We start from the raw sequence: 72,089 nt of genomic DNA, 5'->3' as shown, positions 1-72,089 counted from the left end.
AGTCTTCACGATGCTGGTACGAACGTTTCGATCAGGCGATTAAGGGCATGGGTTTCGAAAGCTCGAAAGTTGACCCATGTTTGTACATATTGAATAAAAATTCGATTGATTTGAATGTGTATATAGTTTTATATGTTGATGATTTATTAATAGTAACTAAAAGTGTACAAACAATGCAACAACTTAAGAACTGTTTAATGAAACAGTTTCAGATGACCGATTTAAATGATATTAAATTGTTCCTTGGCATACGAATTGAAAGAACCAAAGATAAAATAACTTTGGACCAATCAACATATCTACAAAATGTTTTAAACAAATTTTCCATGAGTGATTGCAATCCCTCAAAATCACCTTTCCCAAATAAGTTAAACTATGACGCATTGAATAGTGATGTACAATACAATGCACCCAGTAGACAAGTCATAGGTTGCCTAATGTACGCAATGCTTTGTACGCGTCCTGATCTGTGCGCGGCGGTTAATATTCTAAGTAGATTTCAAAGTAAAGGCAATGAGGAGTTATGGAAATGTTTAAAGCATCTTTTAAGATATGTGAAAGGAACTTTAAACCTTAAATTGACTTATCATAAATGTGATTATAAACAGCTAATGACTGGTTATGCGGACTCTGATTGGGGAGGCGATGAAACTGATAGAAAAAGTACAACAGGATATTTATTTCAAATGTTCGATAATTGTACAATTTCGTGGTGCACACGTAAACAAAATACAGTAGCCGTTTCCTCAACAGAAGCCGAATATATGGGTCTATTTGAAGCTGTAAAAGAGGCTATATGGATAAAATCGTTACTTATTAGTGTACACATAAAAGTAACTAAGCCTATACTTATTTATGAAGACAACAATAGTTGCATTAGCATTGCTAATAATCCCACAAATCACAAAAAGTCAAAGCATATTGATATAAAATATCATTTTACCCGTGAACAAATAAACAACAATGTAATAATGCTAGAACATATTTCCACAGGAAACCAACTAGCAGATATATTCACGAAGGCGATTCCAATGACAAAGTTTCATGAACTAAGAGTAAAATTGAATTTAATTTGATTCTATTATAATTGCATAATATAAATGTAAAATGATTGTATAAACTAACAATGTAAAATGATTAAAATGCAATGTTAAGCTTGTATAACAATACTCTTAATTTTGATTAAAAATAGTTTGATTAGAGTGTATATTAAATGTATAAAATACTTGAATTTTTGAGGGGGACTGTTGGTATATTACAAAAATCCAAGTCTACCTTCCATTCATTCATTCATTGTATAAATGCATTCACTCACTCAATCTGTCATTCGTTCAATATGATTACTATTGCTTCACTTGAATACAGAACGTTGAACAGTCAACACGTATTTTTACTTTGCCGACCCTACCTATACCTATAGGGGCTTTAGCTATATCCAAATCTAGCAATGTGCCATTTTATTTACTTTTAGAATTTTGAATGCAAATTATTTACAATTCATATTGACACATGACATTAACTTGACTTTACATTCGATCAAAGAAGTATATTAGAGCCCGTACCATGAGTCACTGACAGTGTCAAAACTGACATATACGTAATCGAGAACGTAATTTACTTTCTATACATCTCGCTCGCGCTAATATGCGAGTACGAGCGAGATGCATAGAAAGTAAATTACGTTCTCAATGGCGTTTATGTCAGTGCCAAACTGATGGTAGCCGTACAGGAACATTCTATGCTCGGATCTACTTGCTAGGGTTGAAACATGCAGATTCTTGCACTAATTTTTAACAAACTGTATCACACAAACGGTTAGAAATATTAACATGATTAATCAGTAAAAAATAAGGTACGTAGCCAAAACAATTCCCCGTTTGCATAACGGTTCCTCAGTTTGTTCCACCCGATAAATTATTTTATACATGCATGTACTTACAATGTTTTAAAATCTTCTTTAAAGGAGTTGATGTCGATGGCTGTGAAAAAATGGGGCCAGATCGTCCTATATGTGCATAGCTTGTCAAATCGCGATTTAGCACGCTCCACGGAACCTTTGGTAGTTATTAAAAGTAACTCTAAATAGGCATCACCTGTAAAAAATAGTAAACCTAAGAATGGAGTATTTAAAACTCTTCGATACTGGTTTCAAATTTCGTAATTTTAGCGCCTAGTTCTACAAAAAAAATCATTTGCTGTACCTACCCATAATTCTTAGTAAATATCCCAACAAAATCGTACATAAAATCAACTTATTCTATTAAGTTCAGCTTACATAACGTCGGATAGTTCAAAAAAATCGGAATACCGGTTTTTTAAGGGGGCATTGGAACCATTGACGTCAGAAAACTAGTCTCTAGATTATGAATGTTTAAGCAGTTTTATTAAAATTTGTTACGAAATGTTTTCTATGCTAAGTAGACCAGGATCTCTAGAAGAGTGTCGTATGCATAATTGTTAGACCGCAGTTTGACTTCTGATCCTTGTAGCGGTGCTCCCAGGCTACAAGGAACTCGATGTTGCCGGGCTGAAAAGTGGTGCCGTTTCCACCACCAGCCCCTTGAATTTCCCCCTTACAATTCTCATCCATTCGCCCTCGAAAAAATTGAACTTTTTTCACAAATAGGACTATGTGGATCTAGATCTTAGCGTATTGGCACTACCTAATTAAGATTGGTATTAATTGATAGTACGTTTATTTACCTTTACAATGACATATTTAAAGTTTACACAAAATATTATCCTTTTGTGTGTAAGATATTTAAAAAAACATGAAAATAATTGCTTGAAGGGTGGCGCGTTATGCCCATTTCTAAAGGGTCTCTGTTATGGTAAAAATGGCCTGAAAATGGTCAGTATCATACTTATGCACTTAACAGATGTTAGGTAAAGTTGTATTTAATGCACGTTTCATAACTCAAGCCAGAAAATTATCATCAATAATAGAAACTACTGGAACTATACCAGTTAAAATGGTGCACTAGTACTAATAAGAGTTGGGTCGTGTAATTATGTTTATGGTATGTGAATTCAGTCGTTTTGGCATTTATCAGGTTATTCAGTGATCTAAATAAATTCAAAATAACATTTCAAAATGCTAAAAAAAGGTTCCTATGATGCACATTTCTTACGGGACTCTGTTTTACAAACATACATAACACCGGCCCTTCAAACTTGTATTTGCAACTTTTTTTTTAAGTCCAAAACTTAACTAAATAATATTTTATGCAAACACAAAATATGTAATTATAAAGGTAATTAAACGTACTTTCAATTGATATCAATCTTAATTAGGTAGTGAAAATACACTAAGAGCCTAGCCCCACCGAAGTTCTATTTGTGAAAACGGTGTAATTTTTTCGATAGCGAATGTATGAGAATTGTAACGGGGAAATTCAAAGGGCTGGTGGTGGAAACGGCACCACTTTTCAGCCCGGCAACATCGAGTTCCTTGTAGCCTGGGAGCACCTCTACAAGGATCAGAAGTCAAACTGCGGTCTAACAATTATGCATACGACACTCTTCTAGAGATCCTGGTCTAAAGTCAGCGTCACATGGCAATCAAATTGTCATTCGGATGACGTCTGCAGCAGCGTTCATGTTGTTATGTTGTTGCGGAGATGAAGCCAGCGGTGCAACTGTCAATCTTGAAAATATGAACCACGGATTAAAAGTTGTAATAGCGAGAGTACATAATGTGACATTTACATCAACGCAACGCAGTATTGTTACAACAGTAATGCTGCTGCAGTCGTTATCCGCATTTCACCTTTTATGTTGGCTGATTTGCTGACAATAAACTACCTTTCATTTCTCATGATCTGAAAGAACCCTCTATGATACTCGAATTTAAAATCCTCCTCCTCCTCCTCCTCTATGGTACGTTTCTGCACTATAGTTCGTTTTTTTTTAGCATTAGAAATAAGGTAAACAATCTTGATGTGTCTTTTAATTGAAAAACACATTTTAAAAATAAGTTACGGTAAATATGTAACAATTATAAATCTAATACGATCTTTTATAGTCTTCTGCTGTCATAAGTAATAGTTATTGATTTTTAAAAAGTGTTTTTTAATTAAAAGACATGTCAACATCGCTTACCTTCTTTCAAGTTCTTTCTAATGCAAAAAAAAACGAACTATAGAGCATTTTACGTTCCAAGTAGGATTTTTGTAAGATTTAAACGATAAGCAATTGAAACTTGGATTTAAATGGATTTGTTATACAATTTCCTGTCTGATATTTAACTCCCCATTCCGTAAATAACTATACTTTTGCATGTATTGTTAACTGAAAGTATCCTCAAGAAATACTAATAAAAATGTATACTTAGTTAGTCTTGTTTTTAAAAAACAAAAATGCGTTTTACTTTCCTCGTATTCGAAATGAAAAGTAGAGTGTTTAACTCGGGTGAAAGGCATCATTTCATCCCTTGGTTAACAACAATCTACTATTTAAGTATATACTTATTTACCATCAAGTAAAATAAGTGTTCCGTGAACAAATTATTGTACGGAACACTAAAAATTATTCTTCAAATTGACCTTGTCGCCATTTTACCACGAGACATTGGAACGTGTTGAAATTATCGTCGATCTAGCCGGTTATACTAATTCGTTTTCATTTCTCGATTTTATAATGTGAGGCCTTCTACCAATTTGAAGTTCGTAGGTTACCGGATCCAGTTGCGAATGTTTATGGGGTTTAACGAAAAGGTCGATATTTTAATAGTAGTTTATGTGACTGCTACATAATGAGAGGCATTAAAATACGAGTGTGGGTTTAAGAAACGAACCTTAGTGAGTCACACGAGTGTTTTAATGCCTAATTATGTAGAGTTACATACACTACTTTATCTAAACACATACTTAAAACTAATTAAAAGATAAACTGTACTTTAAATGGCGGTGAATGAAAACTTTTTTCACTCATGTCACGCATCCGTAGTTTATTTAATTCCTAGACAAACGAATGAAGTCCCTATTCTCATGTCACTCGAGATCAAATATCGTGCGGTTTATATTAACAAAACATACTAAATTGACGTTTCGAATCGATAACTATTTTAATATCTATGGAAACTAGAATAGAGACCCACTTGAGTTTTAACTGCTGTTCCAAATTTAAACTCATAACGTTACAAAAAATCTGTAATGTAATAACATTAAACTTAACCACAGATAGGAAAGTGCTCATAGTAAAATTGGTTGTAATAAAGCCGGTCATTTCCTACGGTTTCTGAACGCTAATGCGTGCTAGTGCTCTATAATTAGAGCACTAATGACACGTGTGTAGATAAAATTAATTAATGCTATTACATTGTAGTGTTGTTTGCATGTTACATACATAAGTAAAGAAAGTTTTCATACATGCTTAAAGTACCTAATTTATAACGAAAAAATTAATCAAGTGTCTAAACGGTTACGTTCATGAGATACTTTAGTTTAAAAAGTTCAATAAATTGATGGAAATTTGAACTAGTATCTTTCAGTACAAATACCATATAAAATTAGACTAGGTATATTAGTATACTTAGGCATAAAATATTAGTGATTTTTAAACTAAAAAAATATTTTTGTACAAACGCGGGAACCTCAAATAATGGTCCGACTAGAAAACATATGCATCGGGGCTCGTATACGTATTCGGTTACTTAATTTAAAATCAATCATTAACTTACTAAAATCTGTCTTATTGAAATGATCCTGCTTTTCCAGCCATTCTCTCAGCAACTCTATCGCTTCCTTAACTCTTCCAGGTTTCTCCAAATTGAAAAGTTTCCGTACTTCAAACAGTTGGTCGTGTCTAAATTTCAAGAAGCCCGTCTTCGGTAATTCTTCAATCACCGTCACACCCATGGTGGCAAATGAAGTCAATCCGCTTGCCTCCTATCGCTAAACTTACTAAAAGCAGACTGACAGCGCCTTATCAACGTTTGAAATATAAATTACAACGCGGTGGCTAGTAAAAGTATTCATCACATTTGCATATTAAACGTATACAAGGCTCCACGAAACTAGTGGAGCTATTGAATTTTGTTATTTCGATTATTATTATTATTATTTGTTAGCCTGTTGTGTCCCACTGCTGGGCAAAGGCCTCCCTCTCTTTCTTCCACGCGTCTCGTTCTAGGGCAATATTAGGCCAATCTTCCAATATTAGTATTTCAAATTAGTATTATTTTTTTATCGATTAAGGATAATGATTTTTATTTTTATTGTATTTAACAATAAAAATAAAAATCATTATCCTTAATCGATAAAAAAATAATACTAATTTACCTCAAAAAAGTCGAAACAAATGAGACCTCCAACTGTTGGAGAAATAGACGTGGAAGATCATTTAATTAAATTACCTGGTAAAAAGGTCTCATTTGTTTCGACTTTTTTGAGGTAAATTAGTATTATTTTTATGAATATTTAGAAATAGATTAATTTTAGATATATTTAGGATTCTTAGTTTTAATTTAGTTTTAGCATTTTATTTCATAAAATATCTTCTTCTAATATTATAATCGTGAAAGTAGCTCTGTCCGTTACCTGTATGGAGATAGTTTGAGGCCCGGGTAAGGACATAGCCCAGAAGAGGATATTTTTAAACGATCATCATCGTCATCATCATCATTTCACACAGACCAAGTAACATGAGGAATCTATTAGGCACATACGATTATTACTGGTTCCATAGAGTGGCAAGGGTAAGACATTTGCACCATTCCACTAACCCAGGGTTAACTGGTTAAAACTGGAGTTACCATGGTTACCAGAACATATTGACATTGGGTTAACGGTTTAACTGCTTATCCCTGGGTTAGTGGGATGCTGCAAGTAGGCCTAAGAGGAAATGCGACAACGTTATTTTTATTTGTACTGCTGCTAAAAAAGGCGGGATGATTAAGTACTAATAAATACCAAGTTTCCATTTTATTACAGAGCTACTTTTGTTATTTTTCTTCTTAGTCTTATATTATTGTCAGAATAGCCGTGGCCCGTGGCCATTTATTATTTTTTCTACTCCCGTACTTTTATTTGTCATTTAAAGGGTCGTGCACACACCTTTAAAACCCTACCTTATAGTTGTCAAGATAATTCTTTAGTCTATTCCCCAAAAAAGAATTTGTGCTTACACGCAGTATCTTTTTCGCATTTTTACGATACTTCGTGTAATGACCACTTAAAAAATATTGAATGAAATACAGTGTTGCCAACCTTATTTTAAATGTCATCTCTGACAAATAAGTGAACCATAGACATGTTTTTTGTTTTAATTTCATTCATTCATTCATTCTTTTCCTGCCCGTACCCTCCATTTTTGCTGCTTCTTGAATTAAAAATATTTGTTAAATTTACAATTTTATTTCATAGTAGGTAAGTGCTTGGTCCTAGAAAAAGTATTGTATGCAACGTTGTAGAACTGAGTCAAAAAATACTCGTGGCGTCTTTATTAACAAATTTCGGCTTCGCCTCAAATTGTTACTCACGCCAGTCGCCTTTTTTGACCTCTCTTAAATAACGGTTGCATAAAATACTATAGTCGTATGGCATGTTTTACAAAATAGGCAATTACAGAGTTGTAACTAAACAATCAAGTCAAAACAAACTTTATTACTAAAGCCATAAGATTGATATTACAGCGATAGCTTCTACTCGGTTAAGTTAAAGTGAAGTAGGTACCTACTTGAACAATACTTTGTATTTTGTAGGCGATCATAAACTCACACCTTTTGACTCATATACATAGTACATTGAGGTCGTAAGTATGGCCTTTTTTATTGTTTCCCGCCATCCTTCTCTATTTAATGCTTTTCGTACGTACAGATTTAACAATTTTAACATCATCTTCCTCGTGTTGTCCCGGCATTTTACCACGGCCCATGGGAGCCTCAGGTTCGCTAGGCAACTAATCCCAGGAATTGGCGTAGGCACTAGTTTTTACGAAAGCGACTGCCATCTGACCTTCCAACCCAGAGGGTAAACTAGGCCTTATTGGGATTAGTCCGGTGTCTTCACGATGTTTTCCTTCACCGAAAAGCGACTGGTAAACATCAAATGATATTTCGTACATAAGTTTCTAAAAACTCATTGGTACGAGCCGGGGTTCGAACCCGCGACCTCCGGATTGCAAGTCGCACGCTCTTACCGCTAGGCCACCAGCGCTTCTGTACGTACAGATTTAATATTAAATTAAATTACAGTAAATAACATGTTGCCTTGGGCTTTGTTCCACCGTCCGAAATAAGTAGGTACCTTTCAGTACGGCTACCATCAGTTTGTCACTGACATAAACGTCGTCGAGAACGTAATTTACTTTCTATACATCTCGCTCGTAATCGCATATTAGTGCAAACGAGATATATAGAAAGTAAATTACGTTCTCGATAGCGTAAATGTCAGTTTTGACACTGTCAGTGACTCGTACGGGCTCTGGAACACCATTTATCACCACACGTACGTGTACGGGAAAGATGTGGTTTTCTTATTATTTTACGGAGCCTTAAACGATGACATGACTCAGGGCCGAAAGCTGGTTTTTCAACTGTGGTATCATATAATTAACATTTTTAATGACTGACGCAAAATCGTCAATGCTAACGGCTGACGTATATATCATGTTTTTGCAAAGCCAAATTACAGACAAAATACAGGGTTTCAAAAAAGTTTTTACAAGCATAACCTACGTCATATGTTGTGTTTTTCCAATGTAATTATGTACGTTTATTTTTACAGTACCTAGGCTCAAAGCAAGGAGGGGCAGGACAATAATTATCTTTCAATAAATTATTTTTTAATGAGGTAAGTACTTCGTAATTTTTGCTATATAAAACAGTGGTTATATAAATGACGCCACAGATACTTTTTAGGGTTCCGTAGCCAAATGGCAAAAAACGGAACCCTTACAGATTCGTCATGTCTGTCTGTCTGTCTGTCGGTCTGTCCGTCTGTCCGTCTGTCCGTCTGTCCGTCTGTCCGTCCGTATGTCACAGCCACTTTTTTCCGAAACTATAAGAACTATACGGTTGAAACTAGGTAGGTAGATGTATTCTGTGAACCGCATTAAGATTTTCACGCAAAAATAGAAAAAGAAAAAATTTTTTTGGTGGTTCCTCATACTTAGAACTGAAACTCAAAAATTTTTTTTTCATGAAACCCATACGTGTGGGGTATTTATGGATAGGTCTTCAAAAATGATGTTGAGGTTTCTAATATCATTTTTTTCTAAACTGAATAGTTTGCGCGAGAGACACTTCCAAAGTGGTAAAATGTGTGTCCCCCCCCCCCCCTGTAACATCTAAAATAAGAGAATGATAAAACTAAAAAAAAATATATGATGTACATTTCCATGCAAACTTCCACCGAAAATTGGTTTGAACAAGATCTAGTAAGTAGTTTTTAGGGTTCCGTAGCCAAATGGCAAAAAACGGAACCCTTATAGATTCGTCATGTCTGTCTGTCTGTCTGTCCGTCTGTCCGTCTGTCCGTCTGTCTGTCCATCCGTATGTCACAGCCACTTTTCTCCGAAACTATAAGAACTATACTGTTGAAACTTGGTAAGTAGATGTATTCTGTGAACCGCATTAAGATTTTCACACAAAAATGGAAAAAAAAACAATAAATTTTTGGGGTTCCCCATACTTCGAACTGAAACTCAAAAAATTTATTTCATCAAACGTATACGTGTGGGGTATCTATGGATAGGTCTTCAAAAATGATATTGAGGTTTCTAATATCATTTTTTTCTAAACTGAGTAGTTTGCGCGAGAGACACTTCCAAAGTGGTAAAATGTGTGTCCCCCCCCTGTAACTTCTAAAATAAGAGAATGATATTAACTAAAAAAAATATATGATGTACATTACCATGTAAACTTCCACCGAAAATTGGTTTGAACGAGATCTAGTAAGTAGTTTTTTTTTATGCGTCATAAATCGCCTAAATACGGAACCCTTCATGGGCGAGTCCGACTCGCACTTGGCCGCTTTTTTAATCTATATATATAAATGTAAGTGTCCTGACTGACTGACTCAGTGACTGACTGATTCATCAACGCAGAGCCGAAACTACAAATGCTAGAAAGTTGAAATTTGCACACTAGGTTACATTTATAAAGTGTACAAGAGATAAGAAGCGATTTTGAAAAATTCAACCCCTAAGGGGGTTAAAAAGGGGATGAAAGGTTGTATGGGGCACAAGTTTTATTTTAAGCTAGGAATTTGAAACTTTGTAAAAAGGTATATTATTAAAAAACGAGAAAATTAATTTCAGCGTTTTTGAAAATTCATCCCCCAAGGTGGTGACAAAGGGGTTGAAATTTTGTATGGTGACCAAATATTTGTTTGAGTGTGGGACTTGAATCTTTGTATAAGGGCATATTATTAGAATACAAGAAAAGTAATTTCAGCGTTTTCAAAAATTCATCCCCTAAAAGGGATAAAAAGGGGTTGAAAGTTTGAATCCATTACAAATGCTTTGAAACTTCTTAGAAAGGTATAATAGCCGATTACAAAAAAAGTAATTGAGACGTTTTTGGAAATTCAACCCCTAAGGGGGTTCGAAAGGGGATGAAAGTTTGTCTTAGGGTTCAAATTTTATTTTAAGATAGGAACTTGAAACTTTGTAAAAAGGTATTATATTAAAATATAAAAAAAAAATTCAGCGTTTTTGAAAATTCATCCCCTAAGGTGGTGAAAAGGGGGTTGAAAGTTTGTATGGATATCAAACATTTTTTCGAGCGCGGGACTTGAATCTTTGTATTTGGAGATATTATTAGAAGACAGGAAAAGTAATTTCAGCGTTTTGTAAAACTCATCCCCTAACAGGGTTAAAAAGGGGTTGAAAGTTCGTATAGGGTTCAAATTTTATTTTAAGCTAGGAACTTGAAACTTTGCTAAAAGATATTAAATTAAAATACAAGAAAACTAATTTCAGTGTTTTTTGAAAATTCATCCCCTAAGGTGGTGAAAAAGGGGTTGAAAGTTTGTATGAATATCAAAAATTTTTTGAGCGCGGGACCTGTATCTTTATATTTGGGGATATTATTGAAGACAGGAAAAGTAATTTCAGCGTTTTGTAAAATTCATCCCCTAACAGGGTTAAAAAGGGGTTGAAAGTTTGTATGGGGTTCATATTTTATTTTAAGCTAGGAACTTGAAACTTCGTAAAAAGGTATTATTTTAAAACGAAAAAAAAAACTAATTTCACCGTTTTTGAAAATTCATATCTCAAGGTGGTGAAAAAGGGGTTGAAAGTTTGTATGGAGATCAAACATTTTTGTGAGTGCGGGGCTTGAATTTTTGTACAGAGGCATATAAATAGAATACAAGAAAAGTAATTACAGCGTTTTTAAAAATGCATCTCCTGAAATGGTTAAAAAGGGGTTGAAAGTTTGTATAGGGTTCAAATTGTATGTACTTAGTAGTGTTACTTGTAGTACCGTAGCTAGGAACTTCAAACTTCGTAAATTGGTAGTTCGGTAGTAGGTTTTATTAAATAGAGGACATGAAAATCTTCTAAGGGGGTTGAGAGGGATTATATCGAGAACAATTTTATTCAGTTAGGGGCTTGAAACTTCGTAGGTTGTGAAAGACAAGTCTCATGCGTTGTATAATATTAATAATTAACAAATGATTAACCGTCCTACTGCGATCTTTTGTTGCATAATGTTCTAAGCTAATGTAGAATATATAACCACCAATATATAAATCCACGCGTACGAAGTCGCGGGCAACAGCTAGTACGTCATAAATCCCCTAAATACGGAACCCTTCATGGGCGAGTCCGACTCGCACTTGGTCGCTTTTATCTCCTTGTGTTTCTATTTGTTGTATCTCTTGACTGTAGAGTGTTCCCGGAACTGATTTTCTATAGCCTCCTAAGGCCCAGCCATACAAACGACACATTCAAAATTTGCCACTGAAATTTGAACCTAAACTGTAGGAAATAGAGTTGATTTTGCGTTGTTTGAAAATTTAACGAAACAAAGCAAAAGCGAATCTGTTCCAATTGAACATGGTTTAAATTACATCGAACCGAATAGGTACCATAGGTAGGACCTTGGGCCTTAGAAGGATAGAAAGCCAATCCCGGAACGGGAATTCCTGGGACTTGCTATAAATCAGTCTCGGGTGCTTTATATTCAAGTATGGAATCATGTTCGACTGGTAGGTATAGCGCGCCTTTGGAGCTGGTTAGGCGCTCCTACCCAGAGATGACAACAATAAATATTCCATTTACGGGCTACCGTACGACAAATACAAGCAAATATGTTTCAGTAAGTAGCTTCTGTAATGTTAATAGCTCACACTTCACCCACGACCACGATTTCATCCACAATGACATATTTCATAAGTCATCACAGTAACGTCCCCTCTCTTTAACCTCTCAGTACTTTCATATTAAATCCCACAACAGAAGCCTTCTTGAGCTCGGTTCTTGAGCTTACTGTGGGACTTAGTCAATCTGTGTAAGAAAGAATATCCTATGATATTTACCTATCACCATTCAAAGCACTTCCTCAAGAAAATACGAGATTAAAAATCACTGACAATCCAACCTCTAGACTGAGCTTAGGCCAATTCTTTCATGAAACCGATGCTGCCAAAAATAAGGGGGTGCGGGGGGACGAGGTGAGCGAATCCCGTGCCGTTATTGGTCCGTTCAAAGACACGGACCAATCACGCCACGGGATTGACTCGAAGATGGAGTAACGCTACGGTAAGTATGTGTGGCAGAGGGGGTAGCGCGACTATGCTATGTCTATAGGTTGGATTGTCTGTGTTAAAAATATCCTATGTCCTTGTCCAGGCTATACAGACAGAGAGCTGTTGCAAATTTTCATTAAAATTCATCTGTTTTTGCGTGACTGAGGAATAAACATCAAACATACAAACTTGCACATTGAAACTTATTATAAAGGCCAAGGGCGCGTCGGCTGTACAAAGATTTGTCGGCGCCCCGTAGAGGCTTCTGGCGACCAGTGGGGCTACCGCGAAAACCGAAATTCGCAAATTACGGGCATTTTTCTCTTTCCCTCTAAATACGCCTTCATTGGAGTAAAAGAGAAAGATCCCCGCAATATGCGAAGTTCGATTTTCGCGGTAGCCCCTCAGAGGACTGAACTCTTAGTCTACATTTCATTCGATAACGTGACGTGACGTACGCTTTTGTGCTAAATCTCATTTTGTATGGGATTTTGAATAGCGTGCCAAGGCCAAGCGACATGTTTTGGAAACTCAAAATCCCGTACAAAATGACAACACAACGCTTACGTCACGTCACGCTATCGAAGGCCATTATTCCGCACAGCGAATAAGTATCGCCATTCAGCGAGTTAGGTATTGCGGCTAGCCTTCTAGGAAATGTTTTTACCTTGAGGTTTATTACTTAAATAATACGTTTTATTATTTTTGTTTATTTTTCCGTTAATAAATAAAGGCCACAACACTTTCATATTTTATTAATAATAATTTTCCACGAAAACTTTGTATGCTTCGATGACATATATTTCGAGGTCTGTGATTCAATATCAACAGTCACCATAAAAAAGGAAATAATAATATTAAGACGCGTTTCAAAAAGTTAAACTACTACCTATGCAACTTGTATTGACACTTCCCCCTTATTCATAAAACTTTACGGACCTGGTTTAGTTAAATTATGTTTTATCCCTTTCTTACAAATACATAAGTCAAAATGACAGATAAGGACAAACGATTATTAGCTAATTGAGGTTTGTAGCGCGTTTATGAAGAAAGCGGCTGTTCACGTATCGCTTCTTACATTTTACGTGACGTAGGTACATGATACTTACTAATAGCCTCCCTTCAAGGCAGCCTATTGTGACGGACGGACGGGAAACTACGGAACCCTACACCGAGCATGGACCTACGTGCTCTTAACCGGTTTTTTCCAACTGTTTTTGGACGTATAACAGTAAAATATTTGACATGTTTGACGCAGACGATGACGCGCGCATTTTCTAGCTGTCTTACGCTGTCGACAACTCACACAGTAGGTAAACTTATATTTACCTCCAAGTAGGTACTCACAAACAAATGAAGTTACAAGTTCAAGGGTCAAAAATAATCTTTCGTTATTACCATGAAATCCTTTGTTACCTATTAGACGCTCAATCAGGAAGTTGATGGCAAGACTGCCTTATTATTGCAATCAGAAAATATAATAACCTACCTATAGTGGAGCCTGTTAACTCGAACCTCGATAAAAAAAAAACATTTATTCACGGAAACAGCATATTTTTACATACTAGGTACGACCTCCGCCATACTGTATAACAGTTTGTTGGCAGAAATAGGCTCCTCTCTTTACATACTGTTTTAGGTTATTTTATTTATTTGGATATTTAAACTATTTTTAGATACTAGTGTAAGTGACAAATATAAGTTCAATATAACATGATATTCTTTTAAGTGTATCCTAGATTCATATTGCTTCAACATGAGTTTTTTTTTTTTGATTTAGACTTAAATACATTAATAAGGTGAACTATTACTTGTTTTGATGGGTTAAAGTTTTATTCAAGATATAATAAAGCTCCAAGCCAGTTTTTAGGGTTCCGTATCCAAAGGGTAAAAACGGGACCCTATTACTAAGACTCCGCTGTCCGTCCGTCCGTCCGTCCGTCTGTCACCAGGCTGTATCTCACGAACCGTGATAGCTAGACAGTTGAAATTTTCACAGATGATGTATTTCTGTTGCCGCTATAACAACAAATACTAAAAACAGAATAAAATAAAGATTTAAGTGGGGCTCCCATACAACAATCGTGATTTTTGACCGAAGTTAAGCAACGTCGGGCGGGGTCAGTACTTGGATGGGTGACCATTTTTTTGCTTGTTTTGCTCTATTTTTTGTTGATGGTGCGGAACCCTCCGTGCGTGAGTCCGACTCGCACTTGGCCGGTTTTTTAAATATTTTTGCCAACCGGCCCCAAATGTATAATTAATTACCTGCTAAAAACTTGCAAGCGCAACTTTTGCGTAGGTATCCAATTTCTATTTAGCACATTTTTATTTTAGTGAATAAAACTAATAGGCCAATGCGAGTTTCAGTTATTCGATCTGTTTCCGATATGATACTGATCTGTCAGTGTCAAAAGTAAAGTTTTTGGTTGAAGGTCACTCCAAACAATGAAGATTGTTTATTATTATTGTGTATCTTTTCCATATCTCGGGGCCATGGGGTCCCTGACCTATGGGTGGCGTGAGTGGGGCCGAAGCCAACAGCGCAGAGGCCCTTTAAGGCAATTTAATCTAAATACAAGGGATTAAACTGTTTATACGACAACGGTTTCACTCACTTGAATTTTTAGTCGCTATTGGCGACATGTTTCGTGCCCTTCGCGGGTCCATCTTCAGGCTCGAGTAAAAATTCAAGTGAGTGAAACCGTTGTCGTATAAACAGTTTAAAATATGTCTCACGAAAGTTTAATATCGATGAGCAAGGGATTATTATTAACATACTTACAGTACAAGCACAGACAAGACATCCTCCAGACTGAGCATAGTAGCGCTACCCCCTCTGCCACAAATATACGGTAGTTTGACTCCCTTTTCTAGTCAAAGTGTCTTTGTGTGACGTCCGTGTCTTTGACGGGCCAATCACGGCACGGGACTCGCTGACCTCGTCCCCCGCACCCCAGTATTTTTGGCAGCATCGGTTTCATGAAATAATTGCTCTAAACTCCGCCAAGAGGATTCCTAGTCTATGAGTACAAGGCTTAAATCTATACAGATCCCTGCAATAGTTTGCCTGCAAGTAAGAGTTCTACTTACACAGTCATATTATATTTTTAAGTACGTATATTATATCTAATTATTATTTGATCTAAATAAAATTTAGAATTTGATTTCGCTCGTACTTCTCCGTACATATGTACTGGCGTGAGCGAGACGCACAGGCGACTGACACCATTTGGACATCGTTTGTGTCACTGTTTAGTTTGATGACCAAATTTCATAAAAGATGACGCTGTTACAAACGCAAACTATCAACACACTAGAATGTATACAAGGTGCTTCCTGTAACAGGAGCAATAAATTAAACTAAAGGCTGTACTCCTCAAACTGACCAACATTTGTTCAGCAACTTTTAAAAATTATGAATCCTTTAGACTTCCTCTTTTTCATACAAAATAAATATTGCTTTCAATGTACGCTGACATCAGTGTGTTTGATGTGGCTTGTCACGCTTTAAACATAACAAAATTTGCAATACATTGCGTCTTAGTATAAACTTAAAAGTGTAATAAAAATCAAAACATGAGTTATATTCAAAAGTTGCTGAACAAATGTTGGTCAGTTTGAGGAGTTACAGCCTACAGTTTAATTTATTGCTCCTGTTACAGGAAACACCCTGAATAGAAAACTGTCAAATATGTAACGTAGCAGGTAACGTAGAAACTTGTTTCAACAGTCACACATGTCAGGAATTGACCTTCAAGTGGAATAACAGTTTTAGGTAGGTGCCTACTTTATGAGTTTTTATTTTTTAATAAATGGACACTTATTTTAAAATAGCTTTATTATTCGAGGAATTGAACATTTGACGCAAATGGGCATTCGAGGAATGGACATTCTGGGCAAATAGATGTTCGAGGAATTGGACATTTGAGGAAAATGGACATTCAAGGAATTGGACTTTCGGGGTAAATGGACGACCGAGGAATTGGACATTCGAGGAAAATGGACATTCAAAGAATTGGACATTCGAGAAAAATGGACATTCGAAGAATTGGACATTTTGGGCATAATCTATATTAATTTAATTAACTTATTTTGAGAGAAATCTAGCAATCTAAGTCTTCCTCGCGCAAGGTGACCGATTCTGATAACAAATAGTTACGAGAATTTTACCAGAATCTGCCTCTTTTACGACATGTTTCGTTTGATTGACACTGACACGGGTGTGAGAAAGACAAATACAAATAATTTATCATAAACCTTGTATACATGTGCAGAGATACATATATCCATCAGACTCGAGAGAGATATCGCGAAGCGAAGTCAACTATTTTCACATTAGTAGATACAGTGCTTAATACTAAAAGTACCTAATTACTATGCTGCCCTCCTAAGCTAAAAGGCGGTATTTTCATATAGTTTTCTTTGAAAATACGGCCTTTTAGCTTATGAGGGCAGTATGTAGCTATAGAATATAGAAAGCGACATGACTAACAATGACCAACCCATGACCATACCTATAAAACGATTGTTTTACACCAGGGCTCCCCAAACTCCGGCCCGCGGGCCAAATCCGGCCCGCGAAGCGTTCCCATCCGGCCCGCCGACAGAGAGAGGAGCAATATAGTGTGCAAATTTCAACTTTCTAGCATTTGTAGTTTCGGCTCTGCGTTGATGAGTCAGTCAGTCAGTCAGTCAGTCAGTCAGTCAGTCAGTCAGTCAGTCAGTCAATCAGTCAGGACACGTGCATTTATATATATAGATAGATAAGTGTAAGGCCTGAGCTCGAGATGGGCGTTCAGCGGGGTGGGGCGCTCGGCGTGCATGTTAAACAAATGCAAACGTATAGGAGCGGCCTTAGTGCACGCTGCTCAAATCACTTGTGAGCTCGACGCTGCACGCCCCGCCGAACGCTCCGCTTCGAGCGTCCACTCATGCCTTACACGGGGGTAATTTTATTAATCTACGCTCAAACTCCTGAACGATCCTGGCATGCCAATGGCGTCGTTGTTGTAATAGTCTTGTGGCTTCTTAGACTCGTTGATTGTGGCGCCTTGAGCTTCTTTCATCCATTCTTCGTGCTCCTTTGTACAAAGCGCCTGAAGAAAATTCTCTGCGAAATACATTATGTATGTTTTTAATACAGTAAAATTATAAGGCACTCGTTTACAGTACATACTATGTTTCGCATAGAAGGTAGGATCCTATAGAAGTGGTATACGCGTGCCTCCGTGAGGGACAAAACATAGGCAATGCGACACTATGATTGGTCGAATTTATTTGTTGCCCACCGTAATACATACTAAATTTACGGTGGGGAATAAAAAAAATGTGAGACTGTGACAAGGACAAACAATAATAGGTAGCGCTTTCGCTGCTACTCCTACTGAAAGATACATAAGACTATCCCGTACGGTTATTTCCCCCACCCCTCATGCCAGATCCAGTTAAAATATGTATAGCGATTCATGATGTTTAGCAATAGATAAAGAGCTTGGGTTGCTAAAGTGCCGAACCTTTTTTCATCTCAAAACTTCAACGCTCAATTCTCGAAGTTTTAACCAGCAAAATTTGCGAGTATTTAAGGATCGAAAGTCGTCGAGACTAGTTTTTTCACAACACTAGTCGCGGACCACAGACAATAAATAAAGGAACCCATATAAAGGGAACTCTCCCCTATTCTACCTTCTGTTAGGAAACGAAACCAACAAAAAATATATTTTTTTTAATGAAATGAAATTACGCAAGTGTTTTGGAACTTATACAACTAATAGTTATACGTGTGGCCGCGGGCACAGGGCCAAAACCAAACTAAAGAACATAAGACATAGTCATAGTTATAGTCATTTATTTGATAAACCCGGTTTACATGTCAAAAATATGATAAAAATAAAACATTAGTAAAAGAGTGCAATTATACAACCATAATAATTAGTCACTCCATGAATTCATCTGAATAATATAAAATTTATAAACGAACGACGAACCGTTATTATATTCAATTTAATTAGCCGGGGCGTAGATTTTCAACAGATACCTTAGTATGTATAATTATAGGGATCCCGTTGTTTCCCATTAAGTTTTAAGTCATATTAATATATTGTTTGTCATATTATCATTAGTATCATTACCTCATAAAACTGAAACCGTTAACATTTCAGGATTTTCGTAAGGTTATCCTATAGATAAGTTAGGTTAGGTTAGGTTTGTTTTATGGCAATCCTGAAAAGAGTCTGGACCAAATGAAATATGACTAACGAAAATGCGAGCAAACAATACATTATGGCTTAAAACTATTTGGGAAACAATAGAGACCCATAATTATATTATATCGGTTGACTATTAGAAAAACCGGACAAGTGCGAGTCGGACTCGTCCACCGTGGGTTCCGTACTTTTTAGTATTTATTGTCATAGCGGCAACAGAAATACATCATCTGTGATAATTTCAACTGTCTAGTTATCACGGCTCATGAGATACAGCCTGGTGACAGACAGACAGACGGACGGACAGACGGAGTCTTAGTAATAGGGTCGTTTTTTTACCCTTTGGGTACGGAACCCTAAAAACGTATACAATAATATGACACCGTAAGATTGTGAACCCGTTAGTTTATAATAAACTACTTTATTATAAACTAGTAGTTTATAATAAAGGTTAGGTTTGATTATAATCTCCCCACCGTCAGTTTATAATGTAACTAGCGAGATTATAATATGACGAGTGTTTACAATTTTACGGTGACATATATAAAGTACTGCCAATAGGGATGATGACATATGTCGAATTTTATAACAAAATCTAGTAAAATAAATAGCAAATGAGCAATTTATCACAATAATGATAATATGGATATTAAAATAAAATGAGGAAATGTTACAAAAATACAGGACCTGAAAGTTTCAAAATTTAAGTTCATTTTAATTTCCAAAAACGATAATTTTAAAGGGTACCATTCGATTCCTTACATTTTATCCAAAACAATATTGTATAGCAACTATATACATAAATGTAATATTTCACGGACAAAAACGCAATTTTCTTGTTTTGTCCATATACTACAAGATGGGATCTCAGTGACCTTGACGTCACGTTCACTTATCCTTTTGTGAAGGACGTTTCGCGAGTGAAGTACGACTGTGGGACTTATTTCTGACTTTTGTGTTGCTTTAATGCAATGGGTCCCATATAGACATTTGATCCTAAAAAAACCGGCCAAGTGCGAGTCGGACTCGCGCACGGAGGGTTCCGCACCATCAACAACAATAGAGCAAAACAAGCAAAAAAACGGTCACCCATCCAAGTACTGACCCCGCCCGACGTTGCTTAACTTCGGTCAAAAATCACGTTTGTTGTATGGAAGCCCCACTCAAATCTTCATTTTATTCTGTTTTTAGTAGGTATTTGTTGTTATAGCGGCAGCAGAAATACATCATCTGTGAAAATTTCAACTGTCTAGCTATCACGGTTCGTGAGATACAGCCTGGTGACAGACGGACGGACGGACGGACGGACGGACGGATAACGGAGTCTTAGTAATAGGGTCCCGCTTTTACCCTTTGGGTACAGAACCCTAAAAACAAACCCGATCGATTGATACCATAAATGAAAATAAGTCATGTAGCCTATTCTTACCCTGCATTTCAATCAAAGGTGGAGATTCACCGCCCAACTCAGCAGGAAAAATCTTTTTAGGGACATGCGCAAATAATGTTTCCACGTCTTTGTGTAAGTGTATGCGACTAGCCATTTTGGCGGTAAGCAGTTGTTTCAACAACGTTACTAAGGTATCCGCCGCTTTTGATGGGGTTATCACGTGGATAGCCTTCACTCGCATACCGTAGCCTTCCTGTTAAAATAAACAATTTCGTGAATTAATTATACCTATTGTTAATTTAATGGGAAAAAAGGAGAAACAATATTTAGATAACTTCCAATTTTTATACACGCTAGGAGTTTAAGTATTCCGTCAAAAAATGTATTTCATTTCAATTTTATATCTTCTTACTTTATTTCGCTAAGCGCTGGTGGCCTAGCGGTAAGAGCGTGCGACTTGCAATCCGGAGGTCGCGGGTTCGAACCCCGGCTTGTACCAATGAGTTTCTCGGAACTTATGTACGAAATATCATTTGATATCTGTCGCTTTTCGGTGAAGGAAAACATCGTGAGGAGACCGGACTAATTCCAATACGGGCTTAGTTTACCCTCTGAGTTGGAAGGTCAGATGGCAGTCGCTTTCGTAAAAACTAGTATCCACGCCAATTACTGGGATTAGTTGTCAAGCGGGCCCCAGGCCCCCATGAGCCGTGGCAAAATGCCGGGACAACGCGAGGAAGATGATGACTTTATTTCGCTAGCAACTTTATTATATGCAGCTATTATGCCATATATATCTTAAAAATAGCTTAAATATTATAAACTGTAACAAGTCGTACAAGACTTAATTTAAGGCCTGAGTGGACGCTCTTGTTGGGCGTGTAGCGGGGCGGGGCGTGCGGCGTGCATGTCAAACAAATGGAAACGTAGGTATAGGAGCGGCCTTAGTGCACGCTGCTCAAATTCCTTGGGAGCTCGACGCCACGCTGCACGCCCCGCCGAACGCTCCGCTTCGAGTGTCCACTCAGGCCTTACACTTAGACGGTTCTTAGTCGGTAGCGACCTTGACAACGAAGCAGGAGGTCCCGGGTTCGAATCCTGGTAACGGCATTTATAGTATAGCCAGTATAGGGTATACTTATAGATAGGTAGTAAATACTGACCAACATTATTGTAAAGCTGTGTTGAAGCAGAGTAAAATGCCGAGTAACAAATGCTAATAATTCTAGTAAATTAATGAGCCGGTGATCCAAAATAATTACAAATCCATTTGGGTAGTCATGCGCAATGGCATACTCACATATCTGAAACGTAAACAAAATTTAGTAAAAAAAGATTTTTAAATCCTTCCCATTGCTCTCCGCTATCTGATTTTATTAATGGCAACGTAACATAAAAGTCGTATTTTGTCACTAAAGTTACGTAGGCACTTGAACTGCAAGGCTGAAATTTAAAAACGATGCTGGTTTTGGATATCGAAAGGAAAAACTATATTGTTATTTGTGTAATTCTTTTTAAATTATGTCGTAAGACACATTATAAAATGTCGTGCAATATACGTGCAGGAAGATAATTATCTTATTGGGGTTTATCATTATTTCGAGTGGGGAATTCCCCACTCGAGTCGTTGTAAAACACTCGCGTTATGGGGCCGAATTTTTGACAGACCGATTTTGGGTACGTTCTAAATTCAAAAATGAGCCCTCTGCTAACACGACACTCGTACTACACTCGTTTTGGATTAATTACTGAATAAAATAGACAAGGCAGCGCCAAGGCAGGCAGCATGGAAGGAATACTTACACTAACAATGAATTTGGTGAAGCGTATAAGTAGGTCAGCAGTCAGTGTTACATTATCATTGATTATGGATAAACTCACTCGGCAACACTCCTCTGTCACGTCGGGTAGAAGTAGGCTTTGACTTAAATTAAAAATAATGTCCATTATATTTATAAACACTTTACAAATTTAAACAACTTACTATCGCGATTCTACCTTCTACTTTCTAAATATCACAAAATTGAATCATGATTCTATGTGACCTAAATATGTAGTGAACATTAGTGACTTTCAAGAACTTATAAATCTTCTTTAGCTTTTTTTAATGGTGTAACAAAAAAAGTTAATTAATTGTTTTTCAATTGTGCAAGTTTAAACTACGACTAAAACAACCGAAATAAAATAAATAGTTATAAGAGAGAGAAAGAAGAAAAACTTACAATAATTCAAAATCGTTTCTGAATGAATTGAGGTCAGTAGGGATGAAATATTGCGGCCATATTGTTTTCAAAGTGCACTGCTTCTCGTAGCGTGATTTGGCGCGCTCCACTGATCCTTTGTTGGTCACCAACATTTTTTCGAAGAAGGCGTCAGCTTTAAATAAAAATAAATAAATATTGGGGGACATCTTAGTGTAAGGCCTGAGTGGACGCTCGAAGCGGAGCGTTCGGCGGGGCGTGCAGCGTGGCGTCGGGCTCACAAGTAATTTGAGCAGCGTGCACTAAGGCCGCTCCTATACGCTTGTATTTGTTTAACATGCAAGCCGCACGCCCCGCACCGCTGCACGCCCAACTCGAGCGTCCACTCAGGCCTTACACTTACACAGATCAACCCAGCCGCAAACTAAGCAAAGCTTGTACTATGGGTACTAGGCGACGATATACATACTTATATAGATAAATACATATTTATATACATAGATTAGATTAGATTTAGATTCATTTATTTCTTATTGAAAATGTACATTAAATTATACATGTCAAAATAAAATGCATTCACAAAAAGATCGTCACAGCACAATATCAATAATAATAATTAATAGAATAATAATCTAAACAATAAAATAGTAATATAATATAAAATATAGAAAACATCCATGACTCCGGAACAAATATTAGTGTTCATCACACAAATAAATGCCCTTACCGGGATTCGAACCCAGGACCATTGGCTTAGCAGGCAGGGTCACTACCCACTAGCTAGGCCAGACCGGTAGGGGTTTTAAAAAGTATTTGCGCAATATAGAGTCTGTGCGAAAAGAGAAGGGTCGTAGAATGTATTGGGTCTTATACATTTCACGACTCTTCACTTTCCGCACATAGAAAATACTAATTGTTTAACACCTATAGTCTGTGCGGAAAGAGAAGAGTCCTGGAATGTATGGGGCCCAATACAATCCACGACTCTTCTCTTTCCGCACAGACTCTACATAATATCCCGTTTCTAAAATTCATGGTAAAGTATGACCCTGTTTTTTACATAACAATATACCTACATTGATTAATTTTATTATCCTTACTGTTAAAAACTATTATTTGATAATAAGCAAAAAAGCAAGTATGAAATAACCTAAAGCTAAGGAAAAAAAAAAGAATTGCTTAAATATACAGAATTTATACACCTCACTCCGCAAAATTTGTCAAAAGTATGTAATTGATATGAAAATTAAATGGACATACCTGCATTTATAACCGTAAAATGTAGTGACTGCTCCATAATTCGTAATTTAATTTAGTTTTTATATTGTAGCATGTGGGATACATGTATGTTGCTATACAGGTAGGGCTTGCAATTCGAATATTCGAATATTCAAATTTGTCGAATATTCGACCTGTTTTGATATTCAAATATTCGGCCGCTCAGGTTTCGAATATTCGAATATTTTTTATTACTATAAAAAAATCTATGTCATCCGCTGTAGTTACAGTTTCTGTGTGTTTTACGGGTATTTACAGTGAATGAGGAACGGTAGGTACCCAAATACAAAGGATATAATATTTTTACTGTATTCCTCTCGATAGACTTCGTGAATACAGTGAAACCTAACTCAATTTAAAAGAAAACGAAATCAAAAAGTATGTTATTCTTACGGTGCGTAAGTTTTAAGTTAAAGGGTCATTCTGTTTATTCAGTACAAGCGTACGTTAAGCGAATTTTTAGGGTTCCGTAGCCAAATGGCAAAAAACGGAACCCTTATAGATTCGTCATGTCTGTCTGTCTGTCTGTCCGTCTGTCCGTCTGTCTGTCCGTCCGTATGTCACAGCTACTTTTCTCCGAAACTATAAGAACTATACTGTTGAAACTTGGTAAGTAGATGTATTCTGTGAACCGCATTAAGATTTTCACACAAAAATAGAAAAAAAACAATAAATTTTTGGGGTTCCCCATACTTCGAACTGAAACTCAAAAATTTTTTTTTCATCAAACCCATACGTGTGGGGTATCTATGGATAGGTCTTCAAAAATGATATTGAGGTTTCTAATATCATTTTTTTCTAAACTGAATAGTTTGCGCGAGAGACACTTCCAAAGTGGTAAAATGTGTGTCCCCCCCCCTGTAACTTCTAAAATAAGAGAATGATAAAACTAAAAATAAATATATGATGTACAAGTGACTGCAAACTTCCACCGAAAATTGGTTTGAACGAGATCTAGTAAGTAGTTTTTTTTTATACGTCATAAATCGCCTAAATACGGAACCCTTCATGGGCGAGTCCGACTCGCACTTGGCCGCTTTTGAAGTCTAAACCTTGCCATTTATCGCAATTCTCAAAATTAATCATACCAAACCTGCCCAACTTGGTAATCTAACCATGCACCTTTAGCTGACGAATAATCCACCCAGTACTCAACTAACTTTTTCCCTTAAATATTCCAATATTATATAATTAGCCGACCATTAAGAATAATAACTTGCCAAAACAAATAAAGTCAATAAAGATTCAAAATACAATGAAATTAAAGGTCTTTTTACAAGCCTCTGAGTGATTACAAGTTAATTTAAATCGGAAAATAATTACCTACTAAAAAAATATCTTACATACCTAGGTGTTTGGATGGTTAAAGTTATATTATTTCACGCAACGACGCATTTATAATAAGTTTTATCTAGAAATATTAAATACGTTTAATTTTGGCGTTTTACTTGTTTTTATAAATGTGGGCATCTTATAAATAGTAGGATGATAAAATCTAGTCAATTAAGTGGATTTCTGCCAAATATCCGTAGTTTTAGCAATATGTGAAAAAAGCTTTTGAATAAAACGGTAATAAACCGATTTCTCGTTCCTTTTCTTATTTTTTATAATATTCGAATAATTATTCGAATATTCGAATACGTCGTCAGAAAAAGTCGAATATTCGAATATCTGAAAGTTTCGAATATTTGCAAGCCCTATATACAGGCATAAATTATATGCCATTTAAAGTATGGTGATCAATCACTACTATCATGTTGTTACACTTACATATAATAAATGAGATTGCGATAATAATAGTTTTCATATATAAAAACTGCTAGAGCACAATTTCCCAGTGGGGGGCAAATTAGGCACTACTTTTTTTTTAATATAGTTTTTAAGCCTTATAGAGACAAACCAAAGAAAGTCTGCAGCGCAATAATTTGACATCGAATTAAAAAACTACATATAGCAATGTTTTTTAGCAGTCAGTAAACGTCATGCACTATGGTATGTGTTTGTCAAAATCGTTTAAATATTCGTTGTGTTTTGTGATGAACGGAATAAACATGGTGAAACCTTACAAAACCGGTGTGCGGGAGTTACTTTTCCGCATCACGAATAATTTTACACTTATAAAAAGTCAGCACGAGGCGATTCAAGCTGAAAAACGACAATGTTTACAAAATTTGGAGTTGATGACGGGTAAGTGGAATGAAACATCTTAATACTTCACCATATGTACCTACTTAGATAATATAATATTGGTTTAGACTAAGGTTTCACAGCAAATTGAACACACCTAATAGGTATAGGCATACTTATGAACTTCCTCTAACATTTCGAGAAACTCGTTGCTACTAGCCGGGTGTTGAGTTCGAACCCACAACCTCCATGCTTATGCTCACGGCATGGGTACCTACTAGTTAAAGCTAAAATTTATTTTTAATATATGTTTATTGTTTTAATGGTTTATTTCGTTTTTCCGAAAACTTTAGTTGCGGGCAATTTCTCTGTCAATCTAATTACGCCTTAATGGGAGGAAAAGAGAAAGATGCTCGCATATTGAGAACTTCGGTGTTCGCGGTAGGCCCTCTGTACCTATTTACCGCCGTCGCGGATATTACAAAAGCTTATTAATTTTGATGAAGCCAAATGTCACATTCTCCCAATATTATTTATCAATATTAGTATAAGTCTACATATTAATAGTTACATCTAAAGTGTCATTCTATAGAACTTGCTAACTATGTAAACAAACCGCCATACTCAAATTGACAGTGAATGTCAATTTACTAGTAACTTTTGTTTACATAGTTAGCAAGTTCTATTGAATGACACTTTATTGTTGGAATGAAATTTATTTTACCATAAAAATTAAGCTGTGCATACAGCTAAATTTTTTCATAGACGGTAAATATGGTAGAAATTTCACAAGTATCAAGACTATTTAATCCATTTTCTGTGGTGTTGTCGCATACTGATTTTTAAAAACTACTTTTAATCTAGCGCTGCAGACTTTCTTTGGTCTTACTCTAATATGTAATACTAACACAATGGGATCACTGTTATCTTGAAGTAAATAAATAATTAAATAACTGAATATACAGAATTTATTTATTTGATTACTTAAAAATATACTTAAAATAAAGGACTTACAGTAATCCTTCTTGTTGAAGTATTCCTGCTTCTGCAACCAATCTCTCAATATCTCTGCACCTTGTTTTATCCTTCCTGGGTCCTCCATATTACATGTTTTTCTCACAATTTTAAGTTGATCTTGGTTAAATTTGAAATATCCATCGGTAGGCAATTGTTCAATAGCTTTTATTTCCATAGTGCCCGAATAAAATACCTAGTTTTCTTCTAGGCTGGCGACAAAGAAAATTCTGGTATTAAGTAATTGCAGTAATTTGGGCCGACCCTTCTTTTAAATAAAAATTTGGTACCTACGTTTTAAGAGCTAAATAAACACGTAAATCCCAATTTGAGAGAAAAAAAGGATGTAAATTTCTAAGCTATGGTTAATATATTTACCCCCTTATGCCTGTAATTCATGATGGGAATTAAAAAAATATATTATAAGAGGTTACTTTTGACAAACGTTTATGAAAATTATGAATAACGAATAGGTAGGCGCTCTTCATAGCAGACAAACTGACAGAAAGACTGACATTGTCTTTAACATGTCTTTAAGCTTTCTCTTGCTAAGTAAGTTTAAGTAAAGCACCCGGTGTCAGGCCCTAAAACGGACGAAAAGGTTTAACAAATGACGCAATTCATGACGTTTAAAAATAGCTTCAAACTTAAGAACCTTGCAAACGAGTTCACTCCTTTCGAGTCTCAAGGCAGGGTCACATTACTGTTAAACAAGTTATTGTCACAATAGTTATTTATATTTACAGTACAAATGGTGCTACTTTCCCGCACTAGTGCAACTCGTTGCGATTTTCCTAGTTTTCGCAATTGTATCACTTTTATTGCTGACTGTACTTAGGTGCTCTCATTTGCATGTCTATCACGTACCTTTCTAATGAACCTAAACTCGATGTGTTTGTGTTTTCCATCGAGGAGTTCCGTTTGCTACCTTCTGACTGCAACATCATGATTAGCACCGTGTTGGCATATTATTGCATTGTCATCTGAATTCAGGAAGTACCTACGTCAAATTTGAGCTGAATCGGATACCAGGTAGTTTTTTGTATCTCTGACAAGTGGGTATAATAATTATATTGTTGTTACTCCAAATTAGTATATATTTACTCGTACTTGTGCGTTAAATTTTAAACCGAAAGATAATAAGAAATAAGTATTATTACCAAAAAATCCTACCAAAGCGTCGCGTTAGACCCGTTAGCGCCACTTGCACCATCCCACTAACCCGGGGTTAACCGGTTAAACTGTTAATCCAGTGTCAAATTATACTGGTAACTATGGTAACTCCAGGTTTAACCGGTTAACCCCGGGTTAGTGGGATGGTGCAAGTGGCGCTAACGGGTCAAACGCGATTTCATTATTTTACCTTTTGTTCCCACGTTTCAGCCAGGTTGCACTAGTTGTGGTCACGGAAGACTGACGACCCAGCAAATGCACAGTCGCGACGTCACCAGGTGGTTTAATGTTGTCAAAGAGAACAGAGTCACAGGGCGGACACGCCATACATCAAAAATGATTTGCGTTTATATGTGTGCGCGGCACGTCTGTACACGCATCATTGAGTTTCTGACGGAATCATGACATGCTCTCAGTAGAGCGACTTACGCACACATTCATGTCGCGGCCTGTAATCCGAGTCGGGGCGGGGCGGTGCGTGTCCGTTCTGTATGATAATACTATTACTTATTCTGTGACAGAGTGCATAGAGCATGAATCTAGCATTTTAACTGGATCGGTCACGAGGGGTGGAGGGGAAATGACCGAACGGGATAGACTTATGTATCTTTCAGTAGGAGTAGCAGCGAAAGCGCTATTATTGTTTGTCCTTGTCACAGTCTCACGTTTTTAGGGTTCCGTACCCAAAGGGTAAAAACGGGACCCTATTACTAAGACTTCGCTGTCCGTCCGTCCGTCCGTCCGTCCGTCTGTCACCAGGCTGTATCTCATGAACCGCGATAGCTAGACAGTTGAAATTTTCACAAATGATGTATCTCTGTTGCCGCTATGACAACAAATACTAAAAATAAAATAAAATAAATATTTAAGGGGGGCTCCCATACAACAAACACGATTTTTTGCTCTATTTTTTGTTGATGGTGCAGAACCCTCTGTGCGCGAGTCCGACTCGCACTTGGTCAGTTTTTTTTAATTCCCCACCGTAAATAAGTATGGATTATGGTGGGCAACAAATAAATTCGATCAATCATAGTGTCGCATTGCGTATGTTTTGTCCCTCATGGAGGCACGCGTATACCACTTCTATAGGATCCTACCTTCTATGCTATAGAGATAGAGAGAGGGATATTGTCGTAGTCATGGTATAATAATATACTCCGCCTGGTACTCTCTTCCGACTTGACCTTGACCACGTGACTGACACAAGCCTACGTCATCATGCGACAGCGCTATATGATAATATGCGATACCGCTATATAAAGTGGCAATGTTATTGTGACGTAGGCGTAGGCATGTGTCACTCTGGGAAGAGAAGACCATGTTTTATTAGACTATGGTCGTAGTACATTTTGTTGTCACAGTAGCGGCGGTCATGGTACCAGTACAATTTAACACTGAGTTAACGGTTTCACCGGTTAACCCCGGGTTAGTGGGATGGTGCAAGTGGCCCTTAATGACATTCTAATGGCACACATATTTACAAAACAAATGGAACAAATATTTACAAAAGTAAGCTTCTAATGGCACATAAGAAATCAAAATAACACTTAGAATAAAACACTTAGCTACACGGTTAAAGAACGTGAGAATCTATAAGCTTTCAGAATAATCCTTCAGGTATAAGGAATAGGCCTTCAGGAACGTAGCGAATTAGGCACGAGCTTGGCTAACGTCCGATCTCTAGCGCGGTCCGATCAAGAAGAAAGAAGCCAGTTCCAGCGGCGGAGCCAACTACTCCCGCCTCCAATTCAAGTTGGTAAACCTGCCTGACCAGTCTACCAACATAACGACAAAAATGTCTGCTCGTGCCTACGTTCACTCAAGATACACCTCTTGACGTTCCAAAGCCTTCTACCTGTCATTTTAGTTCAACAATACGCCAATAGATGGTGGCGTTATTCACTACGCACCTTTATTATTTCGTAACAAGCAAATAATACGTAGCCAAACATTGCTAATCGACTTTATACAGGCGTCTAAAGTATGAACTGTAACGCTGCAATATGTCGTTCTGGTGTCTCGCTCCGACATATACAGGGTGGATTTTCTTTTTGGGTCAGTGAGGGCAGCTACCAGATCCCGTGCTGCTACGAGAAAACGGTCTTAGAAGACCTTCCCTCGATTTCAAATTAATGAAGATTGGCTTTTACAGATTTTGGAAAAAACATACAGGGTGCGAGAAAAAGGTCATTTTTGACAACCTTTTTTTTTGATGCCAATCGATCCCATTCCTATTGAGGATCAAAAGCTTGTATGGAAGCAAAAAAAATTTCCGGCTAGAAAAGCCACAAATCGAGGAAAACTTTTCCCATACAATTTGTATGAAAATGAAAACTTTTATTTTTCACATGCTATTTTTGTATTCCAATCGATTCCATTCCTAACCAGTATCAATAGTTTCCTAGGGGTTAACTTACGGTAAAATACTAAAAAGCCACAAATTAAAGAAAACTTTTTCCATACATTTACTATGGAGAAAACGTGAAATTTAATTCACAGTTTTCTATCTGGCCAATCAGTCATGTTACATTTAAGAACCATAATACTGTATGAAGACATTGCTGTAGGACTGATGGGCGAGGTAGAAAATTGTGAATAAAATTTCACATTTTCTCCATAGTAAATGTATGGAGAAAGTTTTTATTAGTTTGTGGCTTTTTAGTACATTATCGTAAGTTGATCCCTAGGAAACTATTGATACTGGATAGGAATGGAATCGATTGGCATACAAAAATAGCATGTGAAAAATAAAAGTTTTCATTTTCATACAAATTGTATGGGAAAAGTTTTCCTCGATTTGTGACTTTTCTAGCCGGAAATTTTTTTTTGCTTCCATACAAGCTTTTGATCCTCAATAGGAATGGGATCGATTGGCATAAAAAAAAAAGTTTGTCAAAAATGACCTTTTTCTCGCACCCTGTATGTTTTTTTCAAAATCTGTAAAAGCCAATCTTCATTAATTTGAAATCGAGGGAAGGTCTTCTAAGACCGTTTTCTTGTAGCAGCACGGGATCTGGTAGCTGCCCTCACTGACCCAAAAAGAAAATCCACCCTGTATATATTTCGGGGATCTCGGAAACGGCTCTAACAATTTCGATGAAATTTGGTATATGGGGGTTTTCGGGCGCGAAAAATCGTTCTAGCTAGGTCTTATCTCTGGGAAAACGCGCATTTTTGAGTTTTTATATGTTTTCCGAGCGAAGCTCGGTCACCCAGATATTAATTACCTAATATGTGTACAAAATGCGAGAGTTTAATTAAAGTGTTATATTATGTAAGTACCTATCAAAAAAATACAGTAACTTGCTGTTGCGGCATTTGAAATTAAAATAAGCATCTTTTTGACATGCATCTAGGTAATAAAGTCATAATAAATCTTGACGTTAAATGCACTATAGTTCAAGCTAGACCTTGTCAAGCCAATCTAATCATGATAATAGCTGAGCAATTAATACTATATAATCGTTCCTTTGTAGAATTTATGGGTTCTAATTATCCTACTAGAAAAATATTCCTTTTCTTCCGCGCAATTGTGCATCTGTTTAATTAGCGTTAGCGCAGCCCAGGTTTTTAAAACTACTTGAAATTGGCATTTTCTGTAGTCAACAGATGCTTAAGAGGCCCGAAAAATTAAGACACATCATGCTGTTGGAAAATAAAGAATACATTACAATACAAGTGTGAAAAGTAGGAAATTAAATATAGCCCCTTTTGCATTTATATAAGTACTAGCTGTTGCCCGCGACTTCGTACGCGTGGATTTGTATATTGGTGGTTATAAATTCTACATTAGCTTAGAACATTACGCAGCAAAAGATAGCAGTAGGGACGGTTAATCATTAGTTAATTATTATACAACGCATGAGATTTGTCTTTCACAACCTGGCTACGAAGTTTCAAGCCCCTAACTGAATAAAATTGTTCTCGATAATCTCGATATAATCTCTCTCAACCCCCAGAAGATTTTCAAGTCCACTATTTAATAAAACCTACTACCTAACTACCTATTTACGAAGTTCCTAGCTTTAAATAAAATTTGAACCCTCTACCAACTCTCAACCCCTGTTTAAACTTTTAGGGGATGAATTTTTAAAAACGCTGAAATTACTTTTCTTGTATTGTAATAATATGCCTTTATACAACGATTCAAGTCCCGCACTCCAATAAATATTTGAGTTCCATACAAATTTTCGACCCCCTTCACCACCTTGGGGGATGAATTATCAAAGACTCTGAAATTAGTTTTCTTTTCTCTTAATAAAATACCTTTTTACGAAGCTTCAAGTTCCTAGCTTTAAATAAAATTATAACCTATACAATCTTTCAACCCCTTTTTAACCCTGTTATGGCATGAATTTTGAAAAACGCTGAAATAAGTTTTCTTGTGTTCTAATACTATGGCTTTATACAAAGATTTAAGTCTCGCACTCTCAAAAATATTTGATCTCCATACAAACTTTCAACCCCTTTTTCACCTCCTCGGGGGATGAATTTTTAAAAACGCTGAATAGGTTTTTTTGTTTTTTAATAAAATACCTTTTTACGAAGTTTCAAGTTCCTAGCTTTAAATAAAATTTGAACCCTATACAAACTTTCAACCCCTTTTGGACCCTTATAGGGTATGAATTTTTAAAAACGCTGAAATTACTTTTCTCGTATTCTAATAATATGTCATTATACAAAGATTCAAGTCCCGTACTTACAAAAAATATTGACCTCCATACAAATTTTCAACCCCTTTTTCACCACCTTAAATGTTGAATTTTGAAAAACGCTAACATTAGTTTTCTTCTCTTTTAATGAAATAACTTTTTACGAAGTTACAAATTCGTAGCTTAAAATAAAATTTAAACCCTATACAATCTTTCAACCCCTTTTTAACCCTTTTAAGGAATGAATTTTTGAACACGCTGAAATTACTTTTCTTGAGAATTAATAATATGGCTTTATACAAAGATTCAAGACCCGCACTCTAAAAAATATTTGATCTCCGTACAAACTTTCAACCCCTTTTTTACCACCTCGGGGGATGAATTTTTAAAAACACTGAAATTCGTTTTTTTGTTTTTTAATTTAATACCTTTTTACGAAGTTTCAAGGTCCTAGCTTAAAAGAAAATTTGCACCCCAAGACAAAGTTTCATCCCCTTTTTTACCCCCTTAGGGGTTGAATTTCCTAAAACGTCGCAATTCCTTTTTTTGCAATCGGCTATTATGCATTTCTAAAAAGTTTCAAAGCATTTGTAATGGATTCAAACTTTCAACCCCTTTTTAACCCTGTTAGGGGATGAATTTTTAAAAACGCTGAAATTACTATTCCTGACTTATATTAATATACCCATATACAAAGTTTAAAGTCACACACTCACAAAAATATTTGATCTCCATACAAAATTTCAACCCCTTTTTCACCACCTTGGGGGATGAATTTTCGAAAACGCTGAAATTAGTTTTCTTATTTTTTAATATAATACATTTTTACAAAGTTTCAAATTCCTAGCTTAAAATAAATCTTGAACCCCATACAACCTTTCATCCCCTTTTTAACCCTTTTAAGGGATGAATTTTTAAAAACGCTGAAATTACTTTTCTTGAGTTTTAATAATATGGCTTTATACAAAGACTCAAGTCCCGCACTCTCAATAATATTTGATCTCCGTACAAACTTTCAACCTCTTTTTCACCACCTCGGGGGATGAATTTTTAAAAACGCTGAAATTAGTTTTCTTGTTTTTTAATTTAATACCTTTTTGCGAAGTTTCAAGGTCCTAGCTTAAAATAAAATTTGCACCCCAAGACAAAGTTTCATCCCCTTTTTTACCCCCTTAGGGGTTGAATTTCCTAAAACGTCACAATTACTTTTTTTTGTAATCGGCTATTATGCCTTTCTAAGAAGTTTCAAAGCATTTGTAATGGATTCAAACTTTCAACCCCTTTTTAACCCTGTTAGGGGATGAATTTTCAAAAACGCTGAAATTACTTTTCCTGTCTTATAATAATATACCCATATACAAAGTTTCAAGTCCCATACTCACAAAAATATTTGATCTCCATACAAACTTTCAACCCCTTTTTCACCACCTTGGGGGATGAATTTTCGAAAACGCTGAAATTAGTTTTCTTGTTTTTTAATATAATACATTTTCACAAAGTTTCAAATTCCTAGCTTAAACTAAAACTTGAACCCCATACAACCTTTCATCCCCTTTTTAACCCCCTTAGGGGTTGAATTTTTCAAAATCGCTTCTTATCTCTTGTACACTTTACAAATGCAACCTAGTGTGCAAATTTCAACTTTCTAGCTTTTGTAGTTTCGGCTCTGCGTTGATGAATCAGTCAGTCAGTCAGTCAGTCAGGACACTTGCATTTATATATATAGATGTAAAGATTGCCAAGGACGTATGAAAAAGGTTGTACAATATTTCATGCCTAATATTATCACGATATTTAAACCATAATTAGACAGGATCAATTAAAGTTTGTACCGAAAAATATAGTAAGTATGATGAGTTTGCAGAACCGCACGCTTTTATGCACACTGCCATACATTACTACTTTTTTCTACTCCCGTACTTTTATTTGTCATTTAAAGGATCCTGGACACATCTTTAAAACCCTACCTTATAGTTGTCAAGACAAGTCTTTAGTCTATTCCCCAAAAAATAATTTGTGCATACACGCAGTATCTTTTTGGCGATTTTACGATACTTCGTGTAATAATGACCACTTAAAAAATATTGAATGAAATACAGTGTTGCCAACCTTATTTTAAATGTCATCTCTGACAAATAAGGGAACCATAGACAGGTTTTTTTAAAATTTCATTCATTCTTTCATTCTTTTCCCGCCCGTACCCTCCATTTTTGCTACTCCTTGAATTAAAAATATTTGTTAAATTTACAATACACGTAAGTGCTTGGTCGTAGAAAAAGTATTCTATGCGACGTTGTTTAACTGAGTTAAAAAATACTCGTGGCGTCTTTATTAACAATTTTCGGCTTCGCCTCAAATTGTTACTCACGCCACGCGCCTTTTTTGACCTCTCTTAAACAACGGTTGCATAAAATGCTATTATTTAGAATACATGGATGATGTTTTATTTCTTTATTCAAGTAATCATTTATACATTTCCCAATCGTTGTTAAAACTGTACAAACCGCAACACTCTTAAATATCCATCGGTGGACCTTATGCCTTTTGTAATAAGATTTTTTTTTTATTATTTAAGATTTTTATTTATTAAGAAAATTAATCTACAGTTAAAGTTCTAAAGGAGCCGGAGATGCTGATGTAGTCGTCACTGAAGTAATCTTTCGGCTTTTTGGATACGTTGATCGTTGCGCGATTTGCTTCCTCCATCCATTGTTTGTGCTCTTTTGAGAACACTTCATTAATGAAGGTTTCTGTAAAATACAAAAAGTAAAATTGATTTTTAAGTGGTCAAGACTTTGCCTAGAACAGCAGGAAATAAGTTAAAAACAACAAACAAAAAAAATGTAGGTATTTATTGCTAAACACGTTATATTTATTTGAGCTCGTGAGAGAATAAACTGAGACTTAAATATCAATCAAACAATCATATGTAAAGTATACCTATCTAAAATTAGAACAGTTTTTCAGCGCAATATTCATGTTACCTATACCTATTGGAATAGTTTAATGACTATTTCTTACACTCATTCATTTCTCCGGCAAGTAGAAATAGGTAAAAGAGGCAAAGTTGTTGTTTAACTCCTCGTGCTAATATTGATATCCGAACAAGCGAAATATTCAAAAATTGAACGTAAGTTCGAAAAGTGGAATCTTGAGCCTTGCGAAGGATTCAAGGCACGAGGATTTAACAAAATTTGCTACCGTGTGAAAATACTAACTGTAAAACATTTTACAAATCAAAACCAAATGAACGCTATTAAATATTTTTCATTCAAAATCAATTCTATAAGTTATAAGTCAATTTCAGCACCCAACATGAGGAACGAAATCAAAAGCATCAAATTACTTTGCCACTCTTGTGGATAAAATGCAACATTCTCATCCGTTTTTGAAGTACTGAGAGCCTTTTCGAGCTGGTGTGGTGAAAATTAAATTGATAATTGTTTAAATTGATTTTTTGCCATATTTGCAACTAACAGTGCTAATTTGTCTGTTTGATTCTTACCGTGCAATTCACTTAATCTCGGCGCATCACCGCCTAAGTCAGAAGGCAAGATTTCCTTAGGAACGAAGTTATACAGGGTGTCCATGTCTCTGTGCACGTGTAACCTGTCAGCAAGTTTTTTGGGCAGCAATTGCTTTGCGAATGTTACTAGAGCGTCTGTTGCCTTTGATGTTGTAAGCACATGCAGACCTCTAAGACGCATGCCGTACCCTTCCTGTAAATTAAGTATAATTATGGAACCAATAATATTTCACCACATTTAAATTAATTTAAAATTAAATGTTTCATTATGAATATTCTGCATTATGAAACATTTATGTGCATTATGTAGAGCGCGATGATAACATAAAGATTCAATTTTAATTGTAAAAAAAAACCGCCGCGCCGCGCCGCTTTAACATGCAAAACGCTCACGCCCCGCTCACGCCCCGCCCGGAAAACGCGCCTGTGTGCCGAAGCCTTAAATGTTCAAACATAGTCAATGACAACTAAGGTCAATGTGGCTAAATCCGTCATAGGGTCTATTCCGTCCATATTCCGTCCTCGAAAGCTCTAATCAAAGGGTTCAACAGCAAAATAGCTAAGGAGCTTCTGGGGCTCAAAAGGCACAAAACTTGCGTGGTGACTAGAATACTGACTGGACACTGTAAGTTGAACAAGCACATGTTTCAAATTGGCAAGAAATAAGATGAGACATGCAGGTTCTGCCAGGAGTCAGAGGAGACTGCAATGCACATTCTCTGTTCCTGTGGACCACTAATGTCAAAAAGAAGTACCTACTTAGGGCGGCATGTATTGCAACCCTATGAGGTACAGAACGTTACGGCCCAAAGCATCTGTAATTTTCTGGATGCAACGGGCATTAGTAATGAACTTTAAAGGGCCGTCACAATAGATCAATACTTGGTCGACGTGACACTCAAAGGCCCGATACCACCCCAATAATAAAATAATAAATAATTTTTAATAATTAATTTTAGTTTCAGCAATCAAAAGCAAATGTTTTTATTTCCTACGATTGAAAACCAAAATATACGCTCGTGGACGCAATAGCCCCTTTGACGGAATTAGCTATGGCTAATACCGTCCAAATTATTGACCTTATAATCCGTAATAAGTCCGACACGCATTTGTCCAATTTTATTTAACTACCTACTTACCTTTAATATTGTTAAACACTGTTGGAGAAGAGTAAAATGCCGAGTAGAAAAAGCCAGTAAATCTATCAGGTTAACGTCTTGAAAATCCAAAATGGCTACTAATCCATTCGGATAATCATGTGCCATGGCGTATTCGCAGGTCTGAAACATATATATTTTTTAATTTACTAAGCTAGCTTTAATGAATGTGAGTGTTTCTTTTATTTTTTGCCATTTTTATACATTGTGAAATTTTTTGCCACTTTTTGCCACACACTAAAAAGTGTCCTAAAATTTCCATACATTTTTCAAACTTTCCTTTTTGTTACCACCATACAAAGTATATGGGGAAATGGTAACACAATAGGAAAAAAAACTCTAGGACATTTTTTTACCCTATTAGGATCGAAACAGCTCGTGATTCTGAGTAGAAATAACACAAAAGTGGCAAAAAAAACGTCATAATAAATAAAAATAGCAAAAAATAAAAACGCTCATGTATGTACGAGTATTTTATTTACCCAGCTTGTTAAGCTAGCTCTATCAAAATGAACATGTTTTGTAACTAACAGACATATTCAAACACGGCTTATAAGAAATCACAGCGGTACGATACCGATTTGTAAAAGTTTATTTCTTCAACCAAACAACGCTACTTATCGTACCGCTGAGACTTCTTATAAGCATTGTTCGAATCGGGCCGTAAATACGATGTAACGTGAAAAAGTGTGAGTGTCCAATAATAAACGGTATATTTACCTATTTACATTGATTTTTTATTTTTTCTGACACTGTCACACTTCGTCGTTGCAAAGTCTATAAAGAGTTTGGGCCAGTGACTTTAAATGAAAATTATAAACAGTCTTTACAAATTACGAAAACTTTTGCCTATACTTACAATAACTGCATACGTGACGAATCGGATAAGTAGATCGGAAGTTAGTGTTTTGGTGTCATATACTTTAGACAAACTCACTCTGGAACCATCTTCGGTCACATCACGGAGATGTACGCTGTTACTGAAACATTATGATGCTGTTATTAATTCAGTACTAAGTACGACCTTGGTACGACAAAATTTGTCGTAGGTATATTTAATTATACGTCGCATATTTAATATGGGGTGCATTACATTTTTTATAATTACTTTTTATATATTATAGTTTGATATATCGTTATTTCGAATAACGTAATGAATGGCATACTACCGTAATACCTAATTAACGGTACACATAATGTTATTATTGGTATAATAGTCATAAGGTATATTTACACTTCGTCTAATATACATTGCCATACTTATTACATACTCTAACTAAAGCATATTATTTGTTATAACAAGTGATATCGCATAATTATTTGTGTGGAATAATAGTTGTATGACATAAATGGGTTAGGTTAGGTTGGAACTGCGACTCCACACAAACAAATAACTACCAAGCAAAAGGAGGGTTAGGTTGGAACTTTGACCCTCCGTAAAATGAAATACCTAGCAAAAAAGTGGTTTAGGTTAGGTTTAAACTGCGGCCCCCGCAGAATCGAAAACCATGAAAAAATTGGTTAGGTTAGGTTAGAACTGCGACCACCCTAGAATAAAATATGTAGCAAAAGAAGTAACATGTAAATTTTTATGTTATTATTAAATTAAATATGACAAAAAAATATGCAATATATGTATGTACTTGATAAAATTGTATAAAGTATTACGTTATACAAAAATATAATATAACAAATGTCATTATAGCACATGTGTATATGTTATTTAAAAATTATATTACATTAAGCATTATATCAGTGACAGTTTAGATGAAATCACAATATAACAAAGGAAATGTATAATAAAGATTACATTATAACATGTAATAATATATCAAATGGCGTTATAACAAATATATGATAGTTTTTTTTATAATTATATTAAGCATTACACACCCTTTAATATGCTGTCAAAAAAAATTGTTTGGAGTAGTGTACCATTACTATGAGCGTTTTCACATTGTCCGGTCCGATTACAGATATCGGATACGACTACAAAGAAGTGAAAGAAGAAAAAGGAACTATTAATCGTAGTTTGCAAAAAAAATCCTGTATCAAAATTGGTTCTGTATCAATCACCCGGAAAAGTTTACGTCATAATTTCGGGTAAGTAAGAGAACGTATACAAACCTATAACATATTGCTCAGAATATATAAATTCAATTAGTATAATTTTGAATGGCATAACGTGCAATAAGTATAACGTGCGATACGTATAACAATGAATTCTATAATTTTATAATGTATAATGAACTTTACATATAATATCGTTTATGATAAGTATAAAAAGGTATAACGTTGAAATAATATAATATACAAAACAAATACCACGCAATAAACCTAACCTTTTATTTTTCTGGGGGGTAACAGTTCTAACCTAACCTAACCTGCTTTTCTGGTAGCAGTTTCTTTCTCTGAGGGGTCACAGTTCTAACCTAACCTAACCTACTTTTCTGGTAGCAGTTTTTTCTGTGGGGGTCACAGTTCTAACCTAACCTAACCTATTTTTATGGTAGCGGTTTCTTTTTCTGTGGGGTAACAATTCTAACCTAACCTAACCTACTTTTCTAGTAGCAGTTTCTTTCTCTGAGGGGTCACAGCTCTAACCTAACCTAATCTATTTTTATGGTAGCGGTTTCTTTTTCTGTGGGGTAACAATTCTAACCTAACCTAACCTACTTTTCTAGTAGCAGTTTCTTTCTCTGAGGGGGTCACAGTTCTAACCTATCCTACTTTTCTGGTAGCAGTTTCTTTCTCTGAGGGGTCACAGTTCTAACCTAACCTACTTTTCTGGTAGCAGTTTCTTTTTCTGGGCAGTCACAGTTCTAACCTAACCTACTTTTCTGACAGTAATTATAGTTCGTTTTTTTTAGCATTAGAAAAAAGGTAACCAATCTTGATGTATCTTTTAATTGAAAAACATGTTTTAAAAATAAGTCACGGCAAATATGTAACAATTATGAATGTAATACGATCATTTATATTCTTCTGCTTTCATAAGTATAAGTTACTGATTCTTAAAAAGCATTTTTCAATTAAAAGACATGTCAAGATCGTTTACCTTCTTTCTAATGCTAAAAAAACCTATAGTTTCGATGACCTATGAAATACTGAGCTAAGTATCCAAAAAATTTTACTGATGTTTTGTTCAGATACTTATATGAGATGTTATTCATTATTTTAATTTATATGCATAATGAATGTTATATTAAATGTAATTAGTTTATTTGTATGTTATACCAAACAGCGGTATGTATATTGTATGTTATATTATTTTTATGTTATACTTATTGAAAATATAGATTTAGTGCATTATACATAAGATTAGTATACGTTTTGAACGTTTGTAAACTGAAATTATACCAAAAGTGCGTATTCATTATGATACGCACCCCATAATTTCATAGAAGTTTGACGATTAAAATAACACTTGCACTGCGCGTGCTATCAAAATCGTTGCAGATTATTCTTGGTCTCTGTACCCGATTTTTTTCTAGTTTTTAGGGTTCCGTACCCAAAGGGTAAAAACGGGACCCTATTACTAAGACTCCGCTGTCCGTCCGTCCGTCCGTCCGTCCGTCCGTCTGTCACCAGGCTGTATCTCACGAACCGTGATAGCTAGACAGTTGGAATTTTCACAGATGATGTATTTCTGTTGCCGCTATAACAACAAATACTAAAAACAGAATAAAATAAAGATTTAAGTGGGGCTCCCATGCAACAAACGTGATTTTTTACCGAAGTTAAGCAACGTCGGGCGGGGTCAGTACTTGGATGGGTGACCGTTTTTGTGCTTGTTTTGCTCTATTTTATGTTGATGGTGCGGAACCCTCCGTGCGCGAGTCCGACCTCCGCTTGGCCGGTTTTATTTTTTATTTTACCACGTGATTGATATGTTTATGCATGAAAAATTGCAGCTTTCTAGGGCTAACGGTCATGGAGCAAAGCCTCGGACGGATACGGCCAAAATATAGGATTAGAAACCTAGTTGATTACGGAACCCTAAAAATATGCTGTAATTTAAATAGAATTTAAATTACAGTTTCACTTACTATGTTTTAAAATCCTCCGTGAAGTAACTAAGGTCCTTAAGGGTAAAGTGCATCGGCCAAATAGTTCTTAGAGTACAAATTTTCTCCAAACGGATTTTAGAGCGTTCCAAGGATCCTTTGGAAACAACTAGATTTTTTTCTAAGTAGGTATCAGCTGGAAATAAACAAATCAAATATCATTTATTGAACCACCAGACCCTCAACCTCTCCAGCCTGAAGATCTGACTTGATGATCTTAGAAAGGTCGATACGTGTCGAGATTTGTAGTGTAGGAGTGTGGGAAAGTTAATTGTATGTAAAAATACGAAAGTAGATTAGTAGCAGTAATGGACTAATAACTTGTTAATTCACGGAGCAATGTTGTTTTAATCACATACCGATAAAGCGATATAAACAGGTGGCAAACACTTGTAAATAATAGCTTATAAAAAAAATTACACTCACATTGATCCTTCTTGTTAAAATATTCCTGCTTTTGCATCCAATTTCTTAACAACTCTATAGCTTGTCTGATTCCTTCAGTGTCATCCATATTGCTTGTTTTCCTGACAAGGTTCAGTTGGTCACGTCTAAATTTGTAAAATCCTTCATGAGGTAATTTCTCGAGAATTTTCACGTCCATAGTGGATCTTTTTTTATAAATGTTAATTGATATACGTCGACCAACAGTAAAAGGACTTTTGCTACTAACTGACGTGAATGTAATGCAAGGTTTTGCTAAATAAAAATATCAAAATTGAAAACCTTGTGTGCGGAAGAGATTGTTTAAGTTTGCCTTCGTCAGACCTGTATTTGTAATTTCAACCTTAGCTTTGTGATATTTCATAGTACTTTCGAGATAACATTCGGTGAAGATAATAATTTCAAGAGTCCCATAAATGAAAACTTTAAAATTAAGATTTAATATAGTTAGTGAGGTTTAAAAGAAGGGTGAAAACGATAGAACCTGACACGTCATATTTCACAGGAATAAAAACAATAAGTAGGTAGACACAAGCTTTCTAAGAAAGTAATGGAATCAGTTAAAATATTCATAAAGATTAAAAAAAAAACAACATAAATTAAAGAAATCTATTTTGATTAATTTAAGAACCTTGCGAAAAAAAAGTTTGATACTTTTAGAATGTCTCAAAACAGGGTCATTAGCCTACTTTCATAAAATAACCTCAACAACGCTCGATGTTGGTTATCATTTCCGTAAGTTTACTTTTTCTAAAAATAATCTGGTTATTATAGCGCTAAATATAGAAAATATGCAAACTGTAATTTACAGTATCCATCCAAGGAAATTACTTTTTAATATATGTAGCGTCCCCACTCACATTACATAAAGTGACATTCTATGGAACTACGTAGACAAAAGTACAAACTACACTAGTAAATTCATCATTCAAAGACAATTTCAGTATGGTGGTTTGTTTACATAGTTGGCATGTTCCATATAATGACACTTTAGGCCGCAGTAGCACTACTGAGTTATATCCTACATTATTTAATATGTTTATCCCTTCAACCTCAACTTTTATATACCATTTAATGTATGAGGAGGTTGTCTACAATAATAGTACGGGAGCGCCTACAAGCGGTGACCGCGAGTTATCTTATTTTAGGTAGTAATTCTAATGCGAGTTGTCATGTAATTAAGGTAATCTGTGCTAGGAGGCTTCTATTTATATTTGTCGTAAATCACTTTCAACCAGTTCCTTAACCCGATCAATATGCCAAACACCTAACGGTTCTTTTATATATAGGTACCTCCGTAAGCTTATAACCGGAAACCCTGTCAAAATGAATCACATGATCATCGTTTCTTAAAAGGAGACTCTTTTATTAGAGTTAAGTAGTCGAAAACTAAATTTAGTTACGCGCGGACATTTAATTTGGAATCAAACATGACGAATTTTTTGGGAAATTATTTTTTACAACATAATCCTAATACTTTGCATAATGTAAGGAAGAAGTGTAATTTGGAAAAGCCTTTGGCAATGGAGCAGGCTATTGATTTATTAGAAGATTGGATCCAAAAGCAGGATCATTTTGTGAAAAAAGATTTCCGTAAGTTGAACAATTCTGTTTGTCTGTTAGTTCATGGCCTAGACAATTCAACCATAAGTATCGGGAGTAATTGTATAAAACTTGAATTCACATTGTAGGTAGACGTATTTATTTTTTACGGATGTTTTGATTTTGAATTACATTTTCGAAATAACATTTTTGAAGTAAAACAAAATGGGAAATAAAGTAACATTTTATGCTAATATACATTTTTGTTGATTTGAAGGAAAAATAATTTAAAGCAAATTTTATTTTATTAACTTACACAGATAGGGGATATTTGGAACGTGTGATAATTTCTACAAAAGGATCCATAGAGAAAGCCAAGACGAGAGTGGACAAGATATGCACCATGAGAACAATGTTGCCGCATCTCTTCGAGAAATGTGATGTGAAAAGGGATTTTCCCAAGTTACACGAAACCTAGTAAGTGCTGCCAATGTTAATATTTGGGTGGATCAACTTTTTAGGGTTCCGTAGCCAAATGGCAAAAAACGGAACCCTTATAGATTCGTCATGTCTGTCTGTCTGTCCGTCTGTCTGTCCGTCCGTATGTCACAGCCACTTTTCTCCGAAACTATAAGAACTATACTGTTGAAACTTGGTAAGTAGATGTATTCTGTAAACCGCATTAAGATTTTCACACAAAAATAGAAAAAAAACAATAAATTTTTGGGGTTCCCCATACTTCGAACTGAAACTCAAAAATTTTTTTTTCATCAAACCCATACGTGTGGGGTATCTATGGATAGGTCTTCAAAAATGATATTGAGGTTTCTAATATTATTTTTTTCTAAACTGAATAGTTTGCGCGAGAGACACTTCCAAAGTGGTAAAATGTGTGTCCCCCCCCCCGTAACTTCTAAAATAACAGAATGATAAAACTAAAAAAAATATATGATGTACCATGTAAACTTCCACCGAAAATTGGTTTGAACGAGATCTAGTAAGTAGTTTTTTTTTATACGTCATAAATTGCCTAAATACGGAACCCTTCATGGGCGAGTCCGACTCGCACTTGGCCGCTTTTTTTTGCGTTGTTATTCTGTCCCGTTGCCCAAGGGACAATATTTGTACAGATATTGTTTCATATTCTTATGGCTTAAAAATACCTCAAAAAATCATGTTTGGTATATTTGTGGGTCGAAAGCACTACGAGTAAATAAATGAGTTAAATGACACCAAAAAGTAGATACGCCCTATAGGGCTTTAAATGCAGGCCTCGATTCTACGCGCTAAATTGAGCTACTTTTACTATGGGACACCGAAATCGAGTTTTTTTAGCTTTTCCATGGAAAACATCGACATCTGATCAGCAAAAATGTAAAAGCCAAAATGTAAAAAAGCTTCGGGGTTGGTCCCATAGTCAAAGTAGCTCAGTGTAGCGAATAGATGCGAACCCTGCATTTAAAGCCCCATTTTTGGAGACACGCTGTATAAATTATTGATTTCTTGGGCCTCTGGTTCCACTGGTCTTCTTACGTTAGTAATATAATATAACTAAGATACCTAAAGGAACTTCAATCTTGGCGGACGTAACCCTGACCGTGGCATTGAGATGACATTGTTTATAACCGCATAAAATTAGATTTGCTTATTTAAGAGATTCTATTAATAAACATGAAATACCAATTGAACATCCTAAAACCAGTCTTCATGCATAAATATGTATGTACAATTTCTTTCCATAAAGATTGATGCTGTTCATTATATAAATGATCACTTTAACATACCTAGTTGGTATTGGTAGTGACCCCGTTTGCGACGCTTGTTCCTGGGTTCAAGTATTTGTGAGTTTAGTAGAAATATTTTGTTCCCGTGTTGATGTTGATGATGATCCTTCCGGCCGATTTCGGCCATGGCGACCACTACGTCTCCCGTTCCCGTGTTAATTATTGTGTGCAATTATATTTATCACTATCCTAATGTATCCCAACCATGAATCTAGTAGGTATATAACTGGTTCTGGCATGAGGGGTGGAGGGAAATGACCGAACAGGATAGTCTTATGTATCTTTCAGTAGGAGTAGCAGCGAAACCGCTATTATTGTTTGTCCTTGTCAGAGTCTCACAATTTTTTTATTCCCCACAGTAAATTAGTATGGATTATGGTGGGCAATAAATAAATTTGACAAATCATAGTGTCGCATTGCGTATGTTTTGTCCCTCACGGAGGCACGCGTATACCACTTCTATAGGATCTATGATCCTAACGGTGTTCGCAAAAGGATCATACATTTAATTGAAACCGGTTCTGTCCAGATCAATGTCACCTAAAATAATCCAGTCAAACACTTGTATTTTTTGTTAACCGACGGAAAAAAACGGAGGAGGTTCTCAAATCGACGCGTATATATATTTTTATGTATGACCACGCATAACTTTTTACAGAGTAGTTCGATTTTGATAATTATTTTTTTATTGGAAAGGGTATATCTCGAAGTTGTTCCCATATAAATTTGGAAAAAAAATCCAACCTTAAGGGTAAGAAAATAGGAAACTAAAAATGGAAAAATAAAAACTTTTTACAAAAATAAAATAAAACCGACTCCAAAAAGGATGAAATAAAATATTATTGAAGTCTATGCGTTACCAACTGATATGTTTGAAGTCGGTGCCAAGCCAAGTAGTAACAATACTAGTCAAAAATAATCAGCTTTATGGCTATAAATCCCATTTTTGACTGGTATTGTTACTACTTGGCTTGGCACCGACTTCAAACATATCAGTTGGTAACGCATAGACTTCAACAATATTTTATTACAAATCGTTTTTAATCATGACATTACATTTTAAAAGAAAATTTCGTTTTACAGCATAAACCTCCACATGCCAAAATTAACGGACGATAACAACAGAATATACATAGCAAAAGTGACAGCCAAAAGTCTCACACCAGACATATTTTTAGAAGCTTATCAACATTCTGTGATTGTAAGTATATGGTGCATTATCTATGAAAAGGGACCTCATTGTCGATGACGCTTACCTACGCCGCACAGCGTCGCGCGGCATTGTATTTATATCGGAGCATCGTTAATAGCGTAACTGCCATCGACTATAAGGTCCCTTTTCATAGATAACGTCGCATAAAAGTTTTCAATGCTCCAAATTAAACCTAAATTTTTTTTTTGTGTCATACTACATATTGAGAGATTTATCAATTAGGTATTTAAGTTTTCAATACTTTTTAGAAATTAATTATTTAAGTCATAATTACTTTCCAGCTCCTACAGAAAAATTCTATAGGAGTAGGAGGAGGAGTCCTTTAACAGTTTCTTTTTACACATTTTTTTAACCACATTAATGTGTTTAGAACAAAACTATGGAACAAAAACACCATATTATTTTAAAAAAAACTGACAACTAAGAAATCGCCAAAATTATTCAATAAGTATTTTTTATACCTACTAAATTATATACCTACTTACAGAAGGTATGAACTGGTATTGATGAACTAAAATCCTGTTTATTATTAAGCAAATTTTTATGGCGATAAGTAAGATAGCCCCGACAATTTTTAATGATACAACCTGTCGTGCAGATCAATTGAAAGAAATCAATTAAATAATATGCGTTTCTACATTTTTTATGGATAAACTATACTGTGATAAATAAAAACTTATTCAACCGGTTTATTTTGCGAGTTTTTTAATAATGTTACGAGTAAGTTTAATTTAAAATATCGAGTGAAGATCATGTTATATAATCAATATAATTATTCAATTGTCAAACTGTTTCCAATGTCACTTATAATTGTTAAAAGAGGTGGGGCATGTTTACTTAGGAATATAATTATCTATTGGTGTTTAAAACGTATAGCGTAGTGTAATCATACATACATACATATAATCACGCCTATTTCCCGTAGGGTAGGCAGAGACCACGAATTTCCACTTGCTACGATCCTGACAGTGTAAAAAATTATGTTCTATTATTATTTATAATTTTTTTAATTATTATTTATAATTTTAATTATTAACTTAATTATAATAAATTACATTTTTACTTTTTTAGCTCTCCGAGTACATGAAACTGCATGATTATTCCCATGGGTGTCACGTGATTGGTGACTTCCGAGACGTGAATATTATGGAAATGCTCAGTCACATAAATTTGATCGAATTTCGTAATATCATTACTTTGTATTTGGTAAGTTAAGATAAGATAAGATAAAAAAATCGGCATATTTAAACAAACATAAACACACTTTATACCGTCACTGAAAAGGTATCCATTGAGCTTGCAGCAGCACTTGGTAAGTAAAGGTAACATTCGGATCGCGACTACAGTAGCGTTACTATTGACTCCGCTGCAAGAAAGGTTTATAATCCGGAATTACCAGATTGCTGCTCCTCTTATACTAAATTGCAACATTTGGAACCTCCACTGCACACTCTTAGGCGATGAATTCAGGGATAAAAAGTAATCTATGTCCTCTTGCTTCTTAAATTGTTTTTGCACCAAACGTTCATTAAAATCCGACCTCTCGTTTTTGATATTTGTACTGGTTCATTGTATACCTACAAAAAACAGCGTGCTTTTTCAGTACAATCTAAATAAGAAGTCATACGTCATATTCAAATCATTAAAAAAATTAAAGCGCCTGTCAGCTAGTGATTGCAATAATGCATGTAACTGCATTTTTGCAATCACTAGTTGACAGGCGTTTTTTTTTTGACTGAAAAATTTATATTACTAGTAGGATCAAATTATTAAATTAAGTACTTTTAATTTTTATTGTTCCAGGAAGGTTATGGATTCGGTGTAAAGGGCATATACTTGCTTTCGACGTCAAAATTGATATACACCTTCATAAATATGGTTAAACCGTTTATAAGCGCCAAAATTGCTGATCGCATAAGGGTCCTAAAAGACGTGGAGTCTTTACAAGACTATCTACCCAAACATTTGTTACCAGAAGATTACGGTGGATCACAAAAATCACTGTTGACATTATATGGTAAGGATAATTTAGTTCATGGTAAACTTGACAATATCGATTTTAATCTTAGCAGCAGTCATGTAGAGAGAATGCGAAACAAAGTAAAAACGTAGGTAGATATAGATGGTCAAATCAATTTGTCAGTAAACAGGAACCAAAAAAACTATACTCATCCTTTTCTTTTGGATGCTAGTACTAGTGTAAGACAAAGATAGAATGATTCTCTCTGTCTATGTTTGAAATGGGACAGCCCTTTGACACACTATAATATTATGCTACCGCGCAATATAAATAACTAGCTGTTGCCCGCGACTTCGTACCCGTGGATTAGTATATTTTCCCCATACAAACTATAGGGGATGAATTTTAAAAAATCCTTTCTTAGTGGACCCCTAGACCTTATAAGGAACCTACTTGCCAAATTTGGACTTTCTAGTCCCAGCGGTTTGGGCTGTGCGTTGATTTAAGTCAGTCAGTCAGGTCTTTCACGTTTATTTATTTAATCGTATGGCATATTGTCAGTCGTTTATAGGCTTATGGTTAAACCCTGCATCCATTGGATAACGTCGCCGTCAAGGGTGAACAAGTCTGCTGGATCTCCGTCGTATTTACGTAGCGCGCAGTCTCGAATGATATGCGCGACATCCTGCTCCGCAGCACCGCACTCACACCTCGGAGACTCCACCCAGCCGCATTTGTGCAGGAACGCTCGTGAGCGTCCACAACCGGTTCTTAGTCTATTCAGCTGACACCATTCTTTTCTAGGCATTAAAAAGCCAGGTGGTTTCACTGTAGGGTTGATAATAGCGCCCAGGCTTTCGGGAGGCTTGTCTCTCCACTCCTTTTCCCACATTGTAGATGTGTTGAACTGACAGTTGATCAGAGTCTTTCACGTTTATATATATAGATAACTAGCTGTTGCCCGCGACTTCGTACGCGTGGATTTGTATATTGGTGGTTATATATTCTATATTAGCTTAGAACATTATGCAGAAAACGATAGCAGTAGGGACTGCAGTTAATCATTTGTTAATTATTATACACAACCTGGCTACGAAGTTTCAAGCCCCTAACTGAATAAAATTGTTCTCGATATAATCCCTCTCAACCCCCAGCATATTTTCAAGTCCACTATTTAGTAAAACCTACTACCTAACTACCTATTTACGAAGTTTGAAGTTCCTAGCTTTAAATAAAATTTGAACTCTCTACCAACTTTCAACCCCTTCTTAAACCTTTTAGGGGATGAATTTTTAAAAAAGCTGAAATTACTTATTATGTATTATAATAATATGCCTTTATACAACGATTCAAGCCCCGCACTCAAAAAAATGTTTGACCTCCATACAAATTTTCAACCCCTTTTTTACCAACTTGAGGGAAGAATTTTCAACAATGCCGAAATTACTTTTCTTGTATTCTAATAATATGTCTTTATACAAAGATTCAAGTCCCGCACACAAAAATGTTTGATCTCCATACAAACTTTCAACCCCTTTTTCACCACCTTCGGGGATGAATTTTCAAAAACGCTGAAATAACTTTTCTTGTATTCTAATAATATGCCTTTATACAAAGATTCAAGTCCCGCACTAAAAAAAAATTTTTGATCTCCATACAAACTTTCAACCCCTATTTAATCCCTTTCAAGGGATGAATTTTTAAAAACGCTGAAATTACTTTTCTTGTATTCTTATAGTATGCCCTTGTACAAAGATTCAAGTCCCGCACTCAAAAAAATATTTGATGTGCATACAAACTTTCAACCCCTTTTTCACCACCTTGAGGGATGAATTTTCCAAAACGCTGAAATTAGTTTTCTTCTCTTTTATTATAATACCTTTTTACGAAGTTTCAAGTTCCTAGCTTACAATAAAATTTGAACCCCAAGACAAACTTTCATCCCCTTTTTAACCCCCTTAGGGGTTGAATTTCCAAAAAACGTCCCATAGCTTTTTTTGTAATCGGCTATTATGCCTTTCTAAGAAGTTTCAAAGCATTTGTAATGGATTCAAACTTTCAACCCCTTTTTAACCATTTTATGGCATGAATTTTTAAAAACGCTGAAATCACTTTTCTTGTATTCTAATAATATGCCTCTGTACAAAGATTCAAGCCCGTTCTCACAAAAATGTTTGAACTCCATACAAAATTTCAACCCCTTTTTCACCACCTTGAGATATAAATTTTCAAAAACGCTGAAATTTTTTTTTTCGTTTTAATACCTTTTTATGAAGTTTCAAGTTCCTAGCTTAAAATAAAATTTGTACCCTGTACAAACTTTCAACCCCTTTTTAAACCTGTTAGGGGATGAATTTTACAAAACGCTGAAATTACTTGTATTATCTTCTAATAATATCCTCAAATACAAAGATTCAAGTCCCGCGCTCGAAAAAATTTTTGATATCCATACAAACTTTCAACCCCTCTTTCGTCACCTTAGGGGGATGAATTTTCAAAAACACTGAAATTAGTTTTCTTGTGTTTAAATTTAATATCTTTTTGCAAATTTTCAAGTTCCTACCTTAAAATAAAATTTGCACCCCAAGACGAACTTTCATCCCCTTTTTAAATCCCTTAGGGGTTTGAACTTCCAAAAACGTTGCAATTACCTTATTTTGTAATCGGCTATCATGCCTTTCTAAGAAGTTTCAAAGCATTTGTTATGGATTCAAACTTTTAACCCCTTTTTTACCACTTTACGGGATGAATTTTCAAAAACGCAGAAATTTGTTTTCTTGTATTTTAATAATATATCTTTTTACGAACTTTCAAGTACCTAGCTTAAAATAAAATTTGAACCACATACAAACTTTCAACCTCTTTTTAACCCTGTTAGGGGATGAATTTTACAAAACGCTGAAATCACTTTTCCTGTCTTTTCATTATATGCCCAAATACAAAGATTCCAGTCCCGCGCTCGAAAAAATGTTTGATATCCATACAAACTTTCAACCCTTTTTTCACCACCTTAGGGGATGAACTTTCAAAAACGCTGAAATTAGTTTTCTTGCATTTTAATAATATATCTTTTTACGAACTTTCAAGTACCTAGCTTAAAATAAAATTTGAACCACATACAAACTTTCAACCTCTTTTTAACCCTGTTAGGGGATGAATTTTACAAAACGCTGAAATTACTTTTCCTGTCTATTAATAATATCCCCAAATACAAAGATTCCAGTCCCGCGCTCGAAAAAATGTTTGATATCCATACAAACTTTCAACCCTTTTTTCACCACCTTAGGGGATGAATTTTCAAAAACGCTGAAATTATTTTTCTTGTATTTTAATAATATATCTTTTTACGAACTTTCAAGTACCTAGCTTAAAATAAAATTTGAACCACATACAAACTTTCAACCTCTTTTTAACCCTGTTAGGGGATGAATTTTACAAAAGGCTGAAATTACTTTTCTTGTCTTTTATTAACATCCCCAAATACAAAGATTCAAGTCCCGCGCTCGAAAAAATGTTTGATATCCATACAAAATTTCAACCCTTTTTTCACCACCTTAGGGGATGAATTTTCAAAAACGCTGAAATTAGTTTTCTTGTATTTAAATTTAATATCTATTTGCAAAGTTTCAAGTTCCTAGCTTAAAATGAAATTTGCACCCCAAGACGAACTTTCATCCCCTTTTTAACCCCCTTAGGGGTTGAATTTCCAAAAACGTCGCATTTACTTTATTTTGTAATCGGCTATTATGCCTTTCTAAGAAGTTTCAAAGCATTTGTAATGGATTCAATCTTTCAACCCCTTTTTAACCCTGTTAGGGGATGAATTTTCAAAAACGCTGAAATTACTTTTCTTGTCATATAATAATATCCCCATATACAAAGTTTCAAGTCCCACACTCACAAAAATATTTGATCTCCATACAAACTTTCAACCCTTTTTTCACCACCTTAGGGGATGAATTTTCTAAAACGCTGAAAGTATTTTTTTTGTATTTTAATAATATATCTTTTTACGGACTTTCAAGTACCTAGCTTAAAATAAAATTTGAACCACATACAAACTTTCAACCTCTTTTTAACCCTGTTAGGGGATGAATTTTACAAAAGGCTGAAATTACTTTTCTTGTCTTTTAATAATATCCCCAAATACAAAGATTCAAGTCCCGCGCTCGAAAAAATGTTTGATATCCATACAAACTTTCAACCCTTTTTTCACCACCTTAGGGGATGAATTTTCAAAAACGCTGAAATTAGTTTTCTTGTATTTAAATTTAATATCTATTTGCAAAGTTTCAAGTTCCTAGCTTAAAATGAAATTTGCACCCCAAGACGAACTTTCATCCCCTTTTTAACCCCCTTAGGGGTTGAATTTCCAAAAACGTCGCATTTACTTTATTTTGTAATCGGCTATTATGCCTTTCTAAGAAGTTTCAAAGCATTTGTAATGGATTCAATCTTTCAACCCCTTTTTAACCCTGTTAGGGGATGAATTTTCAAAAACGCTGAAATTACTTTTCTTGTCATATAAGAATATCCCCATATACAAAGTTTCAAGTCCCACACTCACAAAAATATTTGATCTCCATACAAACTTTCAACCCCTTTTTCACCACCTTGGGGGATGAATTTTCAAAAACGCTGAAATTAGTTTTCTTGTTTTTTAATATAATACATTTTTACAAAGTTTTAAATTCCTAGCTTAAAATAAAACTTGTACCCCATACAACCTTTCATCCCCTTTTTAACCCCCTTAGGGGTTGAATTTTTCAAAATCGCTTCTTATCTCTTGTACACTTTATAAATGCAACCTAGTGTGCAAATTTCAACTTTCTAGCTTTTGTAGTTTCGGCTCTGCGTTGATGAATCAGTCAGTCAGTCAGTCAGTCAGGACACTTGCATTTATATATATAGATAATAAATCCGTTTATTTAAGACAACATAGGTCCAACACAATCATATTACAATGTAAAAAGCCGAATTAGTTATATGCATTGTCAAGTTCAATATTTCGTGTTTTTGGCATTTTACATGTGAATAATGTATCTTTTTTGTTCCATCACAGGACGTACAATAAAACAAGTAAATTTAATAAACAATAGTCAATTTAAGAACTGAGTCTCGGGGTAGCCTCATTGTCTCGGGGTAGCCTCATAGTCTCGGGGTAGCCTCATTCCCTAGAGACCGCGTCCCCAGGTGGCGGATAGGGGAACGCTCGGCAGATATGTCGGGCAGGAGGGAAATAAAATACCTCCCGCGGACCACAAGGTCGGAGATGGACACTCCGTAATAAAACCTCACCTGTAGGCTTCTCCGACATACTCAAGAGTCTAGGCTACTGGTGTACTGCGCGCCTAGGTTGGGACGTGCAGTAGAGATGGTGGCGGAAGAACCTCTTGGTCAACGGCGGCTCTCAAGTCTTCCAGGAAGGCTACAACCTTAGCGTCAGGTGGCAACCGGCTGTAAAAACGAATAGCCAACACTCAATCTTCTAATCATGCAAAGTACAAATAATAGAGGAACGATAACCACTAGGGCGTACCCCACAAGCGACGACAGCAGCGACCGAAATTCTACGAATACTAGGGCGTACCCCCGAAGCGACGGCAAAGTCAAGAGGGCCCCCCAACAAATTCCCAAAATGCGAATAGCAAGCTGGAATGTGGGCTCGATGACAGGACGAAGCGCTGAGCTGAGTGAAGCTTTATATCGTAGACGCATCAACATCTGCTGCATCCAGGAAACGAGATGGAAAGGGTCAAAGTCACGCAATATTGGGCACAATTATAAACTCGTGTACCACGGAACACGCCCACGAAACGGAGTTGGGATAGCCGTAGATCAGGATTTCCAGGAGCGCATAGTAGAGGTGAACAGGATTAACGACCGCTTGATGTCGATCAAGTTCGCCATCGACAGCCAACCATGTATGAATGTCATATGTGCATACGCTCCACAAATCGGCTGCTCTAATTCGGAGAAAGAGCAATTCTGGGAAGAGATCAACGAACTGATACAAGCCATCCCAAGCAGCGAATCCAAGTACATATGCGGCGATCTTAATGGCCATGTCGGTGAACGAACCATTAATTTCCAAAGAATACATGGCAACAATGGATATGGTCACAGCAACTCGCAAGGAGAGTGCATTTTGGAGTTTGCGCTCACTCACGATCTAGCAATTGTCAACAGTTTCTTTTCTAAGCCATCGAAACATCTTATAACTTATAAAAGCGGCGGAGCCTGCAGTCAGATAGACTACATTCTGGCAGACCGTGATCGACTAAAAACTTTCAGAGACTGCAAGGTTATCCCCGGAGAGCCTTTAACTTCACAACACCGTCTACTAGTGGCTGAATTTGTAACTCCTAGGCCAATCAAGGTGAAAAAAGACAAATCCGTTAAAACCCGCTGGCACAAACTAGAAAGGGAAGAAGGACTCGAACTGTGCAAAGACGTTGCCGAGTATATTCACATGACAGTGGAGACTGAGGGAGCGGCCAACGAAACGTGGAGTAACTTCCAATCATACTGTGGCAAAAAAGCCAGGCAATATCTCGGTGTATCCAAAGGTGCTATTAATGGTAACAAGGACACAAGCTGGTGGAACGAAGAGGTCAAAGAGAAGTTGGAAGTCAAGAAAACACTATTCAAGAAATGGCAGGCTACTCAAGACCAACATGACCTGGGAATATACAAAATTGCAAAGAGAACTGCAAAGCGTGCTGTGGCGCAGGCCAGGGCTATGTCCAAAGATGACTTTTACGCAAAATTGGAGGCTGCCTCGAACGACAAAGATATCTTTAAACTCGCGAAACAAAGACACAGGAATAGTCAGGATACAAAATGCATCAAGTTTATTAAAAACGAACAAGGCCAGCTGCTTACATCCAACGAGGAGATCAATCACCGATGGAAAGCATATTACTCAAAATTACTCAATGAAACTTTTCCAAGAGAGGATCCCCAGGAGTATCCAGCTATAGAGGGTTCAATACCATGCATAACACCTGAGGAGGTATTCGCATCGATTAAGTTGATGTCTAACAATAAAGCCGCTGGCCCGGACGATATTCCTGCCGAGTTCTGGAAGAAAATGGGAGATGAAGGGGTCAAGTTCCTAACTAAGCTGTTCAACAGAATTCTGAGCGATGGTATACCTGATGAATGGAGAAGAAGCTTCTTAGTCCCATTTTACAAAAATAAGGGCGACATTAGACTTTGTGGCAATTATAGAGCCATAAAGCTTATATCACACACCTTCAAAATGTGGGAAAGGATAATAAACAGAAGACTGCTCCAACTCACTAACGTGTCTGAAAATCAGTGCGGATTTGTCGCGGGCAAATCAACAACCGATGCCATACACTCGGTCAGAATCCTGATGGAAAAATATAGAGCTAATAAATCCGACTTACACCTGATATTTATTGACTTAGAGAAAGCTTTCGACCGGGTGCCGAGGGAACTAATTTGGCAAGCTCTCCGAGCACATGGAGTGCCAGAGCATTATATCCACGTCGTCAAGGACATGTACCGAGACGCTACTACAAGAGTGCGAAGCCCAGCCGGGTTAAGCGAAGAGTTCCAAGTGAAAGTCGGTGTCCACCAAGGCTCCGCACTTAGTCCTCTCTTATTCAACCTCGTGATGAACCACCTAACGGCACAGTTACAACGATCTCCACCTTGGGACATCCTCTATGCTGATGACATAGTACTCATAAGTGAAGACTCCAGTACCCTACAACTCATGGTAGAGAGATGGAGAGGTGCACTGGAGAGAGCCGGTCTGCGAGTGAGTAAAGAGAAGTCGGAGTACATGCATTGTAATTTCAGTAGCACCAACAATAGCGCCAGCATCTTCTTACAAAACCATGTGTTGAAAAAGGTTTCCCACTTCAAATACCTCGGTTCTATTATCTGTGATGATGGGTCAATAGACATGGATGTTACCCATCGTATAAACACGGGGTGGATGAAGTGGAGAGAGCTCACGGGTGTGCTCTGTGATAGTAGAATGCCAGTAAGAATCAAGGGCAAAGTATATAAAGCAGCAGTGCGCCCAGCAATGACTTATGGGGCCGAATGCTGGCCACTCAAAAAGCAACACGAAAATAAGATACACTGCGCTGAAATGAAAATGCTCAGGTGGGCAGGCGGCGTTACGAGGCTTGACCATATCAGAAACAATTACGTAAGAGGCAGTTTCAAGGTAAAAGCTATCCAAGAAAAACTCGTAGAGAGCCGATTAAGGTGGTATGGCCATGTGATGCGACGACCAACAGAACACATGACCAAAAAAGTCCTGGATATGGCTGTTGCAGCCCGGGGACCAGGGAGACCCCTGACAACCTGGATGGCAGTTGTAAGAAAAGATATGAAGAATGGAAATCTAAGACCAGAGACGACCCAGGACCGACCGGCCTGGCGACGCATGATTAGAAGGGCCGACCCCAAGTAAATGGGAAGGAGCCAGGCAAAAGAAGAGAATTTAAGAACTGAACGTTCTACGACATTATGCTTTTTTTACAAATATGAACTTTTTTTAAAATAGTCCCCTGGCCTACAAAAATAAATGATTACTGGCAATTACTCTAAGTGTTTCATAAATCATAATCAATAGAACATGTGTATACTTCCAAACTACATACATATGAGTGTATTTTTTTTGTTCATTTATATTGGACCAAGGCCGTAGCTAATAACGATCCGAAAGTTTCTGATGTGAAACGCAAATTAAACGCTGCCTCGAGGTTCAGTAAAAAAGCCATTGCCAGGGCCAAATACGATTACGTCGGCAGAATTGGTGAGAAACTAGCGGGTTACCCCACTGGGAGTCGCGCGTTCTGGTCGCTCGCCAAAGCTGCCGAGGGAAATTTTTGTCAGTCGTCTCTACCACCACTGCGGAAAGCTGATGGTGATCTGGCCCACAGTGCAAAAGAGAAAGCCGATCTGCTTGGTACTCTTTTTGCCTCGAACTCGACCCTGAACGACGACGGTAGCGCCGTGCCGCCCACCACCCCGCGGTGCGCATACTCCATGCCAGAAATCTCATTCACGCAGAGGGATATTCGGCGGGAGTTGCTATCTCTGAACGTCCATAAGTCGAGCGGGCCAGACGGCATACCAGCTCTTGTGCTTAAGCGGTGTGCTCCTGAGTTGTGTCCCGTGTTGGCGCGTCTTTTCACACTCTCTAGCGACAAACGGCATGTTCCATCTTCGTGGAAGACGGCCCTTGTGCACCCTGTGCCTAAAAAGGGCGATAGATCGGACCCATCGAATTACAGGCCTATCGCTATTACCTCCCTTCTCTCCAAGGTCATGGAGCGTATAATTAACGCAAAGCTCCTGAGATACCTAGAAGAACACGATCTGATCAGCGACCACCAGTATGGTTTTCGCCACGGTCGCTCGACTGGTGATCTTCTAGTGTATCTCACACACCGCTGGGCTTCGGCCATTGAGAGTCAAGGCGAGGCATTGGCAGTCAGCCTAGATATAGCGAAGGCATTCGATCGGGTCTGGCATCGGGGTCTCCTGTCGAAGTTACCATGTTATGGATTGCCGGAGGGACTGTGCAAGTGGATCGCTAGCTTTTTGTCCGGCAGACGCATACGAGCTGTAGTAGACGGAAGCTGCTCCGATAGCATGGGCATTAACGCTGGCGTCCCGCAAGGTTCTGTGCTATCCCCAACACTGTTCTTGCTGCACATCAATGACATGTTGTCTATCGACGACATTCATTGCTATGCGGACGACAGTACTGGGGATGCCTTTTACACAGGCCGTGCCAACATCCCTCGTTCTGTGGTGCTTGAGAGTCGTGAAAAGCTTGTGTCGGACATTGAGAACACTCTATGCAGAGTTTCGGTGTGGGGTCGGGACAATTTAGTCCGATTCAACCCCACCAAGACACAAGTTTGCGCCTTCACCGCTAAGAAAACCCCATTTACTGTGGTCCCACAGTTCCAAGGCACAGCCCTTACCATGTCAGGGAGTATTGGGATCCTTGGTGTCGACATCTCCAGTGACGTCCAATTCCGTAGCCACCTGGAAGGTAAGGCTAAGCTGGCATCGAAAAAACTCGGTGTGCTCAATAAAGCGAGGCGATACTTTACTCCGGGGCAAAGACTGCTGCTTTATAAATCGCAAGTCAGACCCCATATGGAGTACTGCTGTCACCTTTGGGCAGGAGCACCTGGATGCCAGCTTGGACCCTTCGACTTAATCCAAAGGCGCGCTGTACGAATCGTCGATGATCCCAAACTCACAAGCGGTACTGAACCTTTAAGTCTGAGGAGAGACCTTGCCTCCTTATGTGTGTTCTACCGCTTGTACAATGGGCTGTGCTCTGAAGAATTGTTTGACATGATGCCAACGGCAGCTTTCTATCACCGCACCGCTCGCCATCGGCAGGGTGTTCATCCACACACCCTAGAACCTAAATGGTCGCGTACTGTGCGGTTTAAGAGGAATTTCCTCCCGCGGACGCTCCGGCTGTGGAATGAGCTCCCTTCCGAGGTTTTCCCGAGGGTCTACGATATGGGGTTCTTCAAAAAAGGAGTGTACAGGTTTTTAAAAAAAGGTCGGCAACGCGCATGTAACACCTCTGGAGTTGCAGGCGTCCATAGGCTACGGTGACTGCTTACCATCAGGCGGCCCGTATGCTTGTTTGCCACCTATGTGGTATTAAAAAAAAAATAGGCAACCTAAAAACCGTATATGAATCGACGGTTTGGTAAAATGTCACAATACTTTAGACACTCTTAGATATGTTAAAATGACATCGAAAATCTTAACATCGACAATACCTAATGTAACCCGAGGCATTGTTATAGGTACCTACTAACTAATATATTTATTAAAACCATAAACATAATTAATAACAAACTTACAATAAAAAGTACCTAACCTAAAATTATAACTAACTACAAAACTAAAACGAATACCTAAAAAATAAATAAAAATAATTTGGGTGACCTAGCCCAATATGTATATATTAGGCTAGATCACCCAGGTTCGATCCCTGTGGAATCCCTTTTGACTAATATTAAATATCGTGTTAATTGCAGATGAATGGGTCGAAGAACTATCAACGGAGAAGCACGTGGCCTATACAAAGGAAATGAGGCTCGCACGCACCAATGAGGCGCTCAGGCGAAAAGACAAATGTCAAGAAGACTACCTAGGAATGCCGGGGACTTTTAAAATTCTAAGCATTGACTGAATTATGTACGAATATCATCTGTCTTAAGTAGTAATGTCATTTCTAGTATCATTACTTTGACATAACTCCAATACTGACGGAAATTATTTAAAGAAACTTCATTACTTGCCGTCATTCCTTCATGACAATCCCTACCCTATCACTAAAAACGTCATTCCTTCAAAGTAATGTCATTATTCATGATAGTGTCCGGCCCATATTAAAGAAACACATTAGTGATTGTTTTGGTTTAATATTGCGACAATTTTATTTATACCGCTAGGTATATTTTTGTAAATTATATTAAAATTACTTACTAAAAAGTGGACAGGATCATAACTATACAATTCCTAGCTAAGTAAATAATGACTTTTCACACCATGTGTCATTTTACAAAATAAAACTTCACTAGGTACGAGTATAACATGTAAGATAGGCTTAATTAAAGTTGTTTGTCTAGAAGTTCTTAGCATTTACAAATCCTGAGAATAAAAACCTAACTTTGTTTTTCAATATCAAAATGAGTGTCTGTTTTTGTATAAGTAAATGTTACTCATTTCTGTTTTTCGACTGTATTATTTTTTATGTAATTAATTATTGACAAGTTCTGCTTACAAATTATTTAATTTACAAGGTAAGTAGGTATAAGCACGCGGGATTTTGTTTTATTTGATTTTAACATGGTTCTAACTGATATTTACTTAGAATGGTGCACAAGGTGTAAATATAATAAATTTACATTTTTAATTTATTGTGTTTACTTATTCAACAACTGCAGTTACATTCCAACAGTAGGTACCTACCTATTCATACTCGTATTTCTCCGTATTTTAGCCAGTCAATAAGAATATTTGGACAAGTTCAGTGCATACAATTACAATTTAAAATGACTTTAATATTAAAAAACAGTAATATTTTACAATTTAACACAAATACTCTGGAAAATGTAAGAAAAGAGTTCAATTTACACCAACCTGGGATGATAGACCAAACCATCGACATATTATATGACTGGATTCAAAAACAGGAACATTTTGTGATAAAGGATTTTTGTAAGTGTAGTTTTACCAAATATATTTTTTATTAATATACATGAATAAAAATAAATAAACAAACAAAAAAATACCCGTAGACTCGTACATAGCCGTGTTCTTAAAGAGAGTTTACCTAAAATATTGGCATATTATGTTTAATTTGTATTTTTTTAAACATCTGGAAGCAAGAGAAGGAAATATATGAAATCCTACATATAAATTATCATTTTTACACACTAAAATGTGAAAAAAAAGTGATCTATGATGAGTTAAGCACCTGAAATATAATAAAATTTTAGTAACAATATTTAACATCGCGTTCGTGTGGTATCAAACCTAGCCCTGATTAATTTGAATTTAATGACTTTATTATAACTATTTCTACGGTCAGTTCATCTCTCTGACCATATGTTCGCGGCTTAGCTCAAAAATTTAACACTAGAAATCTATCTAAAATGAAAATAATAATAATAATAGTAAGTCTCAGTTATCACGTCGCCGAAGTGGACTAATAATTGTAAAAAAATATTTCTTACATTTTATTTCTGTAGTATGTCGTTAGATAATGTGTAGATCGTAGAAATGTGCCATAATGTGCCAAAATGTTTATTACCTATATGAATGAAAAACATACTCATATGCGACCATGTTTTTATAAGTTTTTTTAATAGCAAATATACCTAATACGTGTCATCGTCGCTTTTTCTAAAAGTTGCCAATAATAGTCATCAATATTCGAATCGCCTTTAGCATTAATATCATTGTCATTTTCGTCGTCAATAATAATTAATAATAATAACAAGTCGTCGTCAATACCCACCAATAACAATACAAGGAGGTTGATTCTGATTTAACAATTTATTAAGATTTTCATCGCGTTTGTTACGACCTTGAGCCGTCTCCACGTCGTCTCATTAGGAACTCATGCGCACCAATACATGCAAGCAAAATCCCTCATGACACGACACTGATTGCTCAACCTGAATGATTTGACGTCTCATTAGGCATATCGTTCTCACTTATTGGTGCGCGTGAAATGCCTAATGATATCGATAACAAATTCTTAAATTAGAATCGGCCTCCAGACAACCTCGAACCGTCAAATCTATCTATCTAATACCTTTAAACGAGCAATTCTTGTTTATTTATATATTTATATATATATATATATATTTCGGGGATCTCGGAAACGGCTCTAACGATTTCGATGAAATTTACTATATGGGGGTTTTTGGGGGCGAAAAATCGATCTAGCTAGGTCTTATCTCTGGGAAAACGCGCATTTTCGAGTTTTTATATGTTTTCCGAGCGAAGCTCGGTCACCCAGATATTAAGGATTTAAAAGGGTATTAAACTTCACTGAATATATAATAAGTATGTATAGTTTAGCAGGTAGGTATTTGAAATAAATGTGTGCATTTAAAATTTAAATTAATACAATTAGGTATTTAATTTAAAAAATAAATTTGCGGGATTTTTGTCATTACATGCATTCATAATTGCTACTATTATTAATTGTTTAATATCTTTGATCTCTATTTTATAGCGTTTGGCTATAGTATTTTAGTTATTTGTTATTAAGTAAAACTTAGACATTAATAAAATTAAGGAAATTAGAACGAATGGTCAACATTATGTGTCAATAAGTTCAAAAACCTTTAAGTTATTAATAGCGCTTAATAGAAGAAAAAAAACATTTAAGTATAGGGACTAAATTATATTTTGCAGCACGAGATTACTTGGAGCGATTTATCATTTACGCAAAAGGTTCCGTGGAAAAAGCAAAATTAAGAATGGACAGACTATGTACCATGCGTACTATGGCTCCAAATCTCTTTGAAAAATGCCATGCGAAAAATGACTTCCCAGATTTACGTGATTTCTAGTAAGTTTGATTTTACTTAGGTACTAGCTTATGCCCGCGAGGTCGTCTGCGTGGAATTAGTGACAGCAATTAAAGTAAGTTTAGCGCCTGGATAAAGTTTAATGGCAATGACTCAAATTGAGCATATTATGCTTCATTGCATACATCAATTAACAGGCAATTCATTAATTATTCATTAATTATCTCAATTTCACCCCCCGTTTCACCCTCTTTAGGGATGATTTCCGACATGAAACTATTCTGTCCTTTCCCGGGACTCAAACTATCTCTATGCCAAATATCAACTAAATCGGTTCTGCGGTTTAAGCGGTTTAAGTATGGATTTTAACTATCGTAAGTAAACACGAAAAGTAGGTATCTGTTATAAAGATATAACGCACAGCACCGACGAAAATTTACTTTTTTACTTTTTTACTCATTCCGCATTTTATGTTTTCCGGCTATAAGTGGGTACACGCGTGATCTAATTATTTTGGTCTAATTTGTCAGGGCTCCGGCTCATAAAGAGTTTAGTTACTTATTTGCCATAAACTATAATTGATTTTCTTATTAAGTTACTATTTTGTAATTTAGTATCATTCTTCTTATTCTGTATCCAGGTATATTCGTTCCAAAAGACATTGTTTTTACTCTTATTTGCATCTTAGGTATTTTTGACTTTGACTAGACATTTAGCATGAGTACCTACGGTAAACAAACTGCTAAAAAATAATGTTTTTTGTACATGGTGATCTGCTTCTGACCCCTCCAAGTCTCATTAGAATATTAACTGTCTGTTAAACGTTATTTTGAAATTATTCTAGAAAAAATAAACCGCATTTACGAAATAGGGAGAGTTATGTTCTTCGTAAGTTATGTAATTCATTGATAATAGCAAATATTCTTGGTATCCTCATGTATAAGGGACGTGTTGTGACGACTGTGGATACTCCTCACCAGTGCTCTCCAACGCGCTCTATCTTGGGCCCGGTGTATGCTAGCCTGTAATGACTGTGGCTTTAGTCTCTGACGTTTTTCTGTCCGCCCAACGCGTGGCCATACGTCCATCTCCAAGTTTCCTTGCCAGTGAGGGTCTCTATTGTTTCACAAAAAGTATTAAGTCCTAATGTATCCGCCCGCATTTTCGTTAGTCATAATTCATTTGGTTCAAAACGTGTCACTTTTCAGGATTGCCATAAACAAACATAACCTAACCTTTACTTATCTATAGGATACCCTTACGAAAATCCTGAAAAGGCAACGGTTTCAGTTTTATGACTAATGATAGTATGACAAAAAATACATTATGCCTTAAAACTTTATGGGAAACAAAGGAATCCCGGCCAGTGATCATGAGCTTTTTTGTTGAGATGACTGATCAAAACTAACGCGCTGGGTGCAAATAGTGGAGAGCATCGTCTTGGTGTTAAGTTCGTCGAGAAAATATATAATTTTTTTTTCTACTCCAGCACTTAAATGTGTCAATTAAATGACTGACAGTGATATCTAAAGCAATGTCATTTGAATGATTTGTCTATAGGCTCTATAATACAACTGCTTTATTTTTTTTAAAGATACAACTTCCGATCATCTTGATTGAAAGAGGTGTTTTCATTTACAATAATATAATATATATTTTTTTCTCTGTGTTTTGCTTTGTGCATAATAATTCATACAAAGTAACCCATTTTCTTAGTCTCAACTGTTTTGTGTCGGGTGCAGCTGCCATAGAAAAAGTAATGTATGCAACAGCTCATAATTGGTTCTTAAAATTCAAGGGTCGAAGTTACAAAACGAGACGTAGTTATATCACTGTTGCATAAACTACTATAGATGGATTATATGTTTGCAGCATAAATGTATTTATGCCAAAATTAACTGAAGACAACTACAGAATACACGTTGCTAAGATGATGACTAAGAATATCACACCTTCTGGCTTCTTGAAGACCTATCAACATGCTGCAATAGTAAGTTTATTTTAAGACTGACGGCCATATTCGAACTTTAAGATACTTCAAATACTAGAGATTGAAATGATATGGAATGGATATGTCAGTGTCAAACAAGTGTCAAAAGTGACGTTTCTTCAAACAAACCCGTCACTTTTGACACTTGTTTGACACTGACATATCCAATCCATATCGTTTCAATCTAGTATTTTACGTATCTTAAAGTTCGAATATGGCCGTGAGGCAAAACTTTCCGCTGAAGCAAAGACGAGTGGACTACTACTACTTAATAGAATAGAATAGAATAGAATAGAAAAATATTTATTCAGGCAACACATCATTACATTACAAAATAACAAAACAATAAACATGTGACATTACATAACAAAAATGTGAAACGAGAAGTATACAAGACAGTCAAAACACAGATAAAGATGTGAGGCTGAAATGGTCTCCACTCAGCAATGCAGTTAGCACGACTTAGCGTTGCCAACGGCGCTGGTTTTCTGTGGAGCCAGCGAGGTGTGCAGTGCGGGACAGCATACTGCGCGACTTGTACGTCAGTAGTAATAATAGTTTATGAGTAAGATAAGATAATTAAATAAAGTTGCATTGGTTGTAGTCCATCGGAGCCGAGAAGAGAAACAATGCCATTCATTGATTCCCGCACGTCTCCTCTTATTCTCTGCTTCAATGGAAAGGCAACATAAGAATAGTAGATTGTACAACAAGGGCATAAAGTGACCCAATTTTACCCGAGGCTATTTTTTAGTAGACGAGGGTAAAAAATTTACATTTATGCCCTTGTTGTACACTCTGCTTTTCACTTCGATTGCGAGGAAAATAAATTATATTTTTCACGGCAATTTACACCACGAAATTGTCGTAAAGCGAAAGGACATAATACATAACCAATTCCCGCCAACTAACTTTTTAATTGTTTTTTTAATTTTCAACATGTGATCAGAGTTTCAGACGCTTGGTTTTCTGCCAAGTCAAACATTTCGGAGCATTTTTGAACGATAATAGACTCCTATTTTATGTGATTTACTAAATTTAATGACAGAAAATACGGATTTCTAATAAATTGTAGCAAAAATAAAATAATATAACAAGTTTTGTCATCTACACAATTTTATTGCTCAGTAAAATTGTGTAATATGTTTTAACTGTTTGGCTGAAACCGATTACCTTAGTCTTAGAAGAAAATTTTACGTTTATGCTCTAGGGCATAAAATGCGATTTTATGTCGTGTACGCACGACATAAAGGTGCACTTTTTGAGCATGAGAAGTGAAAAAACTATTTCCACAAGTACCTACAGGAGTTTGATTTTGATTTACCATTTTTTTTATAATTTCATCTTGATTTGATATAGAATTGACTTGTTATGTTCATTTCTCTATTCGAGAAGATTACCTATCAACTTATTAATTTTCAACTAAATAAACTAAAAACTTTTTACAGATGTGTGAGTATGTGACAGTTTATGATTATTCGCAAGGATTTTACTCGATTATGGACCTTAATGACGTCAACATGGCAGATGTGCTCACCAACATGAACCTAACAGATTTCCGGAACAATATATGTTTATTTACAGTAAGTACCTATATATTCGATATTTTTTTTTGGTAGGTACCGTAAAATGGGGTGAGTAGGGGCAAAACTGACATTCAAACCTCGATAACATTTTATTTTTACATATGCAAACTGAATGATGTATATAATAAGTGTTCCGGACGTTTGTATTTTAGTTTTTATTTTATTTTGATTAGTTCCATTTCATAACTTTGACGATAAACAGGAAATCCCACCTCACCCCGTAGTCCCTCGTATTTGGGGTGAGATGGCATTTCATACAAAGGTGATTTTGGAAGATTGTTGGATCGGTTTTTTTTTTAATTATGAGTGTATAGCTCCATTTTAAATTGGAATACATTATTTTTGTAGCAGTAGTCTAAAAATCCCATCTCACCTCCCTTTCATCCCTTCTCACCCCATTCATAACCCAACTCTCCCCGCGAATCCTACTCTCCCCATTTTACGGTACTTGATGGTTTTTATACATTCGTCTAGTTTATACATAATACGACTATCATACGATTGGGCAAGATTGTTTTAAATGTTGTTGTTGAGGTAAAAAGGCCTGTCCATTTTACCTCAACACATAAGGTGAAATAGATTAAAATTTAAAATACCTTGAAAATAACTTGGCACCTTTTCTAATGTAACATTCGGTTGCTGTATCTACTTAAGTACTAAGCGTAGGTGAACCCCCTTAGTCATTATTTTTTACAAGCCTCAATTTAATTTTTAATATCTGGGAGACCGAGCTTTGCTCGAAAAACATATAAAAATATAGCAAATTTCATCGAAATTGTTAGAGCCGTTTCCGAGATCCCCGAAATATATATACATATAAATAAATAAATAAATAAACAAGAATTGCTCGTTTAAAGGTATAAGATTTAATTTAGGTTCGTTTCCCGTTATTGAATAACGACATTAATCTCTATAAGTTCAGCCACTAAACATATTTGTTACAGGTTTATAAACAATGTTTCATAATGAGTAGGTACCATAAATTTTCTGAAAAACGTTGTTTACAAACATTGTTTATAAACAAAATAGTTTGTATAATAGTCAATACGTGGATTTTAAAGGCATTGCAGTATCAGCTAGGTAATCATATTATTAAATCTCAAGCCAAATAATGTAAGACAATGACTATTTCAACAGTTAAAAATCCCCTTATGTCTAAGTTTAGCAATTATTATTAACTTTTACAATTTACTTAAGATTGTTTTTAATTTAATATTCATAACTATATTCTAGGAATGCTATGGATTCAGATTATCAGGCATATTTATTATATCCACTTCAAGGATGATAGATGCATTTGTAAAAATCCTGAAGCAAATAGTCAGTGACAAAATCGGCCAAAGGATCAGTGTTTTGAAAACTGTAACGTCCTTACACCAATTTTTACCTAAAGAATTGCTACCGGAAGACTTCGGCGGTGAACAGAAATCTTTGTGCGAAATTTATGGTAAGATAAGTTTTTTATTGCACAAACTGTTTTTTAGAGGTGTTATGTAATTACATGCTGTAAGTTTCAACGGTAGCCCAATTCGCATATACGATATAACATGTAAAACAAATTAAGCACGACCATCATCGGACAATGGGTGATGCCTCTCTATGTCTTACTTGTACTACTAAATATGTTCCTGAAATCTATTTTGTAATTCAGCGTAATGGAAGACCAGCAACAGATTTTTAGAACTAAGTTCTTCTCGGGCGACAACTTATAAAGTAGTCATGCGAGATTTGTATGATAAAGCCTTGTGGAGTCGGCTGCCACCCCTTCATCGGTGGATCTACTTAGGAACGGGAATCAATCCAAAGTCTACTTGTTTCATTGGCTTTCGTTCCTCCAACCACTACGTCCACCAATGTAGCGACAGCTGATGGCTCCTCTACACGATGGGCCAACGCCGGCCACTCCAAGGGACGCATTTATGCTTAAGAGGGAGCAAGTGATATTGCTATCTCATTCTACCGCATGGCTGCGTCCCTTGGAGTGGCCGGCGTTGGCCCATCGTGTAGAGGAGCCATGACCTTTATAGGGCTTCATTGTACATCTTCCTCAACCACGTTGAGAGTTATCGCCCAAAAAGTTATGACTAAAGTTTTTTATAGCTATCTTCGTCTAGTTGAATGATGTGCAAGAAAAATTACCCAGGTTCTTTTATTCCAGACGACATGAATGAAGAAATGTCTACCGAAAAACACGTAGCACACATGAAGAAGATGCGACTAGCGTGTACAAATGAAAAGTTGAGGCAATCAGGCCGATTTGATGAAGAATACCTAGGAATGCCTGGGTCTTTTAAACTTTTGACTGTAGATTAGGGTCAACTATTTCGTGAAAAGTAGCATGTAAAGATAATTATCTTGTTTTAACTACCAAAACCTTTTTATACTTTAGCAACATTTTGAGTTCTCGCATTTTTAAAGTTTGAAACAATGTAAAAATGCTGGCAGGGACGTTAATTCCGTGACCATGTTTATTTAAGTAAAAATTTTTTTTAAAAAAGTTGTGTTAATATAATTATTATACAGTCGTAATAGAAGATATACGTTCTAAGTAGAATAAAGTGATTAAACATGTTCTTCTCGTGTACTCTTCATTAATGTACTTACATTTCAGTACAAACATGTAAGTAGTTAAAGATTTGCGGCGTTTCGGGTTGAAACCCGTGGGGGCCTCAGCGCGCGTCGCCTCTATAAGGAACTATCAAAGCGCCTTATAGACGCTTCTGGTAACCAGAGGGCTGACTAATATTTCTCTCAGCGGATAAGCATTGTTATCCAGCGGGAAAATGCGCCCAGCCTTCTGGGCACCCTACCGAGCAACCACGACTTAGTTTTTTTTTTACTTATGAGTTTTATTTTAAGTGTATTTATTACGAGTATGTTTATCTACCTGTACTTGATTATAGCAAACAAAAGAATAAACATGTCATGTCTGTTACTTGCCTATCTGCAATATTGTTTTTATGCTAACAAATTCGAGTTTTGCCATCGCTAGGAATTTCTTAATACCTGTTTTTTGTATGCCTGTCACACAATTCTTTTAGAACAAGAATATAATATAGTCTTTATTGTCAATTGGATTCTTTTTTTCGCATTATTGTTGTTTTATTTTTTCAGACCTGATCCGAAAGTCCTTTTATTTCCAGGGTGCATTCCTGAGCTTAAATTAAGTAACATTACCCTTTTCTAATGCCAAAAAAAAACGAAATACCTATTATCCTATAGTCAAAAGCCACTTATTAAACTTAAGGTAATGTGAATAGGACACGCTTACCTAGGTACTTACTTAAAAAATACTAGGTACTGCAAAAATATAATTAATTTTCAAGTATTTATGTAGGTAGGTACCTACGTTATCTTTAGGTCTAACACCAAAGCACCTATGTTTTACCAAGTTATTTGAAACTTTAAATTCATCAACATACGGCATTAATTTACACTTGGAGTAACTTGTTAGACCAGTTTTTTTTAGTTTCCGAGTACAAAGTTAATATTCAAGAAATCAAGTTTTGGAAACTGATTGAATAGCCACGTCAAATTCAACCGAATATGGGCAATCAGAGGGAATAATTCGTGTAGTTTCGTAAATTGGTACAATAATTATACCTTGTGGTGTCCAGATGAACATATTAAAAGTCCTCCGCTCGGGGTGGGAGGTGTGCTGAGGGCATAGAAGGGGGTTTGAAGGTACCTTTTCAGGTTTTTGCTCATATCTCGAAAATCTATACGAGTAGCATTATGATAACTTCTGATAAAAGTTTCTACATTTTTTCTACAAAATTTAAGTACTTACTTTTACTGTACGATCAATATTTTGGGAGCTACAGGGAGGTACAAAATATACTTTGGGTACGTACATGTATTAAACTTCATGCGAAACATGAAGTACGAACTCCTTCAATTCATTATTCAGTGAAAGATTCAAGGGAAAAGGTCATCCGGCGAAAGATGTGTAATAATATAAATTCTTCGAACGTGGTTAAACAGAGGAGACGCTAATTTATTCCGCGCGGGTCTCATAGGCGATTTTTGGGGGGCTCTGAAAGGAAAAGGATACATGAGGTGAAAGAGAAAGAAGATGACAACTGTTGTTAATTATTTAGTCCAAACAGGATCCCCGCTCAGCATGATGCCACGGCAAGCCAATAAACCATTTATTTAATCTACATTGAGCATCTTAAAAGAGCCTGACAGCCCAAGGTATTCTTTGTTGAAGCTGCTTGAAGATCTTAGCTCTTCGATGGTACGCGCGTTTATCATCTCCTCCATGTGAGCTACGTGCTCCGCGGATGTGAGAAATTCGTTCATTTCATCTGAAATAAAATTTGTATTTGAGGGAATGTTCAGTCTTACTACTGCAACTTGATCCATAGCGATGGAAACATCGACCGTGGCGTGAAAAATAGAATAAATGTGGTATGGATGAAATGGCAATAGGTCTTTGGAACAACTTGCGATCCATTAATGCCTCTTAAACTTAAGGGGAAAATCTACAGGATGATCGTGAGACCTGGGGCCCGTTTCTCAAAAGCTTGTAACTTGTAATACAAGCGGAAGTCCCTTTCTAACAAAAGCTGTCAAAAAGAAATATCCCCTTGTATTACAAGTTACAAGCTTTTGAGAAACGGGCCCCTGTTGTAATGTATGGATCAGTATGCTGGGTGACAAAAGTGACGGATGAAATATGAGTGCACGCAGCGGAAATGAGAATGAAAAAAGCGGCCAAGTGCGAGTCGGACTCGCCCATGAAGGGTTCCGTATTCAGGGGATTTATGACGTATTAAAAAAAACTACTTACTAGATCTCGTTCAAACCAATTTTCGGTGGAAGTTTACATGGTAATGTACATCATATATTTTTTTTAGTTTTATCATTCTCTTATTTTAGAAGTTACAGGGGGGGGGACACACATTTTACCACTTTGGAAGTGTCTCTCGCGCAAACTATATAGTTTAGAAAAAAATGATATTAGAAACCTCAATATCATTTTTGGTGACCTATCCATAGATACCCCACACGTATGGGTTTGATGAAAAAAAAAAAAGATTTCAGTTCTAAGTATGGGGAACCCACAAAATTTATTGTTTTTTTTTCTATTTTTGTGTGAAAATCTTAATGCGGTTCACAGAATACATCTACTTACCAAGTTTCAACAGTATAGTTATTATAGTTTCGGAAAAAAGTGGCTGTGACATACGGACGGACAGACAGACGGACATGACGAATCCATAAGGGTTCCGTTTTTTTCCATTTGGCTACGGAATCCTAAAAACGATGGATGGATTGTGTGAAAGAGGGTACCTATGAGAAAGAAAGGAGTGAGTGCTGAGGTGACCTCTGTGAGGTTATTACAGAGTTCTCATAGCCACCTTCTGTCTTCATCATCAGATCAGCTCCATGTCTTCATAATATTGCATTGTTATCCGATTTACATTATGTATGCAAAATTTTAGCTGCGTACTTCAGAAGCAAGCATACAACGTGTTTTTAAAGGCGTTTTGCCATAATTTCAAGTTGTTGGATTGTGATATAATTTCAAAATGTTTATAAATGATCTGCTGATATAACGGGTAAGTATCTCTTGATACATAGGGGAAGGCGGGTTAAATACATTACGAACATCTAAGGGAGTTTTGAAATAAATCAATAGATAGTATTTATTAACTGTACCGTAAAACGGGGTGAGTAGGTTTCGCGGGGAGAGGTGGGTTATGAATGGGGAGAGAAGGTTTGAGAGGGGGGGTGAGAAGGGATTTTAAGGCTACTGTTATAAAAATAATGTATTCCAATTTAAAATGGAGCTATAGTAATTTGCATAATAAAAAAAAATCGATCCAACAATCTTCCAAAATCACCTTTGTATGAAAACCCCTCTCACCCAAATACGAGGCACTACGGGGTGAGGTGGGTTTTCCTCTTTATCGTCAAAGTTATGGAATTGAACTACCCAAAATAAAATAAAAACTAAAATACAAACCTCCCGAACATTTATTATATACACCATTC

The 72,089-nt window shown here is 36.2% G+C and overlaps 4 protein-coding genes across 4 annotated transcripts in view; 2 read left to right on the top strand and 2 right to left on the bottom strand.

Moving 5' to 3' along the window:
- LOC134657145 (alpha-tocopherol transfer protein-like) overlaps positions 1 to 5,894 on the bottom strand; it is a 12,880-nt gene extending 6,986 nt beyond the window's left edge. Inside the window, exons 1-2 of the mRNA XM_063512696.1 lie at positions 5,681 to 5,894; positions 1,940 to 2,093 (exon numbers count right to left, since the gene is read on the bottom strand). Coding sequence (XP_063368766.1) covers positions 1,940 to 2,093; positions 5,681 to 5,858 — 332 coding nt within the window. The 5' untranslated portion in view covers positions 5,859 to 5,894. The remainder of the gene's footprint in view (positions 1 to 1,939; positions 2,094 to 5,680) is intronic.
- An 11,756-nt stretch (positions 5,895 to 17,650) lies between these two features.
- On the bottom strand, positions 17,651 to 42,090 carry LOC134657143 (uncharacterized). The gene is made up of 12 exons (XM_063512695.1): positions 41,913 to 42,090; positions 41,469 to 41,622; positions 38,279 to 38,399; positions 37,402 to 37,542; positions 36,214 to 36,455; positions 27,290 to 27,299; positions 26,912 to 27,107; positions 22,514 to 22,667; positions 22,095 to 22,215; positions 21,455 to 21,595; positions 20,331 to 20,544; positions 17,651 to 17,808 (listed from the first exon to the last, which is right to left on the bottom strand). The coding sequence occupies exons 1-12, from the start codon at positions 42,088 to 42,090 to the stop codon at positions 17,654 to 17,656; spliced, it is 1,827 nt and encodes a 608-aa protein (XP_063368765.1). The 3' UTR covers positions 17,651 to 17,653.
- Positions 42,091 to 43,360: 1,270 nt separating this feature from the next.
- On the top strand, positions 43,361 to 59,661 carry LOC134657142 (uncharacterized). The gene is made up of 5 exons (XM_063512694.1): positions 43,361 to 43,523; positions 43,793 to 43,949; positions 46,340 to 46,457; positions 48,273 to 48,486; positions 59,499 to 59,661. The coding sequence occupies exons 1-5, from the start codon at positions 43,361 to 43,363 to the stop codon at positions 59,651 to 59,653; spliced, it is 807 nt and encodes a 268-aa protein (XP_063368764.1). The 3' UTR covers positions 59,654 to 59,661.
- An 826-nt stretch (positions 59,662 to 60,487) lies between these two features.
- LOC134656924 (uncharacterized) lies at positions 60,488 to 68,429 on the top strand. The gene is made up of 6 exons (XM_063512477.1): positions 60,488 to 60,684; positions 62,395 to 62,551; positions 64,383 to 64,500; positions 65,949 to 66,083; positions 67,320 to 67,533; positions 68,245 to 68,429. The coding sequence occupies exons 1-6, from the start codon at positions 60,519 to 60,521 to the stop codon at positions 68,397 to 68,399; spliced, it is 945 nt and encodes a 314-aa protein (XP_063368547.1). The 5' UTR covers positions 60,488 to 60,518; the 3' UTR covers positions 68,400 to 68,429.
- The last annotated feature ends 3,660 nt before the right edge of the window (positions 68,430 to 72,089 follow it).

The sequence above is a fragment of the Cydia amplana genome, chromosome 19 (genome assembly GCF_948474715.1).
Source record: "Cydia amplana chromosome 19, ilCydAmpl1.1, whole genome shotgun sequence".
Classification (NCBI taxonomy): Eukaryota; Metazoa; Arthropoda; class Insecta; order Lepidoptera; family Tortricidae; genus Cydia; species Cydia amplana.
Note: the sequence above shows the minus strand (reverse complement) of the source record. Positions and strands in the feature narration are given on the sequence as shown.

Excerpts from the sequence above, each read along its gene's own strand:
- LOC134657143 (XM_063512695.1), bottom strand. The coding sequence starts at position 42,090 with ATGGACGTGAAAATTCTCGAGAAATTACCTCATGAAGGATTTTACAAA. Across the intron at positions 38,400-41,468 it reads ACGGAGGATTTTAAAACATA|TAACAGCGTACATCTCCGTG; the intron begins GTAAGTGAAACT and ends ATAATGTTTCAG. Across the intron at positions 36,456-37,401 it reads AGTGTTTAACAATATTAAAG|GAAGGGTACGGCATGCGTCT; the intron begins GTAAGTAGGTAG and ends CTTAATTTACAG.
- LOC134657142 (XM_063512694.1), top strand. The coding sequence starts at position 43,361 with ATGACGAATTTTTTGGGAAATTATTTTTTACAACATAATCCTAATACT. Across the intron at positions 43,950-46,339 it reads CCCAAGTTACACGAAACCTA|CATAAACCTCCACATGCCAA; the intron begins GTAAGTGCTGCC and ends TTCGTTTTACAG. Across the intron at positions 48,487-59,498 it reads ATCACTGTTGACATTATATG|ATGAATGGGTCGAAGAACTA; the intron begins GTAAGGATAATT and ends TGTTAATTGCAG.
- LOC134656924 (XM_063512477.1), top strand. The coding sequence starts at position 60,519 with ATGACTTTAATATTAAAAAACAGTAATATTTTACAATTTAACACAAAT. Across the intron at positions 64,501-65,948 it reads CCTATCAACATGCTGCAATA|ATGTGTGAGTATGTGACAGT; the intron begins GTAAGTTTATTT and ends AACTTTTTACAG. Across the intron at positions 66,084-67,319 it reads ACAATATATGTTTATTTACA|GAATGCTATGGATTCAGATT; the intron begins GTAAGTACCTAT and ends ACTATATTCTAG.